Consider the following 70,905-nt stretch of genomic DNA (forward strand, 5'->3'; position numbering starts at 1 on the left):
TAATTATTGCTGTGAGTTCTGTGTGCTGCTCTGCGCTGTTTGAGCACCTCCGCTGACAAGAGCTGTGTGATACAGAAGGGCCTGAGTGACCTCTAAATGTTGCTACAACTCTCCTTTTTTATGACTCAGATTTGCAGCAGCACTTGGGATGTTTAAATGTCCCTGTTTATTATATTTTCCCAGAGCTGCACTTCATGCTATTCCCAGTGGTTATCTACAACCACCATTCCAATTTCCTGCAAGTGAAGGTTTGAGTGACCCACAGACCTTGAGTTGTCCTTCCTTGGCTGGGTGGTTGTTGGGGAAGATGAATCAGGGAAACCTTATAAATATGTTTGCTTAGCAAAAGATTCTGAAAATATGAAACCTATAATCGGGATAGAAATGAAAGCTTACTTTGAGTTGTAGGATACTGAGTCTTAGTTACTATATAACCCAAAAACAATAGTCTAGCTAGCTGAAGGAGAATCCCTTTTTATTGAACAATACCTTTCTGCTGGCTAAGGGATACAAAGGTCAATGGAGCAAAACAGAAAAGTCTAAAGAGTAGTTTTTAGAGTTTAAAATATAACACAGTATGGTGATGTAGTAGTTCTTATAGGCTGTATGTAGATTCTATAGGATTTTGTGTCTTGTGTTGGTTGGTCTCTGTAAATTAGAATATTCATCACAAAAGGAGATATAATGTATTGTAACAAGAACCTCGTTCTCTGAACTCCTCCCTTACCCTTCCTCTTCCCCCTACTCTTGCTCTCTCCTGCTCTCTTCCCCCGCCCGTTGCTCTCTCTCTCCCTTCTCTCTCAGCTCTCTCCCTGCTGTTCTTTCTCCCTCTCTCTTTGGGACTTCCCTCCAGCTGAGGCTGGTGGCTGAAGGCCAGGCCCTTTTACCCACAGCCCTTGCAATAAACCCACGTGTTCTAGAATAAACAAGTCAGCAGAATTCCTTGTCCCAGCTGTCCGTGGATTCGCCTACAGGTGGTGACACAGGACGTGTCTGTCCTGAAAGTTCCCTCACTGTGCAGAATGTGAGAAGCACTCAGCTCTTGTGTCTTCCAGAGTGTCACTGGGAACGAGAGGGATGGCTTTGAAAACTTCAGGTGCACAAAACCAACTCACACGTTTAAGGAGTAATCTCCACTTCTCTCACTTGTAGTACCTTGGTGGCACACACTTACATATTCCACATGGCAGGAGCACATGGCTGATAATGTGTTACATTAAAGACATTTATAAGAGACCTTGGGACACTTTTATTGCCAAAGAATGTCTGTAAAAGCAAATTCTTTTCAATATTTGGCAGTAACACTGATGAGAGACAACATGTAGTTGGTTTGATCATGTTTTTCTAAGGCCAGATTAACTGGTTAATGCTTTCACCTGTCAACTCCCTTTAGTTTTATGTGATGTGGGAGAAATGGTCCATAGAGAACATCATCAAGAAATTCATGTGGACACATTTGATGCAGAACCATAAAATCTTAAAACGGTTTGGGTTGGAAGGGGCCTTAAAGATCATCCAGTTCCAAACCCCTGCCACGGGCAGGGACACCTTCCACTAGATTGGAATTTTCACCATTAATTCAGCTACGCCTGAGGACAGTCATTCCATAGCTTGACACTCAGAAACAGTACTGAAAAATACTGGAAACAAGCAAGGAAGGTGATTATTTTTAAATATGCAGCATGAAATCATGTTTCTATCAGCTGCAATCTTCACTACAACTTCTGTTTCAGCTTTTGGGGTAGTCCCAGTTTAGCCCCTTCTCCTCCTCCCTCTCTCTCTGCAGAGATGTTGGCCACCATTGGAATAATCCTGTTGAAAATAACCAAATACCAGCTCCTTTATTCTCCTGACGGCTCGGGGACACTCATTCAACCTTCCCTTTGGGCATTTGAAGCCACAAGAAGAAGAAAATTAGGTCAAACAAAAGACTCAACCCCTGGAATGTAGGCAACTCTTAATTATTTGCAGGTGGAGGATTAGCTAAGTCCCCACTCTGAAAAACATTATAAGTGCATATTCACATATATAAAATGCTGCTGGCTTGCAAAGCCACAGACACTTCAAGAAACAGTGTGTTTCCTTCCAGGGATATTTCTAGGCCTGATAAAAGTCCTTCCCGACAAACCTTTATTTTCAGTCACATTGGCCATAACAACACTAGTGTTTAAATAGAACCCCAACAAGAAAACAAAAGAAAACAAAAAACCCCATCCCTATTAAGAAAACCCAAACCTCACTGTGTGCCTTTATGACTTTATACTACATTTTTCTTCTTTTTTTTCCAAGATATCTGTATTACAGGAAGGGGCTAGAGCTTAATTGATGTCTATTTGCTACTACATTTTCAGGGGCATAAATAACTGTGCTGAAGAAATGAATCTTAACAACACAGCAGGACAAATGCATTCATTGCAATGGAATAGGATGTGCTATTATGGAATTATTATGAAGCTAGGAGGAAGAAATATTTGGTTTTTTCTTCATATGGATCAAAAATGTCCAAAAAAACTGCCCTACAGACTTGTCCCACGTTCCAGCTGGAACAGCTGGAATATTGTCCCTGGGTAAGTGGAACCCTGCACAGAACGTTGTTCACCAAGTGCCCTCTGCTGGCTCTTTATACTCCTAAAAAAAGTGTCTCTTGCAGCCACAAACCAAAGAGTAAAAAACAAGACGGGTTTCTCAAGCCCCGACTCTCATTTCTGCTTTTAGAAGAGGAAAGCACTGCTGCCGAATTTGTGAACACTGCAACAACCTGCAGAGAAACCTTCCACAAAACGAGGTTTGCATGTAACCATCAATGAAGGAAAAGGGGACAGGCAGAAGAATCACAGCTGAGAGGCAGCAGCTCCTCCCACCCCTGCAAGTCAATCCTATGAGCCCTAGAAATGCAACTCGAGCAGGAACACAATTACTACAACACCCCTTCAGTAGCACAAAGCTCTTAAGTCCTTCCCAAAGATAAGAAATGTCAGGAATCCATAAGCCAAGGTATTGCATGACTCCTGGTGGAGGCTTCAAGAAGACTCTCTCACTTCTTATTTCTGGTAGCATTTAGCAAAACATATTAATCATAAACTCCTGACCACTTGGCTGAAAGTAGCAAACCCCCTCACCAGCTCCAATCTGCCCTAAGGAAGGAAAGGAAAATCCCAGCTTTGCAGAAAAATCTATAATAATAATCTCTAAATGCACGTGGAATTTCCCTCCAAATTTACACTGGCTGAAAGCCAGGATGACAATCCTACATCCTCCAGCAAAGTTAAACTTTCTTCGGATAAAAACAAAAACAAAAACAAAAACAAAAAACACTTCACAAACACAACCAAAAACACTCCACACCACTAAATCCTTGAAAAATGTGTGTATCAGAGGTTTCTAGTCAGCACATTACTGGGAAATTATGGAGAATTAAGAAAATTAAACATGATTCTGGTGCATTCTCCTTTAAAAAAACCCATTCTCTCTAAATTCAGAGAAATTGAAAAAGAAGGGTGAAAAGAGTTGAGTACTGTAAAGACGCACCATCTGGGTGATCCAAACAACTTCCCATAGCTGCTCACTGATGGCAACAGCAATTTCTTCCAAAGATCATCCTTTTTCTCACGGCACCTGAATCTGAAGATTCAGCATCTAAGAAAGCTTTGTGCCACCACAGCTTCACTTCCTAGGAACTGTAAAGATGAGAAACCTTAAATTCCTGCCCTCAGCCCTGCTGAAGTGAGGGAGTTCATGGGAAGGTTTAACCCAGAGCTGAGTTCTTGCAGCAGAGGAAGGTGCTGTTAACACAGGGACAGCAGCTGTTCTTCCACCCTGGGGATTTCAGTGCCATTTCTGTTCCGTGATATTCTCTTACCAAATTTCTTTTAAACCGCCAGCAGATGTGGGAAACACATGCACTTTAAAATGTTATTACATTTTATATGAACAATGACCTCCCATCCTCTGCTAAGCTTCTGTGTATAAAATTGATCCTAAAAAATCCACTTTGTACAAGCAAAACTCAAGAAGAGGTGGTTTTGCACTGGATTATATAATGGTAGTGTTTTAAATTCTGTTTCTTGCCAACTTGATGCTGAAACTTTCATGAAGAATTTGATGCATAAAGAAAAAATGTTTTAGAGAATGTCCAAAATGCACTTTATGAACCATGCCTACTTCCACAATGGTGTTTGTGTATGATTCCTTTAACCTCACTGGAGCTGATGATCTGCACAGGGAATCTCTCAAAGTCCACGAAGAAAAGTGTCAGCGCCGAAGTACAAACTCAAATCTTCTAAATCCAACTGTGATTTTTTTCTTTTAGTGACAAAAAACTAGTCATAGGATGCTCCAGAGGCAAAAATGCCTCTTCCTTGAACTCTGAGCAAGCTGAGCATGCCCAACACTCACACAAGGTTGGCTCTCCTCACTCACCCCAGTAAAAAGAAAGTCACATCCCTGGCAGTGTTCAGCTATAAATGGCATTTGCCATACACCAACTCAATCTAAGGCTTGTAGATTCATTTATGAAGCACACAGTTCTCCCTCGAGAATATGGGCTCACTTCAGCAAGTCAGTCACTAAGAGAAACTTTAATCCAAGGTAAGGGGTGTCATTTTGCTTGTTTGTTTGTTTGAATTTGAGGAATGTTGTGTCCTGCTCAAGAGAAAGGTGACAAAAAACTTGGAAGAGGTGGAGAAGACTCTGCTGGATTCTACATGGAAAAAATGTGCAAAATTGGTGAACTGAAAAGCAGAAAAACTTCTAAAATGTACCAATCAGTGTAAGTTATCAAAGGTAGCTCCCAAACGAAAATGAAAGGACAAGGATAAGATAAAGGCAGAAATTAATTTATTTATACAACATTATTCCAGACATTCAATAATACTTCTTTGGAGAAAGCTTTCTTACCCTAAAGCAGGGGAAGTTAGGATAATTTGAGCTTGTTTATTCCATTCACTACTTGTCATACACCTGCTTTAACAGGGCTGCTGTCCCTCAGAGTTGTGCGTCACATCAGCGGATATTATTTTCTTCTTCATTTCAAGACCTCTTAAAACTATAATGGGCCAATGGATGAGTTTTTCAAAGTGCTGCTGTTGTGGCAGTTGTGTCCTGCTGCTCACTGGTGTTCAGAATGACTTTGTGAAAGTAGGATTCTTCAAAAAGGAAACCAAATCTTTTCACTAGTACTGAGTTAAATTAAGATGTGGAAGATGTCTTTTCCCTCAACAAATGACCCTGGCTGTTAGTTCCCAGACACAGGCCTGAGCTTAGACACCTTGAACCATGCATTCATTCCTCTCTACTCCCATTCTTCATCCACCAGACATGTTGCCACATGCCAAATCCCTGGAACACATCTGCCCTCAGCTTCTGAAAGGGCTTTGAGTCTTTTCCCCACTTAGAACTGATTTCATATTGGTGTATTGGGAAGACTTTGTTTCAGAACATATCCAGTCAGCTCGGTCCAGATGGAAAAGCTCAAGAAAATGCTCTTTGTCTCAGGCCAGGCTCCTTGTCCTCTGCAATGCCCCTCTCTCAAAAAGGCATAGAAAATCCTGCAGCTGAGAATCAATCAGCTTTGTATCAGCATCCACTAGAACAGGACAAGCAGGTGCAAATGTCTCCATTGGTCCATGATATGTTTGATACTACATCCTAAATTTAAATGTTTCTGATTTTATTTGCCAGTTAATTTTAGTACATTCTTTACCATTGCCCCAATGCCATCAAAGATATGGTGTAATGCTGTTTCACACATAAATGCTGGGGTGGTCACCACCTTATTTTTTGTGTCCACATGAGCTTCGTAAAAAGGAGTTAAGGAAAACACAGCACTTGTAGATGCTGCCTGCAAAATGAACCAGCACTGACAAAACCTCACAGCTCCACTATCCTATAAAAACTTCCTCCAAATATCTCATACCATCCAGCTTTAAAGACAGCTGCAACCTATAGTCCAAGCTATGACAAGGTATTTTTGCCAGAAATACAAAACCTGCATGAGAAACCTGCAGAAACACCCAGAAGCACAAGAAAACCTACAAAATTCAGTGATGGTGGTAGAATGTCTCTGAATAAAATGTCTCCTTAGACTTTAAGAAAAGAATAAAAATCTCAAAGAGAATCTGACCAGCTGTAACTCACAACAGTTTTATGTGCCAGTTCATTCAGGACTTAGTGTATTATTGGGTGTCCAAGGGAGCTGACTGAGAACTTTAACTCCCAGTGTGCAGTTACACAGCAGTAATGACAGGGCTGTGCACAAAAGAGTTTCTCATCCTGCACTGCACCACTGCCATCTGCTACCCATTGCACATTCCCATAAAAATCTACGTGGAAAAGCACAGATCCTACAAGTGTTCATTCCTTTAATGACACATTTCTAAGCCATCTCCCAACATGGAAATTACCAGGAAAGGATATGGTCACTTCTTTCACGCAGTGCTTTGCTCCCAGCTCTTTGATGGCTCCTGCAGTCCCAGCATAAGGCCACTTGCCTCCTTCCTCTTCCTCGTGGCCCACAGTTACCTCAGCACCAGAGAGCACCTTTGCTGCCAGCACTGGGGAAATGCAGCACAGGCTGCAACAGAAGGAATTGTAAGAGCAATTCTACAACAGCACTATCCCAGAACTTGCTCACAGTTGACAAGATTCAAATGGATACAGCCTTGAAAACCTGAGCTACATCACAAGGTAATTTCCTCTCAGCATTTCCTTTGACAAACACGCCCCCACACAAAAATCTTAAAAAATACATTTTAAAAACAGGCTAAAATTATACAAAAAAGAAGATGCTTTTTCCAACTACAACAACAACAGCTGCACATTTCAACAAAACACAGGTTGTCTCCATGCTGCACATTTCAACAAAACACAGGCTGTCTCCATGCTCACACTTTCAAACAAATGCCATCCAACTCACATACATACCCAATAGGTTTGCCTGCTTTGTGGAAGTCTTTCAGGACTCGCTCGACTTCTCTGTTCACCTTGCAATCCTTCCCATCAACAGCAAAGGTGGATCTGTCACAAGAAGAAACTTACACAAAGCTCAGTATAAACCTACAGACAGGGGTATTTGCCTATCTGACGTGAAACTGGCTCCAAAGGTTCATCCCAAACTTAACAGCTACTAAGAAATTGGTTAAAAACACTCTGTAGATGACAATCCATGCTTTAGCCAGTGTCCCTCTTCTAAGGCTTTGGTCTGCCAAAAAGTCCTTTACTTAATGAAAACATCTTAAAATGAGAATTATCAAATAAGCTTTCTAGGATTACTGAGAAGTAGAACAGCAATCTTTTCAAAGAAGAAAAATATATAAGAAGAAACAGGAAGTAACATTCATGTTTCTCAAAGCCAACAAAAAGGCATCTCAACAGCAAGATAATCAGCATTCCACATGGCTAACACTTTTTGTTCCTTTTTTTCTTTAAGCCAGCTGTTGTTTTATATTTATAAAGCAACAGGGGATTTTTGGGTAGGCAGAGAGGAAGAAACAGAGTAATAACACTACAAGCACCTGAAACCATTTAAGTTTTACCTTCACTTCCCTCAGGCCCAAAAAGAAACACCACTAGGAGGAGGAAAAAGAACTTCTTATGCATTATCTAAACTCCTGAATTTTCATTAACATCATTCAGAGGATTTAAAACAAGAAAATTACAAGCTTTGAAAGGAGTTATCCTTACTAATTAGAGGTTACATATGTAGTAAATAAGGCTGTTTATGGATTTTACTGGTTCACAGAATGACAAAATGGTTTGTGCTGGAAGGGACCTTGAAGATCATCTCATTCCTATCCCTCTGCCATAGGCAGGGACAACTCCCTCTAGACCAGATTGCTCCAAGCTCCATCCAACCTGGCTTTGAACACTGCCAGGCATGGAGCATCCACAGCTTTCCTGGACAACCTGTACCTCACCATCCTCACAGCAAGCAGCTGCTTCTTAATATTTCATCTAAACCTATTACCTTTCAGTTTGAAGCCATTCCCCCTTGTACCATTACACCAGACCCTTGTAAAAAGTCTCCTTCCATCTTTTCTGCATGTTTCCTTCAGGTACCGAAAGGCTGCAATTAGATCACCCCCAAGTCCTCTCTTTGCCAGGCTGATTATGCATGGTTAATTATGACTATTTAGCTGAGGAATCTGATGCTTGGTTGGCACTCACAAGTTTTTGGCAGCTCCGAATCCACCGGGGAATATCACAGCATCATGGTCTGCCGTGGTGAGCTTCGCCAGGCTCGCGATTTTACCACGCGCAATCCTCGCAGATTCCACCAAAACATTCCTTGAAGAACCAGGAGTAAAACAATGGGATTAATGAAGCATTTGCACGGAGAACAGTGTAAGTAAGGTTTTGAAGAGGAAGAGGAGGAAGACACAACATTGGTATTCAGTAACTGGAGCTACTGATGGTTGTGAAATGCTACTGCTGGGAGACAGAGGCACTGACAGACTGGATATAATCAAGTCCAGAAAACTCATGTAGTATCTTCTCTCCAAGAAAACCACCACAGTTGGCATAAAGCTACTAAAGGCATCAGCCAAGTGCTGCAAGAACCATTACAGGCTGCTACATCTGAACACTGCCTAACACATCACAGACTTACCTTGACTCAGCTTCAGCTGGTTGTCCTTTACTGTGGTCAATGACATGCATCTGAGGGACATCTGGAGCATACATCTGAACCTCAGCTCCCCCACGGCTCAGGTGTACCAATACACTAAAAAAAGGAGATAGAACATGGAGAAAACTTTAAAGGAGAGGCTTTATCTGACCCCTGAATCTGCTACAAATATTCCACCAACTGACTTTGAAAGATGAGGAAAAATACACATCCTACTAAAGCAGGCAACCATGAACAACAAAAGCTGTCTTTCTACAAGTCCCCAGGTGTTATGGAAGAATCTCACAATTAACATAGCCATTAACATTTAATCTAGGTCTAAGTGACACATCTCTTATTAACTCACAGTAAGAGTTAATTCCACTTAAGCATTAATAAGTGTGCTGTTAGATTTAGCCCCAGGAATGGAAACTCAAGTGGTTCTGAAATTAAGTCTGTATTTAACTCTCTTGAGATTGAACCTGGAACTCTGAATTTCTATTTCTGAAGAGAGTCTCTCTCTGACTCATTGTTCTAGCATCACCTGCACGGTGCTGCGTCTTTGGACAATCACTGAGTTTTATAAGAATGCAGCCTGAGCTCACAATTAGTCTGTGAGAAAACTGTGAGAAAGCTCATCATTCATCTCTCAGGGTAATCCTGATGGCCAGAGACAGCAAAACTAAATTAAACAAACTGCTCCAATGTAATGGAGACTTTTTTGGAGCCCACAGTCCCAAAAAGCAACTTACGCTGACGCCTCGTGGATTTCTGTGCCATCATAGACACCACAGCCAGACAGGACCTGCAGAGAGAGAACAACAGAGGACTGCAGGTGACACAAAAAAGGTGACACAGGATCTTTCACAAGGTAACATTAAAAAAAAAAACAGTTAACAAACAACAATTTAAAATCAAGCTCCTACTATGCCAGTGAACACCATGCCATTTGCACTGGTGTCACCACTTGACACGCTGCAGAACTGGCATTTCCTATTTATAGCAACCCAGCACAGGGCTCAGAAATCACCGCTATTTATTTCCTGGCTTATACATTTATATCACAGTTAATAAAGTGACATGTTACCCTTAGGTATGTTTTTACTGTGCACACAGCGGGTTGTTCTGAGTGTAATTCATCTTTCTTCTAAGTGTCCACATCCATGTGAAACAAATTTCTCAGCCAGGTGCACATTAATCAGAAGAGGGAGAGAAATTTGGGTCCCTCTTTGAGGGCTCATTTAAAATAAACTATTTTACCTGCTGCTGTATTTTACCTGAGCATCAGCATCAGAGATGAACAGCTAAATCACTTTTAATGCAATAATACAATTATGCTGTATTAGCCATACTTTTCTAAATAATGTGGAAATAATAGTTTTAATTTGTTTATACACACCAGAGAATAAAAAGCACAAAGCAGTCAGCTACCCTTGTGTGGGTGGAGAATCTGACAAAGTAGAAGGAGAAAAAAAAATTTTTTTAAAGCCATTGTAAGAACGAAACAAAGCCAAAGAAATCCAAAGATTTATCTAGTTCCTGAAAGTATATTGATGAACACTTTTGGGGCTTTTTATTTGGTTCTTTGTTCTGAAAGAAAAAAAACCCAGTTAGGAAGTCAATTTCCTTTTCTCTTTCTATTAATTTTATTTTTACTTTAATATCTTCCTTCCTGGTTTTCCCTCAGTTTTTTTGAAGCTCGAGAGTTTTTAAAAACAGACACTCACAGCTGAAAAGGAGCAACTGAAAAAATGTAAGTCAGTAAGTAATATTAGACTGGGACTTCCAGGTGACAATACCCGAGTGTCTGCTGTTATATGGGCATCACTTCACCAAATATCACCATCACTTCACCAAATGAGCAAGATACCTGAATGTTCTTCTGGCCATGTTAACCTTGTTCTGATATTTAAGAGCTGCCTTTTACTTCATAACTGTTTGTTTTATCTTTCATTTAATTTAGACTGAATAAACAGACAAGCAACTGTGCTAGGGTTACGCTCTGTGAGCAACACTTTTAAATTTTTTTTGAAGCTCAGTGAAACCAAAATACTGTAACCAAAATTATTATTGTCAACTCCTCTATATATAAACTGTTCTATTATTTCAGTACTTGCTTGATAACAAATCCATCTTTAACAACAGGAAAGAGTTTACATCACTAATGTCAAAAATCACATTTGTTTTCCCAGTTCTATTTAAAAAGCTGTGAAATGCTAAAATGACAGCATTCCTGTTGGGTTACTTTTTAGCCATTTCTTCATGCAGGTAATGTCTTCTTATTCCTTTTTATTTAATGCTGTCTATCTTATTCCTTTATGTTTAATGCTGTCTGGACTCTGCAAAGCTTGAGCTTCAGACTGTCCACTGAGTTCCAAAGCTGTGTATCCATTTGAGACACCATTGACAGCCTGTATTTTCCTTCGGCAATCTGTAGCTCTTCCATCTCCTCGCCTTCTTCTGTATTTGCAACATGTTTTACCCCCTTCCTGCCAAAAAGCATAACCCTGTTTAAATATATTCACTGCCAATACCTCACCCAGTAAGACTATGAACTATTTCAGGTTAAGTTCTCCTGGGCTCCTCAGTTCAAAGGAGACACGGAGCTCCTGGAGTGGGTTCAGTGGAGGGCAGTGAGGATGAGGGAGGGACTGAGGAATCTCTTACAAGGAAAGGCTGAGGGAGCTGTTCAGCCTCCAGAAGACATGAAGTTGCTATTTCAGGTGAAGAAAAGAAAAGTTCGAAAAAAGCTGAGTACTCTGACAGCCACACCATTAGCAGCAAAAAATAAAATAAAATTTACAAATCCTACAGACGCATCACATTTTAATGGTGCGAAACATGAACTTTCAAGGTGCTGCCTAGAGTGAATGAATCCCTGAAACATGAACTCATTCTCTGTCCCATTCCTGAAGTTGAGGTGAGCTAATCTACTCTCACCAACAGCCCTAAATACAGAGCCCAAAGGCAAGGTTCTCTCAAACTCCCTCACCCCATCAGTCTGGCAGAGTCCACATTTATAAGCATTCAGAGCATGCTGCAGGGTTTATCTATTTATTCAGGCTTTTGCCTGAGGAAGAGCTGCAGAAGCAAAGAGAAGGTTTGCAAGTTCTCTTGATTTGCAACAAGGTCATTTTTATGTATTAATTTAAGTACATGTGCCTAGAGATTATGATAGGCACACTTCACACAATAGCAAACAACTTTAGCCATGTTTGGAGAGAGACCATGTTTGAGAGGAGACCTCATAAACGTGTACAAATATCTAAATGGGAGGTGTCAGAGGATGAACCAGGCTCTGCCTGGAGGTGCCAGGCAATGGGACAAGAGGAATGGGCATAAACTAAGGCAAAGGAAGTTCCACCTGAACATGAGGAAGAACTTCACTGTGCAGTGACCGAGCACCGGGACAGACACCCGGAGAAGGTATGGAATGTCCTTCACGGGACATATTCCAGAGCCTTACGGACACAACCCTGTGCTGTGTGCGCTGTGCCCGAGCAGCGGGGCTGGACACGGTGACCCGCCGCGGGCCCTTCCCGCCCGCCCCATCCTGTCATTCTCTGGTCCTTCCCAAATCAACTCCAGGCCAACAACCAACACACAGACGTCAATTTTTACATCTTTCCCACTCCTGGTCCGCTTTCCTCCAGTTTTCTGAACTGTAAGCAGCCTTCTCTTCTCAAGTTCAGCGTCTCCCCAGCGTTTCCAGCTGTCGCAGCCACCAGGGGAGGCTTTCCTAGGCCCCGCCGAGCCCTCCCCTGCACCGGCCCCACCGCCGGAGCGACCCCGGCTGCAGGGCCGAGGGTGGCCACGGAGAACCAGCCAGTAAAACACCAAACAAACGCTTGTCCTCAGCGCTGCCCCGGGCCCCGCGCTCCTCCATGACTCACCACAGCGACGCGGGCGCCGCGGCAGCGCCGAGCGGAGGAGTGGAAGGCAGCGAGGCCGCCGGGCGCTGCCCGCCGCAGTGCGGTGCACAAGGCCGGGCCTCGGGAGGTCAGCATGGCTGAGGGCGCGGGGAGCGGCGGCGGAGGGGCCGGGAAGGGAACGGAGGAGGCGGGAAGGGAACGGAGGAGGCGGGAAGGGAACGGGTGAGGGCACGGGAAGCGGAGGCCGCTGCGCCCTTGGCGGCGCCCCCTGGCGGCCGGGAGGAGCCAGCTCAGGGCCGGGACCCGCGGTCCCTTCCCAGCCCTCGTTTATCGGGAGCGGCGGGAAGGGGACTGAGGGTAAAAACATAACGGCGAGGAAATTACACGGGAAAAATAATAAAAGTGGGCAGACGGCACAAAACTGGGAGGAGTTGTTGGGTCTTTCGAGGGCGCGCAGGGCTTGCAGAGAGACCTCGATGAATTACAGAGATGGGCAATCACCATCTGTGTGAAGTTGAACATTGGAAAAGTGCTGGATTCTGCTGCTGGGATGGGGCAATCCTGGATGTACGGACATACTGGGAATAAAAGGCTGAAAAGAAAAGTAGTAAACTATCAGAAAGTGTCCAGAGGAGAGCAATGAATATGATTAAGGCCTTGAGAAGCTGTGTGGAGAGCACTTGGTCTGTTCAGCCTGGAGGAGACTGAGGGGAAGCCTCATCACGGTTACCTTTAATATTTATATATACCTCTCCTCTATCCCAACAGTGAAAAGTGACCAGGAAACAAATCCAGAAGAGCAGAATATGCTGGGAAAATAAATTCTGGATCACTGGTAGTATTTGTAGTGTCTTCATTAACAAAGCCCTTTCAGTGTGTGGCTTGAAATTATTCTAAGGACAGACTCAATTCTTTGTATTCAGTTCCCCACTCTTATTAGCCAGTTATCTCATCAATTCACAAAAAGAAAGGGAATCAAAAGTTTCAGGTTTTAATGTGTTAATAACAACATTAAAAAAGACAATAAAGGGCTTTCATGAAAAAAAGAAAAAGAAAACCCAAACCAAAACAACAACAAAAAAACCCCACATACACACAAAAAACCCCCCAGCCATGACATTTGTAACACATTCTCTTACAGTTTAAGTTATATTATTGAGTTGGTAATGTCCAAATAAATTTTCACTTCAGTATTACAAGGCTGTCCATCAAACCTCAACACAAGTTGTAAAGCCCCGTAAATTTTCTCCAACAGCTGCTGCTGTAGGTCCTCATTTCTCCTCATTATTGAAATCTCATCATGTCTGGAGGTTACAGAACTAAGAAAACAGTGTTCCAGAAATATACATACTAAATCCAAGTAAAATAACATTTAATGTAAGTTGAGACCAGTACGTTTCCAATTAAGAATTTTTTTTTATCAGTTTTAAAATTTAGAGTCCAGCGTAGGACAAGCCTGCACTATAAAATTTACAATACTTCATGTGCAAGGCATTTTTAATAAAGAATAAACTTCTTCCAGTCATACTCCTAACTTTACTAAGAACACTTCATTGTTTTCTTACTTGAAATCAGGAATTAGTAAAAAAAAAATAAAAAAATCAGTTAATCAAGAAATCGATGCTGTCAAGTTTACAGCCAAATGGTACAGGAAATAGGCAGTGCCATCCATGGCATATCCTGCATTTCCTTCCCTGCCTCCCATGGAACTCCATCACACCATTAGGAACAGATGCCACTATGAGGGCCACTCATTCTCAGTGAATACCACTGCATAAAGTACTGTCTGAGGTTCTCTCCCTCTCACAAAGAGTAATTAGGAACTCAAATTATCCTTCATGAGCTTCTTGCATAAGATAATCACTGTCAGAATCCAATTCCTCTTCATCTCCTGGGGTTTCCTCTGCCAGACGCTTCATGCCCCGCTGCTGTGAAATGGCCAACGTGTACTTGATGTTGTAGATGTTCCACTCACAGCTGTAAAAATAAATAGGAAAACGCTGTTTTCCTCCTAAAATAAAAACAACTTTAAAAGAAGACTGTCTCAAAAGTTTTAACAGCACACTGTCAACCCCCCAAATCACCCCAGGTTTTTTATTTGAACTTTCAAATGCAATAATACATACAGTTTTGAAACATTTTCAAAGTGACGCTGGATGCTCTTCTGGAGGAACTGAATCATAGGAAGCAGCTTCACTGACCTTGGATGGAGAAGAACATGCAATTTGCAGTGCAGTTCATATTTACATATGGAAATCTAGAACTTTTCTATATTCTCAAGATTTTAACGAGCATACAACTTCAATGCCAAGTTTTAAAGATAATCCTAAAGAAACAAAAGCTCTCTGCTTTTGACTCTGCCCACAGTGATTACACTCAATACAAGTAATATATTGAGAAATATTTTTCTAAGGTCAAATTGCATCTTGAAGAGCTAATCCTGCTTGATGCAGCAATGACAGCTCCTTTCAGATACTACAAGACTTTCTGAACAAGGGGGAGGTTGTTTTAAATTGTCCTCTTCTTCCTTAGCAGGAACGTAAGGAGAGATTTTGTTCCAGTCATTTCAGTAACTAAACCATTAATACTCATGTTGAAGCAAGGAACGAGTTACACAATGCACTGGGTTTTAAACTGCAGGACTCCTCAGATTATCTCTCTCTTAGCCCTTTTTAAATTTGTAAGTTTGCCTGGTTTTATTCCTAGAAGCCTAAAAATTCCATACTAGGTGTGAGCCTAATATAATTCACAGACCAGGCCTGTGTAATTCTGAAGTACTCTGTAGGAAGGCAGAGTACTACCAGCTATAATCACAAGCTAAGTCTGTAAAAACGCAATCAATATCTGCACATCACCTTTCAGTTACATTTAAGATGCATAACTGTTTAAAAACACAATTTCCAAAATCTTACTGTCACTCTTGAAATGGTTATGCAGTTATTGTCCAAGCAACTCAAGCAAAGTTTTATATGTTGAATTTGAAATATGTTTCTGCAATGTATCTTCATAAATCCAGTAAGGTATTCCAACTCTGTCATACACACTTCTTAGAATCTTTTTAGACCTTTAAGATCAAGTCCAAACTGGAACTTTTACCATTAGTAGAGAAGTTGTAAAACTGAAGTGTTGTCATTGTAGTGCACGTATTATCTAGAATGTCAGTAAATGTTAAGCAAAAGCCTTAAATTAATAAGTTTTTAATTTTAATATCCTTGTCAGCATTTTGACTTTCATGGGCTCTCACCTTGTTTTCAGCTTCTGTCCATGCAGCATAAGCAACTTATGAGCCCAGATAAGATAGAACTCCAGGTGACAAGAGGTCTCAAATGCAGAGGCCAGGAACTCCAGTAACTTCTCCACATACAGCTCTGGCAGTGATGAGCAGACAACATCAACTGTGCAAAGAGGAAAAAAAAAAGCCCATAAAGATTCAACAGAGTTGAGTTACTATTTGGAATAACATGAAAGAGACCACAGGAAAGCACAAGGAGAAGAAAGCAGCACTTTGGCAAGTGGTGGGTATTTAGTGCTATATTTCAGGGTACAGTACCACAATCTCTCAGGGGACAAATGTTCCTTCTTTAAGCCTTCCAAACACTACCTTATTTAAAAGCAAGAAATCAACTCCTCCCTCTCCAAGTTCTTCCTCCTAGCAGAGTACTCTCCCCAGCAGCTTTCATTCAGAATTTTTATTTCCACCCTTTCCTCCTCTTTTCTGAAGTAAGACTTTATTGTTGCTGCTCCTGACTTCACCCGAATTTCTGTATTCAGTGGAAGTAGTCAAGCACAACAATCAGAGGCAGTAAGTGATACTTGAAAAGACAGGAAGTGTCTGAATGCTGGTAGCAACTGCACAGCACAAAGAAACACAATTTAGAAGCATCCAAAATAATCTCACATATAACTAAATGACATGATTATATTTAATCCACTCTCAAAAACAGCTTTTGTTTAAGAAATAGGTACACAATCATCCTGTTAACAGTGGATTACAAAAGCCTCTTCTCAGTTGTACTCTGGCCTTCCAATTATTTTCTAAGCCCTCCACCAGATGTTCTGGAGTGTCAATGCCTTTTCTTGTGCTGTCAGTCCCAGAACTAGGCACAGTACTCCTGATGTGATGCCACAAGTGCTCCACAGACAAGATTCATCACTTTCCTCAAACTGGTGATTACAACCTTATTACTGGTTAATGGTCTTCATCACACAGGCACAGTGCTAACTCACGTTCAACTTGATGTGGCCCTTCAACATCAACTTCTTCCAAGAAACAACATCCAAAAACTCTGCCTGCACATCTAGGCCTGACAAATTCCATGCAGAAAAGTCACTAAATGAGCATGAAGTAGATTGGTAAAACTAAAACATAAATTAACACCAAAAAGTCTACCATTACACCTCAATTTATTTTGGCTCACACATGTCTGTTTACAGCTAGCTCAGTCCAGCTTCATGGCAGATCCACTCACCTTCACTGCTAGGGACAGCCTCTATGACCTCCTGAATTAATTTCTTTTCATTCAGCTTGAAGGCCATGACGATAGCCACAGTGTATTCCTTCTGACTCAATGTTTTGTGTATGTTGCTGGGTGTGACATCAATATCCAGCTCAAAAGGATCAAAAATTAGCCCAGAGTCCAGCGAATAGAGCAGGAGACCCTCTGTGGTGGTGGCTGCCCAGCTTCGTCCTAGAGGAAAAGTAACAGTATTTAGTAACAAAGAGGGATGTTCTAGAATGGAAAGAGAAGAGTAATAATAATCTTCCTCCAGTAGGATTCTTTTGCATGTTTTATATGGAATAAAAAAAAAAATCCTAAATTCATTATTGATACTAACCTGTCGGACAGAATCGCACACAAGTCACCCTTATTTCTGGTTTAAAGTGTCGATAGCTCATGTCACCTAAAAGAGAAATTTAGAAGTGATTTAACATATTCACCACAAAGTTCACAGTCTAGTCATCAACTCTGACTATGATGCTACCATTAAATAATATGCAGCATGGTAAAACCTGGCAGAATGAAAGACTGGGTAAGGAAGGCACAGTCCATGTGCAAGAGATCCTACAGCTTAAGTGGGGGGACCAAATTTTGTAATCCTGATGGTAAAACTGAGCTCATCAAATCCTTCTCATCTGTGTCAAAGGTTCTGACACACACAAAAGTAGAAACAAGAGAGCAAAGCCAAAGCCATACCTCTTTTTACTCCAGGAAGAGGGATGGCAACACCTTCATCACCTCCACCCCCTTCATCAAACAGAGCCATGCTGCCAAATTCAGTCATTTTTCTCCGATCTAAGTACTCCTGGAAAAACATGCAAGTTCCATTCACTGCACTGAATCTTTTCTCAAACAGCAGAGCTCAATTTAGACTGTGGTTTCACATTATTATAACTTTGTTCTACTCCAGAGATGCACTTCCTCAGCTGCAGCTCTGCTCTTTCTGTCCTGCAGGTTCCATAACTACACTGTGCCAATGCAAGGGCTCTGTGGCCAGAGCACTGCAGTGAGATTTTAGGGACCTCACAATGTAAGTGAGATTTTAGGGACCTCTCTGGCCTCCATTTCTAAATATCCATCCCCTCCAGGATTCTGTTTCAGCTGGTTCACTTTCTTTCAAGCCAGATGTTGAGCTACACCAGCTCATAAACCACTGCTGACAAAGAATACTTGGAAGCACAGTTAGACACAGCCTGACATAAACAGTGGAACAAAAATCCCATTACTTCTTCCCCCACACCAGGAAGAACCCCATTCTTCCTGGCAAGGGGATGGTGAAAAGGGTTACTGGAATGTTTTTCCTTCTGATGTTTTTCATCATTCACTTTTGAAGGAATTTATTTTGGCATTTGGCAATATTGAGAAACAGAGTTTATAAAGGTCAGTGATGTTGTTCTATGTCCACAACAATAAAAAAAAAATCCTTAATTTCTTTGCTAATACAAACTGACACCTGGGGAGTTTGCTTAGTACAAAATGTTGGTAATTTAAATTTTCACTTCTATTTTAAGTCTAGTGCCAACTAACTTAGTATGTTTGAGAGTTCTGCCCATTCAATACAACCAACTACAAATCTGGCAAGAGTTTCAGGAATTAATTCTATTCCAAGAGGACTATTTTCTTCCCCCTCTCCTGCACAAAAATAAACCCATTCTTAAAAACAAACATTCATGAATCACTCTTAATGAGATGCTATACCAAAACTGAAGTCTTGTGGGGGTGAGGAAATGAAAAAAAGACTCCTGTGCTCACATACCTCCATTGCATCTAAAGAATAGTTGCATGAAATTTCGAATTTTTTCATAAGAATCTGTTCCTTGACATTATATATACAGACAAATTTTGACAATCCACCTGCCAGAATAGATTGACCATCTGCTGAGTAGCAGAGAGTTGTAAAAGATCTGGTAAAGGAAAAGAGAAAGCAGTTTAATTTCACTGTCACATCTGAGCTAAAAGACATGAGTATAATGTGAAGACTCAGAAAAAAATCACTCCATGGAAAAAGTGGAGATCTTCATTCACATGGTATGTACACACACACACAAATTTACTACAAAGCATTTGGTGCTTTACTATGAATCACAGACAATTTAGAACTTTAACAGCTTTTTGAAATACTTCTGAATCTGAGTCACAGCTCAGTCAGTGAGCTCTCACCTACACCATGCACAGCACTAAAAAACTGCCAGAAGAGCTACAGAAAAAACAATGCCATGGCATGTTTGAAAGACATGGTTGAGAGCTCACCAGCAAAAAATATTGCTTTTTCCCAAAACTTTTTTTTTCAAAAAGTTATTGGGTTTTTTTTTTGTTTTTTTTTTTTTTTTTTTTTTTTTTTTGTTTTGTTTTGTTTTGTTTTTTAAATTTGTTCTGACTGGAAGCAATATGGGAAAAAAAAGGGGGGGGGAAGGAGAATAATAAAACATTTCTCTGATATACTTTCTGAGAGCACACAAATTCAACATGCACAGCAAGAGGTCATAAGTAATAAACCCCATACTTTAATTACAAAAACATAATAGTTTCTACATAATAATGATTGTATACTAGTATTTCTGTATGAAGATACCTACTTAAAAACCTAACCCACAGCAAATTAACCACTTGGCCTGAGAAATTAGTATTATGTTGACAACCCCAGTCCATAACTGATGAGAAAGAACATGTGCTCAGAATGATGCTGATCAGTGAGAGAACACAGCCAGCTACAAAAGGGAGGCATCAAGATGTCAGGCAATCTTTTAAAACCCAGCACCAGAATCAGAAACATCAGAACAGCAGATGCACTCTGAAATCTTGATGTAGAAAACAAATGGAAAAACAACTCCAAAGCAACCCAGCGTGGCGCCCTGTTGTCACCACAGCCCCCTGGACGTACTTGCCCTTGGCTGCCTGCTTGGCTGTTATTTTATCCAGCTCCTTCCTCCCCATCTGGAGGTCGTGCCTGCCCTCAATGGAGCCAGTCTGCACTGCATTTTCATGATCCCAGAATGTGATCTGGCCATTCAAAGCAGCGACCGCCAGCTCCTTGCCATCGGGACGGAAGGTAACAACAAGAACTGCGAGGAATTTAATAACAGTTAAAAATGCAGGCAGATGTTTTTCTAAGAAAATACCCTCATTTTTTCTTATCTCAGCTACAAGAAAAAGTTTCAGAGTAAAAAGTATGACTATACTTTTTCCCGTGGGCAACATATAGATGTTTAGTTAATCATAAAGCTGAGCTAGAATTGAATTAAAATATTTCTTGCGTTAACGAAGTACAAGAGTGAAATGAACTTTTGATTTCCATTTCCATGAATCTCTCTGTATCTGACATGCTCTGTTGTTATTAACACATTCTACATACTATTTTTATATTTGATAAAAGATGAGAAATGAAACAAAAATTACCATCTGAGCTCATTATGAATGTCTCCTTAGTTCTCCAGCTGTCCAACATGTCCCATAATTTGACAGTCTTATCCCAAGAGGCACTGGCTAGAACACACTTCGTTGGATTAAAGGACAAGTTGCTGATGGGACCCTCATGACCAGCTAAGACCTAAGAAGAGAAGAATAAATAACCTAGAATTAAGTGAAAGAAACTGAAATCTGTGTAATCTGCTTTCAGCAAACTCCAGATAAATAGCCAATAAACCATGCCTGACTTGTCCTCACACACTTGAGATCACTTTTGGACACAGGGCATGATACACACTAGTGATTCTCAACTTTTTATTTTCACAAGTTTTAAAAAAATTCCCTGAAGTGCTACCACTATACAGGCATCTACAACCACTCCTATGCTCACACTTTAGGAATGCAGTGTGCCATTTTCCTCCCTTTGAGAACAATCAGACCAACTGTGAAAAATCAAGTCACTGCTCTGAGAATTCAGCATCTCCTGCAGCTGATAACACTTCAGAATAAAACCAAAAATAAAAGCTGAAAGTAAGAGTAACAGAGATTTTCATTTCATGGAGCTCCTACTCCTCAAAAAAATGAAATCAAAGAAAAAAATTAAAACTCTGGAGATCCAGTCAAGTATACCCTGAGTTACTGAAGTGATCTGTATTCTATGGCTGTGCCAAATTAAATACGTAAATCACTGAGCTCTTCTACTTCTACAAGATGTACAGGAATGCTTAAGAATTGAAAAAAATATTTGAAAAGTCATGTCCTTGCTCTGTTCCAGCAAAACCCTTCATGAAATCTCTATCAGTCCCAATAAAGTAACTACAATTTTTCATTACCTGCAGAAAGTATGTGAAAAAGAACATCTCTGAGCAAGGAGGAGAAGACTCTTGTGCCCATGTGTTAGCTCAGCAATACTGGTGTTACTTCATCACTAGAAAGAGCTCATTACTCAAAAATTTAAAAAAAAATATTTGCCACACAAATTCAGGTTGATAAATAAATAAAAAATAAGTTCACAATAAATTAAAAAAAAAAAAAAACACACAAAAAAAACCTGAGAGCAGCATAGTTTAGCTCCAGTTCTGACTACAACAAAACACTTCGTGTTGTATTGAAACCCCCTGGCTCATCCCAAAGTTGCTGAGTGTCACCACATCCCAAAGTCGCTGAGTGTCCACAGAGTGTTAAATTCAAGCCCTCCCAACACTGTGGGTCCTTACATCCAGCAGCCTCCCACTCTGCATGGACCAGATGAATATTTCAAAGGAATCCTGGGAACCAGCTGCCACAATCTCACCACTGGAGTCCACAGCTAAACAGGAGAACTGACTTGGCCGTGGAGACGTAAAGGTACGGAAATTCCGGTACCTGTTGATGAGGTGAAAAGAACTTATGAGAAATTTCAGGTAGATTTAAATGTGTGCTTAACAAATTTATTTACAAAAGGAGCTCATTTGTTTTGTAAAGACTTCTAAGCTTTGTACAGAAAAAAAAACATTGTATAAAACTAGATGTGATGCCTCGGCATGATTACATAATTCAAAAGAAAAAACCTCTGCAGAAGTAGGAGACAGAAATACTCTGAGGAGCTTTCTTCTATTAAATAGCACATGTGAATGTTTTAGAAATATGGGCTTGTCTACACACCCAGTTCTGTGCACAGCTGTACTATACTATGGAAAGTGTTGTTAGGCAAGTGCCTTTTCCCAGTTTGTGTGAAGCCAGACAATGATCTTCTTGGATTTCCAGCATCTCTGAGGAAAGTTCTTCCAGAATTTTCTTCACAGAAACTGGATGGAGTAACAGCATTCCTAATTACTACCTAAATTTAAACCAAAGCTGAACCAAAACCCAGTAAGGCAGCGCTGCTCACCTTCATGAGACTTCAAACAAGCAATCAGCAACCTGCTGTATTTTGGGGGGGAGTGTGAAAGCTGAGAACTAAATGAGAAGTTTCCTGCAAAGAGTTACCTGTGCAGATCAAAGGCACGCACTGTCCCATCAAGGGAAGCACTCAGAACCACATAACCAGTGGAAGTGAAAGTTACAGCAGTTACACCACTGTTGTGTTCTGTAAAGGTGACAAAACAAAAGCTGCTTGAAGTGTTCCACACTTTCACCTGCAGGACAGACAAGAAAAGACTTCTTAGAATCTCCATCATCAGTAAAGACAGAAAATAAGGGTAAGGCAGCAGCAGAGTAAAGAAAACCTAATTCTAGAACTCTGCCACAGCATTAGAGACTTTCGGTAATAGCAGTCAAGAGGCCACAAATTATCATTAAACCTCTTAAGACAATTTTGCAACATAAAAACAAAAACGTAAGTGGAGACAGACGCAAACAAAATTGAAACAAAGTTAATTTTAAAGTAAAATAACACTTGGTGAGCATCTCGAGCTTCCAAGCTTATACAGTCAAGTAAGACAGGGGTCAAATTAAAAACCAACACTAAAGCCACTACAGAAGTCACAACTGAGATGGTATTTCAGCTGGGGTTTCTTTTTCCTGAACAAAAATGTTATGCATTTAGCTTTCTGCAGTTTGAGACTTCTGGGTTTTGGCCAATTTTCATCCTGAATGGCAGAAGCCATGAAGTGGCAGATCTTCTTCTGACATTTAAGAGTTTTGATAGGAGATCAGCTATTACTCTAGTCCCATTTATATGCCAAGAAATTGTGGCAAAACACCTTTTAAAATAAAAGTACCTGTACACACAGCCTATCATTTCAACGCAACTCATCCATGAGAAGCTTATTTAAAGGAAAAATTACAAGCTTCTGAAATGGTACATTTTACAAAAAAAAAAAAAAAAAATTGCACTTTTATAAATAATTTGAAATTCATCTCATATCAAAAACAATTATTAAAAGGGCAAGAAGTTGGGTGGCTGAAGCTCATTCATCCCAAAATACCATGGAACCATAAATAAATTAACACTTAATGAATTCGATATTTTTGTGTTTATGGTGACTGGACTGATAATAATTAAAAAATCACCTGCTAGAAAGCATAACTGATGTGATTTGCAGACACTGGTAGTAACAAAGCAAAATACATATGCTCTAGAGGGAAGAATCAAAACATATAACGGAAGAGAGGATAAAAAATTACAACCTTATAATAAAAAAAAATATGTACCAATTACAGTATCAGAGCTTTCTATATAAAATGGAAAGCCCAGCCACTTAGCACATTATTAAAAGCTCTCATTCCAGCAGTACTGCCTCACTTACTTTGCCATCCTCCCCTCCAGTTACTATGTACTGTCCATCTGGAGAATAAGCCAAGGAAACCATGCTGTTGAAATGGCCCTGCTGCTTCAGCACGTAGGACTCGCTCTGCCACTCCCACACCAGCAGCTGCCCCAGACCTGTAAGCACAGCAGGGTTAACCACAACCACGAGCACACTGACCCTGCAAATGCAAGTCACAGAACACACAGTGGCAAGCAATGGTAAAAAAAAACCCTCAAATGTTGATGCAGACAGGTTGAATTCTGCATCTTTCAGCCCTAAGAAAAGCATTTTCCTTTCTTGACTTCAAGGCAATTTTCCCAAAAAATTTCCTCTGTGAGCTGTAACTTGGAATAATCTTTTCAATACTACAACAGCAATGCTACCCACTAGATGATAATTGAGCTGGAGAGAAATGCAGGGCTGTGTACAAGATTAACATTTAGGGTTTTATGCAAACTGTTACAGACAGGGTGGGAAAGCTGGAACATCCAGGCAGGTTTGTAAAATGCCACGGGTAACATGTGGCAAAGGAAGAGAAAACAGCCCAGAATGAAAGCAGAAATTAACTACAAGGGATCTGGGCTCATCCTAACTGTTGGAGCTTTCCTATATAAAATATATATTTTTTCCTGTATCAAGTAAAATAATTTCCTGAATCATCAGAATTCTGTGAGATATTAATTAGTGGTACTTGTTTTACTACACTTAGACACCACAGATATGAGACTAGCAATTATTTAACATCTGGAGTCAAAACTAGCAAGAGGGATTTGGGCCTCACGCCCATCACATTCCTTATTTTTCCCATGAATACAAACTAAAAAACACTGACAAACCTGAACATCCAAAAGCAATCCAGTCACCAGTGCAGTTGATAGAAATAGAAGCTATCCTTTGGTCTGAAATACTGAAGTAAGAGAATTAACCAATAAGTGTGATAAAACTTCAAGTCTAATATTCATTAACACTGCTCAAGAAAGTTGTTTGATTGTTTTACTGAACTTCTGTATCACTGTAACATCAAAAACCACCAAATTCATTCCTTTGTTCCACTCCAAACCATCCAACATCCCTTATTCAGAATGAAGGCAGAGTATCTGCCTCCCAAAGATGTACTTGCCAACAGAGAGTAAAACTCCCCAAGTTTAGGAAAATAAAATAAGGGGTTTTTCTACATTGGTTAGCTGGCATCCTACAGCTACAGAAAAGAATCTGATTTGATTTCTCAATTTAGACACAATGTATAGGTAATTTTAAGTATGCAGAACTTTCCAGCCAATATTCTCAACAAAGAAACTGAAAATATTAAAATGGACAGAGTTAAAGAAGTCTATATCGAACAACCAGAACTCCTGAATAGTTTCCTTATTCAGATCTCACTTTTCCAGAATAAGGAGTGGAATTATATAGTATTTATTACATAAATTTATGATTTTGCCTTTCCAGAAATTATAGTATTAAATAGATAGTCATGTTTTAAGATTTTTTGTGATCATTTTATTCATCTTCCACTGCTTAACGTGATGTGTTCTCCCTCAAACAAATATGAAACCCCCACAAAACACCCTATTCCTTTCCCCCACAAAAACCAAACCAAATATAGTATCAACCCCATACCTCACCTCAAGGAGTGGATCAGATTGAAATCTGGAAGCTCGTGGAGGTGAAAGACTCCAGAGGCAAAACCAGTGACTAAAAGGTGTGTTTTCTTGTGATAGGCTGCAGCTGTCAGGTTATTAAAATCTCCCTCCTTATTGAAAAAATACCTGGCACCCAAGAAACAAGAAAAAAGGTGAATGTTAAAGAACAGTATGTTGTTAGAGCTGCATCTTCAAGACGCTCACCAAAGAGGCTGAAGAGACACCTTTATGTCATCTCCTAAAGTAAACCAATCCTTTCTGGCAAGAAATCAAAGCCTCAAGACTTAGAGAGGGTATTGTAATAAAGACCCCATTTGTACTTTCTGAGTTCCAAATAATGGCACACCATAAGCCAGTATTTCTTATATTGTTAAAATTACACTAGTTATTCTGAAGGTGAAAGGCAGTGCCCATTACATAACCAAGGTAAGACAGACAGGAGTTCTACCAGAACTACTTAAAATGGGATCTGCAGTAAATTTCTAAATCCTGGGCAGTTTTATACTGCTTTCAATAAGTTATAACAGATGAAAATATTAGTGCAGTACAATAAATCCCCATTACAACTTTGATTTTTGTTAACTGACAACCACTTACTTCGCAACACGTGAATATTTAACTTTATTTCTAGTCTCTTGTTCACTTGGATCAGCTTTCCCATGAATTTCTTCACCCTTTGGCTCTTCAAACAACTCCTCATCATCTTCTGCTGCCTTCTTTTCCTTTGCTGCATCTTTAGGGGGCATGGGCTTCAAACCATCCAGCTCAGTGTCACACTGCCACACACACAGAGCTGCATCCTGGCTAATTGTGTACAGCTAGAATACAAACACACAAATTATTGCTGTCCAATACCCATGCTCTGTGCTCTGCAAAAACCACGAATATGGATTTGCAGAAGGGTTAGCAAGTGTGCATTGTATCCTCAGGATACAATCCAAGGTGCTTTGAACTGGGAGTTTTACTTGTCCTGAGAACTGGTGAATTATTTTGCCTGCCCTCAGAAAAATTCTGCAAGGACCAAAGGCAACTTGATTACCAGTCAGCATTACAGCTAAGCTAATTAATTTTTTAATATTCAAAGTTATAACATTTTGGGGGAGCAAATTTAAACACTTAATCATGGCAGAGCAATCAAGAGACACTAAATTCTGAGATACTGTCAAAATCGCCACCTAGAGATAAGATTCTATTCTCAGTATTTTAATATTAAAATGCAAAGCATGTTGTGTGATTATACATACATCTAGGCTGTTCTCTTCAAAAAAGCAGGCAACTATGACATCCTTATGGCCTCCAAGAGAGTAGTAGATCAAGTTTGCCCATCGTTCTGCTCCAAACACCCACGTGGACATGTCCTTGCTCCCCACTGCAAAGCACCTGCAAAACAAAAGGCAATTCCAATTAGAACACTGGACTGCAAAACTCTTCCTGGGTAGAGAATGTTCTGAGCTCAAATCCACCAGCTACCACTTCATTTTACAAACAACAGAGTTGTAAGCCGAGGATGGTGACTGTAGCAGAGGTAGAAGGGGTTAAAACACATTCAAAAGGTCAACCCCGCCCACATCATTTTCAAGCAAGAATCCACTGTTCATTTCCCAACACATACATTTTTTGCACTTTCTGATCTGCCTACTTATATTTTTTAATTAAAGATAGATTTTTTTTTAAAGGTAGTAAAATAGTTCAGAGGAAAGAAAATGGGACTGCAATGTGCATTCAAATAATAACACGTGCAGAATGACTCACTTGGAATCATCAGTCCAGTCAATACAAGTTGTTTCATCATAAGGGCCATAGTAGGTTTTGTCCAGAACAAATGCATTAAATTCTCTTTTCTTCCCAGGAGCATGGTACAGGTAGGCAAGGTTGTCTTTTGTGACCACAAATTTCCTGGAATAAGGTAAGGGAAAAGACATAATTAAACACAAAGCTGATAAAGCAAACAACTGTCCAGTACAGACTGCAATACAGAGAAACAATACAAAAATAGAGCTTCCTGCACTACTGAAACAATAAAAATAGATTGCTTTTGAACAAAAAGCAAAGTATTTGCAGACTGATATTATCCCCCAACTTAAGCATTATAAAAGAGAAAACCTTCAGTAAAAATCACTTAAGTTAAATAATGAAATTGTTATTCTCAAAGCCTCAAAATAGAAGGAAAAGTTCAAACACTCAAACCAGGATATTCTATTTCCAAGGCTTTGCTTTCCTTCTTTTCTTCTCCTCTCAGTTTTATGAAATGACCCTGACCAGCTCAAAATCTCCCCTCACTCATGAATAGGAAACATTCCCAGATTGGTTAGGATGTCTTCATCATCACAACTGGTTTATGGGGCAATTTCTGCTGTTTTGTTGTAAAGCATGCACTCTCTACTTACTTGCCATCAGGAGAAAAGCTGACACTGTGAACTGGCTTGTGAAAATAAAACTGATGTATCACACATTTCCCAATCAAACTCACAAGCAAGGCAGCTCCCTCTGTAAGGGCAGAAAAAAAGGATCATGAGGATAACTTAGTTCCCAAAGAAATTATAATCCTAGCAAACCTTCCTTTTCTTAAAGAGGGGGAAAACTCTTCAAGACAGTGTGCTTAATATTATTAAAAAAAAAAAAAAAACTCCATCCAAATTATAAGACACTATCCAAAATCTGTAAGCAAGTTATTTTTAAGTTCTGTAAATAAAGATACTTTCCCCAAAAATTATAATGCAATTTTTAAAGCAGTCCACTTCTAATTTTGTGTTAAGGCTGAATATCCAACAATACAGATTTCCTCCTCTCAAGGCTGCACTTTTACTGAATTCTTTTACAAAACAGACGCCTCTTTGTGCAATACCTTCATCGATTAGGATGGCAAGGCTTCCATCTGGAGAGAGCCCCACGCACACAATATTGAGCCGTGTGGCCAGCGGCAACGTCTCACACTTGTTACTGCAACACAGACACAGAACAGGGGGAAAACACAGTAAAACCGGGACAGGAATGCAGGAAGATCATCTTCGGTGTCAATGAAATATGGTTTGATACCTTCCTTCAGACCACAGAGTTTGGATGTAAAACCCCACAGCTTGCTTTAGCGGCTGTCACAAACTTATAACACCAATTACGTGGGTTGTTCTGTCCACCCTCCCGACCCAGGATGGTCTGTAATTCCACACAAGGGACAGGCTCCTGACGGGAATGCAGGCACAGGGAGCATCCATCCTAACTCTGGCGCCCAGGAAAGGCTGGTGATGCTCTAAGGTTTGTTATACACAAGAAGCACATGAAGAAACCATACAACCAAATCAAATAAAAATCTACTTCTTCCCTTTTTTTTTTTTTTTTTTTTTTTTTTTTTCCCTCTGAAATACACCTTTATGCAATTCCTCTGCTATTCCCCACATGGGTGTACCCGCACAATACCGTGACAGGTATTCCACTGGGAAGGCTTCTACCTTTTAAACGCTAAAGCAGTCGCTTTCCGGGATATTTTGGCAGGCCGAGCATCCCGGGGAGCCCCATGGATCGGGCTCCACAACCTCCTCAAGAGTTTTATTCCCCCCAAAACCCCCGCCCCTCGCCGCTCTCTCACTTCTTGAGGTCGAAGAGGGAGATCCTGTTGCCGACGGGGCTGAGCAGGGAGTTGCCATCGGGAGTGAAGCTGAGGTTGCCGCGGCGGTACACGGTGCCCAGCAGGCCGGAGAACTGCGGGGGCAGCAAGGGGCAGGGTTAGCGGGGCCGGGGAGACGGGGATCGGGGCAGATGGTGCCGGGGATCGGGGGGGATGAAGGGGAGATGATGCCGGGATCACCCGGCCGCGCTCACCCGGTACGCGAGGCGCATGGCGGCCACACGTGGGCAGGAGCGCGGCCGCGGAAAGGCGGCGCTGAGGGGAGGGCCGCGATCCCGCACATGCGCCGGGAACGGGGAGGAACCGGGGAAAGGACGGAGGGGAAGGGAGGGGAAGGCGGAGGGGAAAGGAGCGGAGCTGCTGCCGGGGACTGTCCCTGCCCAGAGGTGGCCCCGCTCTCTGTGTCCCCGGCCACATCCACACGCCGCCGGCCCTCCCCAGCACCCGCCACGAGAACTGTGGTTCTTTAAATATATTTTTACTTTGTAGTAAATGCTTTTGGGGTGACTGCGGGAGCTGGGCCTGTCAGACAGGGCTGAGGGATCTCATCAATCCGTACAAATAGATCCCAAGCGGCTGTCAGAGGATGGTGCCACACTGTTCAGCGGTGCCCAGCGTCAGGATGAGGAGGAACAGCCATGAAATAAAACACAAGGAGTTCCACCTCAACAGGGGGAAGAGTTTCGTTGTTGAGGGTGGCAGAGCTCTGAACAGCTGCCCAGGGAGGACACAGTTCTCCCTCTGGAGACATTCCAGACCCACCTGGATGTGTTCTGTGTCACTGCTCTGGGTGACCCTGCCTGGGCAGGGGTTGGACTGGGGGATATCCAGAGGTCCCTCCAACCCTGAATATTCTGTGATTAGAGCGGAACAACACTGAATGCCCCGTGTATAGATACCTGAGGTTTATTTTACAGCAGTTAATTGCAGTGGAAAGGATGTTGGTGGCTAGTTTGATTCTTTTCAATAAAAGTGTAAAAAATCACAAAGAAAATACACAAGGAAAAGAAAGGGAAGAAACGGGTAGGAGTAGATAGTGGAAACATAACATCACCCATAGATCTAGTAATAAAACTTAAGTGTTGTCATTTCCATGTTCCTTGGTCAGAGAGATTGTCACAGTCTCGATTCTCTGGGGCTGGGAGCCCACAGAACAAAAAGTTCCCTAGGTTATGTACATTCAGATTAGCATTGGAACACCCAGATCCCTCCCCAGGAGGGGAATTCTTCGTGTCTGATACAAGGCTGGAGCATGCAGCATCTGCTGAGGGAATTCCAAAAGGTATCACGAGCTGCTCTGGGGTCCTTGGTGGTCTCCATCCCCCTTCTCCTGGTCTTGCCTACTCCATGACCCCACTTCTGCACCCCACTGGGGGTTGTGTGGCCACCATGGACCTGAACAGCAAAACTGGCACCAGAAAGATGCTGCCCTACCTTTGTATTTCTCATTTGAATGGTTAGCAATGGTGTTTGAGGCTTAGCAATCCATTAAATCCTTACTGTCTGTGCTCCTTCAGCTGCATCCTTGGATAATCACTCACAGGTGTTAAAGCAGTGTTGCAAAATGTGAAATAAAAATTAGGTCAGGATGTTCTTTGATGGTTGATCTTTGTATATTTTCAAGCCTAATCAGCAAGGAAGGAGGATTAATCAGTGGTACAGAGAACAGCATCCCTTAGTTATGGATATCCTGGAACCAGTGAGCTTTAAGAATACAGTAAATCAAGATATGAATGTATGTTTTATATGTATGTTGCTAACTTAGTAAAAGACTCAGGTCCAGGTATCCTATAGATGAACTATCTCCATTATAATACTAAAAGTCAGACCTACAGGGCAAAAAGACCCTGGCCAGGTGAAGACCCTTCCCTGGAGGATGCACAGGAATCAGCTGGGATTACACAACTTGTGTGGAAATTATTAGCCATTCGTAATAGAGGGTCTGTACCTGGGACATTGCCAACACTGAATTTCTGTGTATAAATAACAGCAGGAAAAGTCTGGAGGGCTGTGCTGGATTTGTGGAATACTCTGGAGCTTCCAGGCTTCTGCAACACTGAAATAAATCATCAATGTCTCCCTCAAGTGCGTAATTGCACACCAGGTAACAAATCTGATTTCTGCAGACAGAAGCAGCTTTGGTTAAAACAGATGAAACAATCACTCCTCCAGACCAAAGAGAACTCACAGCAGTGGAGAAGTAGATTTCTTTTTAAAACATGTATATTTAGAACTGTAACGCTTACAATTTCATTAAACAATCTTAGTACAATGTGTTTAATCTAACAGTATCTTACAGAACAATGTGAAAAATGATTTAATAGCAAACCATGAAAATGGAATTAATAATACCTGCAGTGTCAAAGTCACTAACTTGTTACCTTTTCCAGTCAAAGAATCCCAGCAGTCATTCGCACTAAATGATGCTTTGGGTTTTATCCAAAATAAAATTGTATGATTTCCACAGAGAAAGGGCATTCCTTCACAGAAAGAAGATGCATAATAAGAACATTTTCAGCTAGCAGGTCTACTTTATACAGCTATTTAGAATTTTTAAATAAAAAATAAAATTAAAGTAAAATGTTTAGACCAGTGCAGGGTGCCTATTAATTTTTCAACTTATTTGCGATTCTTTTTGGAAAGAGGGTTTGTTTTTTATTTCCCCTTTGTAGTTCAGCAGAAGAAAAAAAAAATAAAAACAATGAATTTGTCTAATGAGCAGCTCCTCACTTTAGTTTTGCTGACAAGCATTTGACGTGGGACTGTTTCCTCTGTGGAGTCTGTTGACAACGCACCATTATAGATCTGCAAGTAGAAAAGGTCATTCTCACATTAAATGCACAAGTTTCAATATCAGAAGCAGGACATCAGAAGAAGTTGTAATTTTTCCAGTCACAGGTGAATTTGCAACATTCACAAAAATTACACTTTTTTTTTTTTTTACATTTTTTGTATTTACATTTCAGATATAAATAATGAAATTCTTTAAGTTACATGTTTTTAACTTTGCTTCACGATTATTCTACATCTGCAAGCTTTCCTGTATCAAACCAACCTCCTTCTTTCATCATGAATGCACAAGTCTGGCCTCTAATCAGTAATAATTACACTAAGCCTTTATGATGAAAGGTTGAGTGTTCAAGTATCACATCATACTGAAATTTTTGCCCCAATTTAAAAATTGGGGCAGCAAACCAAGCCACTTGGAAATGGTAATAAAAGAAATTAATCTGGGAACTCAATAAGCCAAATAATTTATTATTAAATTCTATCAATATCTTTCTTTGGTAAGAAATATGCAAGAGGATAACCCAAAGCCCACCCCCAAAAAACAAAACAAAAAAATCATATTATATGTGACATCACAGTGTCTACTCTGTGAAGGAGAAAGCCTCAGAAAATTAAGGAATTTTGTTCAGTTAAGATTGTTTATAGCAGTAGCTCTTCCATGCATCTAAGTATGCAAATGATGGAAGTTTAATATAAAATTGCAATGGCAGGAATTAACAATGATCAAACAAACAAACAAACTAAAACCAAACCAGAAAAGCAACTGTTACACCAGTGAATGTGTTGTTGTATGCTCTGTTATGTTTCTGGCACGTGTGGAAAAGCCTGTAAATGATTACATAAAAATTCAAGATTTGGATAATTATGTCATCCAAGTCTACATTCTAAAATATGTAGGAAGCATGAAACAAATCTCTCAGCTGCCAGACAAAAAATAAAGAAGTGGTCCAAAGATTTGGATTTTTTTGCTTTTTGTTGCCCTGTGTTGGTTGTTGTGATGCAGGGATGTGACTGCAGGGAGAAAACCCAATAGCTGACACAAAACATACTAAAGTGGCAATATAAACTAGCTGACACAAGCCTCACTGTACATTGAAATTGATACAATTGTCTGGTGCTTCCATGGCCAGTACACGCCGAGTGCCACGGCTCTCCTTGGAGTTAATGTTGCAACTGAAGACTGAGCAGGTCATTATCCCATAAAGTGCTTTCAGATCCAGTTCCTAACGGGTTCCTGGTCTCCACTCCGAGCTGTCACGTGACATTGACCTCCAGAACGTGGTCGTCCTTGCTGGGAATGACAAGGATTTGCATCCCAGTGCTGCTGTTGAAGACCTGGCCCGGGGAGAAGGGCTGGAGCCGGGGCATGGGCAGACCCTTGTGCTCCCCGCTGGCTGTGGAATGCAGGCTCCCTCTGCTCCTGATGCTGCTGCTGTCAGTCTGCTCATCCACATTCTTGTCCACAGACAGGTTGTCGTTTTCAATCCAGCTATCTGTTGGAAAACAACAAAAAAATACAGAGTTTTATTCTACCAATTAACTCTAGAAGGTCATTTCAGAGCTCTGACAGTCAGCTTAACACATGTTCACAGTTATTGATCATCTCTGCTGAGTGCGCACTTTTGGCCAGCACCAGATGTAACAGAGTGAATTATCCTGGTTTCAAAGGAAAACTTCAATAGCATGACCTCACATCTGTCACAAGCTAGAAGGATGCACACCAGCAGCTCCATTGACAAAAGCTATGTTGCTTCTATGAGTGAATTCTCACTGCAGCCCTGGGACTACTCATCAGTATAGATAAATACTCTACATGGCCATGGTAATTTAAACTCTGCATCTAATCCAATGCCCAAAATTTTCAGCAGTTCTTTTATTTCACATTCAATCCCTTGAAAACTGGGAAAAAATTTCAAAGCAAATGAAGACACACACAATTTAGAGAAAATGGAACTGCAGGATTAGAGGGTTATCCAGCAGTTTTCACTGCTACATTATTTCACTTTTAATATATACATTATAAATCCAGTGACAACTTATTTGTATACTAATCTTTAAGGGAAATGTAAGAGAACAACGCATTTATTATTCCTCCTCAGATATTTAGGTGGCAACCCAAATTCAAAGCTCCCATTAGAGCAAGTTTCAGTTTAGGACTGTGAGTGAATGTAGCAAAGACACCTGTGAGTACCTGGTCCATATATGACCAAGTCCACATTTTGTCAGTGTATTTCTTGCTTTGCTTTTCTCTTTACACAGGAACACAGGAAAAGCAGAGTAATTTCTGTACATAGCCACATGGTCAAAACAGCCTTACCAGCATCAAGCTGCATGGAGTGAGCAGAGTGGTGAGGGAGGTATTTAAACAATCTGACATCAGGGAAAGGCAGATGGCCGGCAAACAGCGGCATCACTTCCATGTGGACTTTGTGAGTGGCTCGAGGTGCTACAGGCATAGAAATTACTCCAGAGCTTTTTCCACAGACTGCCCAGTTACTACTGTTGTCAACAACTGCAAGAATAAAGAGAAAACACTGTAAAGATCTTCTGTGAAAAATGGAGAACCTTCACACAGTTTTAGAGCAGTTTGAAAATCCACATTTTAGTAACATCTCAAAGCCCCGACAGCTTTTATGTGTGTAGAAAAGGTAAGAAAACAGCCCTACAAAGAAAGGACCATAGTTGGGCCTCAAGCATGTATCCATCCAGCCTGAAGAACGTTTCTATTCCACTGGAAGGCAGATTAATGAGGAAAAAAAATATTCCTGGTCTAGCAAAATGAAAACTGCTTTACTAAGCAGCTGTACCCACAATAAAGGAATTTATGCCATAGCAAGTCTGGCAGATGTCACTGTCAAGAAAAAGTTAGGGGGAAATTTATCAAAATGCTTAAGAAAAATACTCTTACCTTCATACATAAGTTTTGTTGTGCAATATCCATCTGATTCTGTCAATGCTTCATCTCTGTCAACCTCAGAGAGCTCAACAAGCCGGGTGATGGACACCTCTAAGGAGCAGAGTGAGCCTGTTTTACAGTACTCTGCATCCAAGGGTGGGAAGATTTCAGTTTTCACATGGTACAATGTCTGTCAGGAAGAAAACAGTGCTGTTATCAAGGGAAAAAGGGGTGTTTTATTTGTCTTTAAGTTGAACTGGACAATGGGTACAGTACTAACTTTACGTAACAGACACATCCCATTAAAAATTCTTTATTCAAGAATCACTTAATAAGTAATGTTCATTATCTTCATTATCTTGCTCAGTTTAAGAAAATGACAGAACATGGAATCCTGGAATGCTGTGCAAAGTAGGGATCTCAAAGATCATCTGGTTCCAACCCATCTGCCAGGGGCGGGGACATCTTCCACTAGGTCAAATCAAATTTGATTCCATCTATTTTTGATACCAGCAGTGAAAATATGATTTTTTTCCCCTTCACTTCTGTACTTTAACACAGCCTTTTAATGCTTCTAAATGGACACCAATCTTACTATTTAAACAATTTTTATCAGTTTCTTAGCTCTTCCCTTTACAGGCACATCACTCAGTTCTGAGTAATACAGAACTACTTCATCCCTCTTCCTGTCATAGTCTCTGGAATAACAGTGCCTGCATCAAAAACCTGAATTTTTAATTCCTACAAATTTAGATTTCTACCAGAAAACTCCCATTGTTTCACACAGGTAGTTGTCTTTAAAAACTCCAGAAAGATGCTGATAGAGGTGCCAAAAATGCTTGTTACATGCCAGTAGGCAAACAAACACCTGAAATGTTCCTCAATGCCAGTTTGCAACAAGCTGGTAGAAAACACTGAAAACAGATAAAAGGATTTAAAAAACAAGAGTCTTCTCATGATGCTGTTTTCTACCCACGCATCACAAAGGATAACACTGAGTTTAGAGATGAGATTACATTATGTTGATAAAACTTTCTATTAAAGGAATTCTACCTAGCCTTATGAGCCTCCTAACTGATCAAAGGAATAAAAAGTTTGTCCATAATGGGGAAGAAGAAACATTTCAGATAATGGTCTAGAAAACCTTAAATATTTCATTAGAGGAGCTCATCTCAAGCTCTGCAAAAAACTACTCAGATGCTTTCAATAGCAAAGATATTCTGGAAATTGCAATTTGCTTTGGAGAACACAATCTTAAGCCAGCAGGGAACAAGCAGTTCAGTCAAGCTGCAGACAATCTCCATGGCACCAACCCAGGAAGGTGAAAACAGTAAAAAAAAATGGAACAAGATTCAGCACAAGTGTTATGACCCTCAGCACATTTCTGTGGCAAGGATAAGATCCCACTACATCACATCAGATTGCAGTTCTGTCACTCACAAACTGACTTTCCAATGACTCTAAGTAGGTATCAACCTCATGATATAAACAGAATTTTTCTGACATATTTCTTGATTTTCCCTTTTCACTTGTTAGGAAACCATATTCAGTTAAGAAATGCTACCCTACACTTAAAAGAGTACTTACAAAAAAATTTTCCACTTGGAATTGGTAAGTGAACGGCTTCAAGGTAAGAGACTGTTCTTCAGAGGTAGCTGGACAAAAGCTGACTGAAAACAGGCACTGCAAGGAGAGAGGAAGCTCTTTTGTCCACTTCAATTCCCATACAAAGAATATTGATTGCTTACTGTACACAACCTGAAAGAGAAAGTTTAGAGTGTTAGCTGCTTCCTTCCTCTGGGAAAGAAGGGGAAATGCACACATGTAATATGTCTGTCTGTTCTGACATTTATAGAAAAAAACTCAATAAATCCTTAGGGAAATATGCAACAAAATGACTACCAGTGAATCTTTTTCACAACACACATCTTTTTAAAAGGAAGGATCCATTTCAGTGTCAGAATCAAATGTTTCAAAAGGAAACACTTCACATTCAGAGAAGGGAAGTTCAATTTCATTTTTGAAAATATTTTAATCAAAAGTCAAATTTAATAAAATTATTAGTATATTCTGATAGAGTTTTTCTAGGCACCAAGGCTGAACAATTTAATATGTTCAGAAAAAGCTGAAAGAAACTTCAGGGTTGCCCAGGGAGCTTGTGGTTGCCCCATCCTGGAAGTGTCCAAGGCCAGATTGGATGGGGATCTGAGCAGCCAGGAACAGTGGAAGGTGTCTCTGCCCTGGGCATTAGAACTTGATCATCTTCAAATCCTCTTCCAACCCAAACCATTCTATGATTCTATGGTGAGAAACTGTTATGCAAGTGAACTGGATTACAGCTGTATTTAACTGTATTTGTATTTGTATAAACTGGATTTAGCTGTATTTGTATTTAACTGGAAAACTATATCTGATTTTTTTTCCCCCAAAACCCAATGACAAACTGCAACCGTAAGATGAATAAATTGAATAAACCAGCAAGTGCATTTTACCTGTTGAGATGCAGGGTTGAGAGGCACCAGCTGCAAATCTGTACACTCAGCAGAATTTTTTAGGCTGTAGTCTGAAAGCTGGAAACAGAGTTCTGACAAATTCTGTACGCAGACTTGCACATACTTCCTGAAAAATGAGACACAGTTTTTTCAATGAAAACTGAAGAGTTACAATGGAAGAGTCCATGTCCGTAACACAAGGCTGTAAAACACCCTCTTACATATTAAACAAAAACCAACAAACCATATAGAAACAGGACAACTGGGTTCATCCTGTGGTCTTATTTCCAAAACCACACATTTGTTGTCATGAAAGAACACAAGAGGAAATGCACAAGCTTCCAGGGGGAGGACGGTAAAAGCTCAACTTATATGTTAAAAAAAAAAAGCTGCTATAAATATGAGTTATGAAACCCCAGCTCCATGCTTTGTAAGATGAAAAAAACAGTAAATAAATAATGAGTACATTACCGTTTTCCAGCTGACAACAAGGAATGCTTGGCATTAAAGGGGATGCAGAATGTTAATGCAATAATAGTGGAATAAATCGACCAAGGACAATCAATGGTCACCTAAAGGAAAAAGGGAACACAATTCTTATTTGCAGTGGTCTTTGGAACCATGATTTTGCTTTTTTTCTCCTTTCTAAGTGAAACCTTTCTCATCAAATGTCGATAACTAATGCATCCAGGAGGGGAAGAAATAAAAATTAAAAAAAAAAATCAGTATGTAAAAACTAATCTGAAAAAAATAGAGGTTTTTGTTTGTGAGTGGGATATGAAATCTCAAAGCAGCTTTTCCTGTAAGAACTGACATTTCCTGTAAGAACTGACAGTTCTGAAGACTATAAATAAAGGAAGGGGAACAGAAGAAAGAAAAGATAAAAGGACCCAAATGCATCTTAGTACAAAATCCTGGTAAAGATCAATATCAAATAAACTGCTACAAGATCTATTATTTAAATGTCTTTATAATAATTTAATATATTAAATACAAGCTCAAAATATTTAAAAAAATGCATTTAATGTATATTTGTTTTAATTTGAGGCAGCACACTTGACTTCATCTTTCCCATGAATCAGAGGCTGGAATTAAAAGACCACCATGCTACCTTTTACAAAGACACAGGTACCCTCCATGCTTTATAAACTGTGTTGAAACACTAAAAGTTAGTGTTTTAGCCAAGGGAACAGTTGACAATTTATTAAACACAGTGTGTATTTCTGCTTATATTTACAACTTCTTTACATTTTAACATTCAGTATGATTTTTGCGTGTATCTTTTGAAGGAAAGTAAGTTCCAAACAAGCAAGATCCTCCTCACCAGTACTTCTATTTTGTGGAATGTTTACCCCTGTGATTAAACACATTTCATAATAAAAAAGTCAAGCTACATCTTACTTTTTGGTCAACAGTAGCCATGCTGTTGTCCTGTTTCTGCTTCTCTTTGTTTTTTCTGTGGTTTTCTTTATTTGTAGTATTTTCCTTCTCTGCAGATTCCGTGGCTGATGGCAAATACATGACTTCTAGTTCAAATTCAATCACATGATAGGCAGGAGCCACTGGCAAGCTGATGCTTGTGATCTTCTCAGAAGACTGAATCCTTAATGATGACTCTGAGATCTTTTCTATAGATGTAGAATAGGGAAAAAATCAAATCATAGAAAAATATGTGGTGCCATAACCACTTCTCAGCAATGTTTGCAAAAACAGCAATGAGAAACAATGTTAAAAAACTCCACTGTAATCTCTTCAAATCAGCTATAATCTGCACATGTTAAATATTTAACTTCACAGGAGTAATGAATGCTCTATCCTTTTTTAACTGCAGGAAGGTAACCACCACATTCCATGTAATAAAAGGCTCCTTCTAATGTCCAGGAAAGAACTGAGAGGGCAATTTGACAAACTTCAAACCAACTAAAGAGCTACTTTAGCCCATCACATGACACTTATTCAAGTTTTTACAAAGTGAAAGCACCTTGTTAAGTCTCATAATTTCACTTTAAGCAACCTTGGACACACACACATGCAGCAGTCTCCCATGCCTTCTGGATTTCATCAGTGGAAGTAAAATTGCCTAGCTATGTTTGTCAAAGTTCATACTGCTCCTTTGAGGGTGAAAATTTAAGACCTTCCTTGCACTGAAGTACTCAGTTGTTAATTGTTCTTAATAAAATCGTTCTTAATAATGACTATTGACAAACAGTGTCAGTGTTCTTAATACTGTAAGTACAGGTCGCTTGAGGATGACTGAACTTGCCAGCCTTTTAAAGATCATGAATTTTCAGTTGCTGGCTTACCCCTGGTGTTGGAGTAGATGACAGCCTTGCTCTCAGGGTGGTACAGGATGGGCATGGCATCCGCATTGCTGAGCTGCAGAGTGTCCCCACTCTTCATGGTGTAGTGACCAGTGGTCACTGTGAACTTCACCTTCTGGGGAATGCCAGCCAAAAGGCTTTCTGAAGGACAGAGCAGGGATTGTTCAGATTGCATCACGTGGTTACAATGCACCAAAGCTTGTTAGCAGACAGTTGGTCACACACTGGGGTAACTTACAAGTGTGGGGTTTTGGTGTTAGGGGACACATTAAACCCAGCTCAGATACAACTTGTGGGGAAGCCACTTGTTTCAACCTCGGAGCCCCAACCCACTGCATCTTGGATGGCTTAGATGAGCTGTCTCTCTAGCATAGATTCCAGTGAAATACAATAACCACAAAGAATTAGCTAAGCTTTTAAAGCTCTCCAGGTTGCAGACAGCTCTGTATTTTCACACCTGTCATTCCAGTCATACCCACGTGCTGTATTTACATGATCAGCACAACAAGAATGGCAGTGTGCACACAGAATCACAGCTATCAGTTTCATAGGGGTTCCTAATTTGATTTATGCTCAATATGTCTGTCCTTCCTTTGCCACACACCGCAACCTGGAATGCCAGCACAAAATTCATACTAACTCCTCAGCTGCCACACTCAATAGCCTGAAAACAAATCACTATTAACTTCCATTAATACACTCAAATAAACACTACAACAACTAGTGTTCAGCTGTCCCTGAAACCAATGGGTGCATTCAGTTTTCATTTTTAATAAGTTCATATTATCCTCCCTAGTAGAGAATCCCATCTCTTACTTATTTCTTGTAAATATCAAAGGGACTCTAGCATTAAGTTAGGAGGAATTTCTTCTCAGGATGGGAAAATACACATTGGAAGAGGCTGCCAGGGAGGTGGTCACTGCCCCTGGAGATGTTTGAAGGGAAGACTGGATGTGGCACTCAGTGCCATGTCTGGGTGACAAGGTGGTGTTTGGCCATAGGCTGGACTAGATCCCAGAGGTCTGTTCCAGCCTAATTGATCCTGTGATCCCAACCAATAAGGAGCTCAGTCAAATACAAATGCAAACATTCACTTCTAATCAGTGTGGCAGCTCAAATCACACCTGATATTTCAGTGACACTACAAGTTCAAATCAGTGGTCAAAAGTGTCCAGAGCCAAGCACTGGAATCAGTTGCTCAAAACCAGCCATCACTGGCAGGACATTATGATGGATAATTTGAAAAGTAATGTTGCATTTAAGACCCACAATGCAGAGTAAGGCATACTGAGTAGTACTGAAGCCATGAAACACTTTCTCTAGTCCCACAGGAGCAGGAGAAGAATCATCAAAGCAGCTTCAGCACAGCCACTGCACCTACCAGTCATGGGCTCCACTTTGAGCTGGGGCTCCTGGGAGTACACATCGTACTGCACGATGGGGTAGATGTGCAGAAGGACAAACTGCACCTTTCCCACTGAAGTGCACAGCTGCCTGAGTGTGTATGTCCCAGGTTCTTTGGCCTTGGAAGAAAAACATTTGAATGGTTTAAGAAAATACTTCTGGAACAAGCCCGATACTAAAGAACAGCATGTTTCCATCTCATTTTTATTAGGTATTTTGGGTTTCTAAATTAAAACTGCAGATTTCAGAAAACTCAGTTTTCTGAGTCAATTACAAGATTTGCACAAAGGAGCACCTTTTGCCCCACTAAGAAGGTCTAGAGCGCTATCTGATTCAAGAGAAAACATCATAATTAACAAGTACTAATAATCAGGGTAACTAATGCAGTAGCTATGCTGTCAATTTGTTACTTTGCCTTGTTTGTTGGTTGGTTCCCCCCTAAAGTGCAACATCCATGAAAAAACATTATTAAATACCTAAACAATACCTGTGCTTATTTGGCTAATTCATGAAAACAATAATAAAATCCTACCAGCATTTATATAAGGCACAGCTTCCAGCTCCAACTATTGATTTCACACACTCATTATCACACACCCTGAGTCAATGTTTACAAGAAAGTAGCACATAAATATTTAATTTCCAACTCTTCCCCTACCCTGAGTAATGGGATTCTGGATGTTTCTTGATAAAATTAAAAACAGAAGCGGATCTGTAACACCTTGTTATTTATTCTTGATTCTGTTTGCTCTTAGGGACTGCTATGGAATGGGAAGTGTTTTCTTTTTTTCATGTGCCACTTTGCAAGTGTAAGTGCATAAACACCAATGCTGGGTATAATCAAGTCAGTCTACAATTTATGGAGAAAAGCTGTACCAGCTCAACAGTCAAACGTCATGCAGTTATTTATATAGCAAACCCAGACTGAAATTCAGTAGTATGCATTCTGACATTAAAGTCACTACATTTTAGCCCTAAAAACCAGAAAAACATGAGTAAAGTAATACATAACATACACATATTTTAAATCTTAACATGGGATAAGAATATTGGTCTAAAGAATTTAGACAATGCTTTCTGATCACATTTAAGGGTTGGAAAAAATTGGAAGGTTGCTGTCAGCATAAATAATGCTAATCCTCAGTGTAAGGTCTACAGTAAGGATCAAACTCCCTCTGGGTCATAGAAGCACAGTCATTCCTCTTCCTGCAGAAGTGGTGCAATTAAGCATTACTTTAAAGAAAATTCAGAAAACAAGCTGCCAGCAGTTTCTATCCTCTGGCCAGCTGTGTAATGCAGTAGAAGTGACACAGTGTATTACTACAATGATAATGGATTTTTAGTAAATATTTTGTAAATACTGCGGCTCAAATCTAGAGAAACTTTCTTTTTTTATCTAATAATATATAATATCTAATAATTATCTAATATCTAATAATACACTGTTAATATTATAATGTGCTCAGATTTTCCCTTTAAGGACAGGTAATCATGCCTTAAACAATTATATTGTGGGATTCTCACTGAGCAGTCTTCCCATGAAAAGTTCTTTTCTTGAAAGGAAGGTTGGGAAAATAGCAAAGGTATAAAAGTAAAGCTGTCCATCATCCAGTGACCACCAGATTCACAGCAGACTCAGGCAAATTCAAAGCACAGCTCTATTTAGCTTTTCATCCATCTCTTCTCCTGGTGTTTCCAATTGCATCCTGATTCCACTAACCCCAAATTCCAGCTCAGTGCAGTCCCTAACAGCTTTCTTCTAGTAATGCTCCTTCATTTGAAATCCAGTGTTACATACATGTGAATTCATTTTACAGAATATAGCATTTCCAGCCACCAAGGCCTCTAGTCCAAATCCTCTTAACCTGTGCAGTCCTGTGAAAGGAAGAGGAACCTCAGAAATCAGGTCAGTAGGTAGTTCAAATGCCTGTATTGCCATTCCACGGATGATAAACAGTAAGTTAGTTAGATGATGACTAATGGGAACAATCTTAATTCTAACATCTTCTAAATTTAAATACTTGCAGCTGATCTGTACTTCTTGCAGGAAGGTTTACTACATCCCCCAAGTGAAAAATTATTCCACCACCCTCTACAGAGAAGAAAAGGCTGTCAACCAAATTTAACCACACAATCATTGACTGAAGGGCTAGAAAAAGAATTCACATCAAAGCTTTTAGATGTTATTCTGAATGACCTCAACAGCTCAGGCAGCCTTCATGAGCAATATGTTATATTGCATATGAATTTATCAATTTAAGTTTTGGCAGCAATAGTCGAAATGTTTAAACTAAGTTTAGGAAGGCTGAAAACACAATGGCATCCTTTCAATGATGGCACAGAGCACCAAAAAGCTGCAAGGGGAATGGATGATCCAAGTGCAACAGGACAGGCATCACTCACCAGCACAACGCTCTTGCTCAGCCAGCATTTCTGGCTTCTCTGTCATGAGCGCTACCATCACCCTGCTCCAGAAACATACCTGAATGTTGAATGTGATTTTATTGTCCCCTGGCTCCAGAGTCAAGTTGTTGCACTTCAAGACGTGAGCCCCATCTTCCAAAGTGACCCCCGAGGGCACGTCCAGGGAGCTGCTGCTCTCCTGCCTGCGCAGCAGCATGTGCGCGTTCTTGCAGATGATTCCCGCCGTGTTCAGGGAGTTGTCTGAGGGGCTCCTCTCGTACATCTCAGACAGCTCCAGGGCTGGAAGGCTGTTTCTGGACAAAGGCAAGCCTGCAATTTCACTGGGGAAGGTGATGACACCGTTGGAAGTTTTGTGCTTGGTGAGCCACTCGGCTGTTTTCCTGTAGCTGTTCTTCTCGATGCTGAAGTGGACGTGGATGGCGACCTGGTCCACCTGGACAGGGATGGGCATTTGGCTCAGCAAAGTCAACTCGATGGACAACTTCCCACCCACGTGGACAACAGCATTTGGAGGGTCAAAATGCAGAGTTTTCAGCTGGGCAAAGGAGTGCATAGGCAATATAACCTTTTGACCTGGAAAGATGAAAAATAGGGATTTCATTATTCTCCAGTGCTAATGGAGATGAGCAAAATTTTTCTCTTAAAAATTCAATTCCCAGAAATAAATGGATCAACAACTTTTCAACAACAAATTGTTTCACAACAAATCAATGCTTACCAATTTTTTTATCCTGCATGAGAGTTAAAAGATGCTGAGATTTGTTTTCCAACAGTAACTTAGACTACAATTTCCATTTCCAGGCTATTAAAAACAACTGAATTAAGAGAGGTTGCCCAAGCAGAAGTTGAGCATTTCACTACTATAGAACACAGTAGCATTATATGATGAAATTCCCAGAGCTTGTACAAGTTTAAGAAACTAATAATCAGGCTGGTGCCTTGAGCCAGCAGCTCTGCTGTGCAAGGAGCTTTCATTCTCTTTTCTACATTTCAAAAACAACCCTAAGGCAGCACCTAAAATTAATTAACAATCAGGTCTAAAGTAACATATTACTCATGATACATCTAATCATTAAGAAAAAAAATTCTGCATAAAAATAAGCAGTCTTCAAATCTACAGGAAGTATTCCATATGAATTTGAACTGTGATTAATATCTGACAAGAAGACATGACTGAAGCAGTATGTAACATATTGAAGAATAAAGAGAGCAAATGGGATGGACAAAAACATAAGCTGCAAGTGGATGGGCACAGATCTAACATCAAAATCCAGGATGTACCATCACAGAGCTGCCACTTACATGCCAGCAGTGAGAGACAAAGCTAGGTTAGGAATTGAAAAAACCCAACACACAATAAATTATGGGCTGTTAAAGCAGGGAAACAACTGAAGGAAAACAAAGACTTTGCGGTATTCAGGAGGAAAATGTTAATTACCCTTTCATCTCTTAACTGTTCTTAATTAGCGTAGATTTATAAATGTTTTGGCAAACACAAGTTTAGAAATTATACACAAAATAATGAACTCAATCAGAAAAAGCCTCCACATCTACCTTGTGGGAACAACCAGATTGGAGTAACTGAAGTTTTAAGACCCAGACTTACCTTGGTTCTCTGCTTGCTGATTGGTAAAATCCAGGATTTCTTGGCAAAACTTTTTGCGTTCCTCTTCTGTTAAGTGATTATCACCAGCTAAAAGGCTGCTTGTTTGGAGATAACTAATGAAGTTAAGGAAACAGGAGGTAGAAACCCACAACAATTTTTAGACATCTGACTGAAAACAAGACATTCAAGTCCTGCTTTTCTGACCTTTAGAGAAAAGACATGGTGTTATCATCACTGCACTTTTCCACTAGAAAAGAAACAATGGAAGATTTACCATCATCTGAGTATTGCAGAATCTCAGTACTTCTGTAGCAGACCTACTAAAAATATAATACATTATTAACCAGTGCAATCCTGCCTCATCTAAAAAGATTCATAAGCATAGAAAATTTGTTATTTGACTAAAGTCCACGCAGTGTGCAAGTTAAAGACACAGTGTCTTGCATCACACTGGCCAACATTCAGAACTAAATAATCTTGAGTATTCTATTTTATTCCAATTTACCTGGCTGAGAATCTGCCAGCTGTTACAGCATCACTTACCATAACTGAGTGATAAGACATTCTTTAAAATTTTAAGTGCTGAGAATATAAATGATCACTTGAATATTTAGCTAAGAATGCAGTATTACTGGCTTAGATTCCTTATGTGCATTTCCACTGAAGCAGAAAAATTTAGGAGTGTTTAGAAGTGATGTGAGAATTTGCAAAGGAAGTGGACCTGTATAATGTGTGTCTTGTTCTAAAAGCACAGGAACCAACAAAAAATCAGCACAACAGAACAACCCCCAAAATACACTCTCTGGTATCAAATAACTCATCTGTCTCAGCTCAGACTCAGAATATCTGGCAGTCTCTGTTGTTAAATACAAGTTTAGAGATAAATCAGATAAATAATCCCAATCTTCATTTTCTCCTGTCCCAACTGTTAGAGGATACTTTTCTATCTGCCCCAGCTGCTTCTGACACTCAGCCAGCTGCTTCCTCGTGTGTGTGACCAGCAGTGCCCAGCCCTCAGCAAGGTAAGTTTTCAGTGCTCCTTGCAGATACATCTCTGCCTTCTGGGGGCCTTTCTTCCTCCTTAGAAAATGAAAAAAAGAGCACAGAGCAATGTAAGAATCTTTGCAGCCATGAAAACTCTCTACATATTTTCTCAAAGTGCTGATGGGGGAGGACAAACTGCAGTGAACCATTATGATCTTTAATTTTCTCGTAACAGATCAACATATGGGTCTTCCTTTATTGCAATTCAGTTAAGCAAGTAGAACTGCAATTAATGTCATTATTTCATGTCAATGAAAGGCTCCATATGCAGATCTATCCCAAGTCAGAGCAAATGAGGTGAAGGAACCTCCCAGAAATGAAAAAAAGCCACCTAAAGCTCCTGACTATTAACTAAAAATTTGCTTAGTCAAAAATTTTAAAGAAGAAGAACACTTCAGTGAAAATTTTATCACCACACAGCAGTTCCATGGCAGTCTTTAAACCTAACATTACTCCCTCTGGTGAAAATCTAAGTTAATTTAGGAGAATCTGTTGCAACGTGGAGCTCAGACTGCTTAAGTGAATATCAGTGGGAAGCACGGCCCAACATATTTTCCAAAAAAACCCACTTATGACTCCCAAACTATTCTAAATAAGAAAAACAAAATGACACTGAAAAATGCAGGAGGTTTTCTCAGTGGATTTGAACAGCATAAAACCAAAAAATATATTTGGAAATCAGGAATAAAATGACTTTTTCACAGGAGGGGAAACAACCGCTTTGCAATGATAATCTCAAATATGAAACGTCTCCAAAGACATGTTTTCTGGCTTTTTTTTTTTTTTTTTTTTCAGATATATGCAGTGCATATATGTAGTTAAGATAACAATTGGATTTATTATAGCCTACTTGCTAAGGAGGCTTCTGACTTGTTTTAAAGTTTACAGTTATCTTTCCCACCCTTTTCTCCCCACAAGAAGAAAGGACCAAGCTAAAGAAAAAGGGACAGTTAAAGGCAAAATCATGAGGTGAGAATTAAGGCTTGATAAACAAGATTGCTAGTTTCCTTTTTTTTTTTTTTTTTTTTTTTTCTGAAATAGGTTTTGTTTACATTTTAAAAAATACTTTAAAAACTCCTGTTTAAATACAGCATATCTTCCTCAGGGAAAACATTCAAACTTTTCAAAGGCAATGCATTTAAGACATTTTAAAGAGTCATTTACATATAAAACTCTGCCAAGTCCTTTCCCACAAGCTTAGCTGAGCGAATTCTTCCAATATTTGTGTACATTTCAATGGTGGCATGGGACAGATCCTGTTTAAAAGAAAAGAAACCATTTTAAGCTTTAGGTATTTTTGGCAGCTGTATTGTTATTTCATACAAACTCAAAGCCAGTGACTAAGTTACTGCAACAAAATGCCCAGAGTGAGTCAGATTTGCCCTGAGCATAAAATACACAGCAGTTTGTAACAGATCACCTTCACTCCTCCTGCAGCTGGTCATATCCCAGATCTGTGAATGGTAAATTATAATCAGAATAATTATTTTCAAAAGAATGCCTTAAAGGAATTTTGCTTGCATTCCCAAATCGAAGTTTATCCTTCATTTTTAATCTCCAATGCAGCCACCATGTCCAAGTGTCACTTTCCTCCCCTTGCCCTAAGCTTTAATAACAGCAGCAAACCTTTCTCACAAAATTAACAGTTACAACACACACAGTGTTCAACCACCCAACTGCTTTCCAAAGCCCATAATAATCTCTGGCCAGATATGTAAAAATATAAAAAATACATCACATTGTCACAGGAAAAAGGAGAATGTCTTCAAACTGAGAATTTTTTTTAAATGCTAATAAATTATCCTAAGTGTGTCTGTAAGTTTAATTCTGTGTTCTGTGTCCACTGAATACAGGACAAGGTTAAATATGGGTATACATAAAATGTAATATTTACATGATAACTACTAAGAAAACCATGTTTTACAGTGTATCTGACATCTGAATTTCCTTTGCATAGAAGTGTAGTCATAAATACAAAGATGAATGGCAATTCCTCTGGCAAACACTACAGATCCCACTTAGTTCCTTAAATTTAGGAAATTACTGCAGAGTTTAGCAGAGATCTTCAGGTGCAGGTTGGAACTGAACAGGTAAGAGAAGCTGGCCACTCTTAAGATTTTAATTCTGATCCAGCTACATAACCAGCCCTCTAAATAAATGAAGAACAAAAGTGAAACCTAATTTTCAGGCAAAATGTTTTGAGATTTTTAATTTTGATGAAACATAAAATTGAGTATCACATAGTTTTCATGTTTCAAAAAAAAAAATTCCATTTTCCCTCAAGTTTTCTCCAGAAAACTTTATTGGCCACATGCAAATATGAGAAATTTTAAAGGAAAATTATTTAAGCGAAAAAACAAAACAACCCAACAAAAACTGTCAAACCAAGTCCTCAAAAAAAAAAAAAAAACAAACACATTCTTGTGACAGTCAAGAGTTTTTTGTTTTATTTGACAATCTTTTATTTGGAAAAAACCCCAGCAAAACAAAAAACCTGAAATCATTACAATGGCTCCTCAGCAGGGGAGTTCTCAGGAAATAAAGATGCACAATATTAGAATCCTCACTGTGCATCAATCTATGCCAGGTACAACCCCATTATCCACACATGTCCCACAGTTTATAAATAAAAAAAAAATATCAAATGTACAACTTTAGTCATGTAATGCTCATTGCAAAATGCAAGCCCAAACCATTTAAAAGGAAGCTCAATTCACACATCAATATTCTTCTGGGAAAGAGTCAGTTAATTCTGAATTTGGGACAGCAGAAGATGGCAGCCATGACATTGACTTTTTTAATATCAAAGTATACATACCCACAGATAATAACCTCCAGCTCATAACTGTAAATGTTAAAGTTAATGCAAATATTTGAAAGCTGGGGCCCCTACAGGGTTCCAACTGTTAAACAAATCAGCCTTGTGCTCAGTGTGCAAGAAATAACCTTTGATACCAAAATATGGAAATACAGATTTATGTTCTCAGTGTAACTTCTCAGCTTTGAAAACTTTGGCCCTATTTAATCTACAGTGTAAACACAAAAAACTAATAAAAATATGCAGTACTTACTAAGTAGTGTTTTTCAAAAGCTTCTACAGATGATAAGGCCTCTTTGAGTTTCTTGTAAGGGCTCTGTGATGCATTGGCTTTGGAAAAAAGCAGGACAAGAGGTGTCACTTACAAACACATTCTGAGACAAGTATTCCCCCACAATCCATCCCTGCTTTTTCTCCAGCAGAAAGTGGAGAGAAAGCTAAAAACTATCACTTTGTAGCTCCAGGTACAGCTTATCTATTTGCACACAATCAAGGATAATCCATCTGTTTTTCCAATAATTTTATTTTAAATACTTGTGTGAGAGCATTAGGAACTTAATTCAAATCCAGTGCTGTTCAAGACCATTGACCTAAATGCTGATAAGTGAAGCACTGATGGAAAAATTTATACTTGCAACAGTAAAGAGATGCATTGGTAATTTGAAATACTGAATAGACATTGAAAGAACTTGTAAGAGATAAAAGTTCTATCAATGTGTGTGTGTTTATATGTAGGGATACTTGAAAATTCTTACTACTGATGTACTTCTATGCTATGAAAACTCTTATTACTGATGTACTTCTATGCTATGCCTTTCAGATAATGTCAGCTTTTGGAAGGGATTCCACCACTCCTGGCAGTACCTGTTTCAGGGCGTTCTGCTCCCAGCCCTGCTAACAGATCCACAGTCCTGTTAAGGTCTTCTGAATTGGGGCCCTTCTCTGACACGAGTCCACACAGGTAACCCAGAGATTTCAACTAGAAGAGAAGGCAGATGCTTGCTTTCAATAGGCTTTAAAATAATATAAAACTCTTGTTCTATTACATCATTCCATTTTCACTGCTTTCATCTTGTGCTGCTTACAGGATCTCATAATTAATTATTATCACAGTATAAAGTAACTTCTTAAGGAATTAAATTGCATGTAAGTTACTGACTCATATATTGGAACATGTGCCTACACACACAGATCCCTACATGCACACCACCTAATCTGAGGAAATCCTTGTGGTTTTCAACAGAAACACAAAGCTTGACATGTTCAGCAGTTACGGCCAAAGATTATTTCTAATAGCTGTCCGTATTTTTGAAAACTGAATAATCAAGAAAAGCAGGCAAGTCTGCAGTACAGTCATTAGGCAGCTTGCAAATTCACCTGAAGTATTGTATTCAGGTGAAAACCTTCCTGAAAAAAGAGATTAGCACAGCTAACAGTGTTAATACAGTTAACTACCATAAAACCCCTTCTAGACAGCAGCTGGTGGCTCAACACCCAGAATATTGTTTTAAAGAAGCTCTTAGCAATTGGCCATTTGGGTAATTTACTTAAAAAACTCAATCAGCTATAAAGATAAGCTCACAAAAGAATAAAGCTCACAGCTTGTCACATTACTCCACAACATAAAAAATGGGGATAGATATTAACCTTTTTTAAAAATTTATTTTAAACTCCACTTAATTTTGTCACTAGTTGCTAAATTTCTTCAGTCAGTCAGATCCACTTTGCTGCTACTCATTATCCTAAAATTCTTCCCTTTACCTTTTGTGTTAGAAAAATGATGGAAGGGAAGAACATTTCCAGCTCAAGTTAGAACTTATCTTCCATAGAAACATCTAAGGAGCATGGGAAGAATCTGATGCCCCAATTGCCATTTAAAACAATTCTTTGCTTCCTTTATTCTGATCTCCACCCTCCTCTTTTTCTTTTTTTTTAGCAATAACTCTTCAAGGTGAAACTTCATTTCACCTTTTGTAATAAAACAAGGACCTCAAAGGCTCAATTAGAGGATTATTAAGTCTACTAAAACATGAGCAAACTATGATTAAAATAAATAGCAAATATTTAACAGGCCATGCAAACAAAAGGGTGAGTCTTCCAAAGACACTGGTCTTCAAAAACATCCATAAATACCACAGTACACTATTTCAGTAGTTTCTGGAGTATTTCTAAAATGTTTTCCAACTGTGGAAAGCAGTAGCAACCTCAAACATCACCTCTTTCATGGGAACAGAGGAAGTAGAACTTGAAAAGTTAGGGAAGCAGGTTAACCAAACTGAAAAGGTCACTTCAGAACATTTATGGTAAAGGCTGGTAATGGAAAAAAATGGAAATTATTTGTCTCTTTCACAAGCCACCAAGGGTAACACCTTCAATGAAGGTAGAGGTCTATTACTGCTATACTAACATGAAGCAAATATAGTGACCTGTGTAAACAGACTGCTGTAATCTCTATTTTTAATGGTAAATGCATCCAAATATGGGAATATTTTCTGCTGGATCTGTAATTCACATGCTCTCCCTCTCAGTCAACATGGACTGAGCTCATTCTAGAGTTTAATCAAACTAGTGATTAATTTTCAAATTACTGATGAGAAATGCAAGGGACAGAAAAAGAGGAGGTCAAACCCTTTTAATTCCCAGATTTCAAATGACAGAGGAAAAAGTGAATATAAACATGGATGTCTCATCTAAACTAGACTCAAGACAATGCACAGAACCCAGTATTAAATTCCACAACAAAAAGGAGAAAATTTGTTCCAGGGAAACAAATATTCAATTTCAACATTGTAACAGCAGCACCCCAACACATTATTCACTCACCTTCTCCGTGGCATAGCTCCACAGGCCAACTGTGTGGGAAACATTTGCATCTATTTGAGCCCTATCACAGCAGCCTTCTATTCTCTGTAAGACTTCCAAGCAACTCAGAAACACCCAGCAATCCAAAGCTCCAGGAGGAACTGAGACCTGGAGATGAACAGATAAAATTAACTGGGAAATAAACTGTCATCAAATGAGAAAAGTACTTTTCTTGACAAAACACAGCAAAATTTCTTAGAAGAGATTACTCTAAGAATACATAAATCACAGCCCAACTCTTGCTGCCTCCTGAATAATTTATACATATTAGTTCATAAAACATATTAACTAGATCTGATACATTCATCAAGATGCAAGAGAAGGAAAGGGAGACTAATAGGTCTTGGGAAAATTCCAAAAGCCTGAAAACTCAGCTTAAGGAAAACATAGCTAGGAAAATTTTCTGTAAATAATCTACTACTTTCCTTAGGAGACATTGGTTCTAAGACTTAAATGAAAAGTATAAAAAAGTGTTAAAAACCTGGAAAAGACAAATTAGTCATTAAGATTCCTTCACAAAAATAAGCTTATTCATGGAAGGATAAGACATCTGTCATGGACAATTAATTAAAAAATGGAGATGAAAACAAACAAAGAAACACAAAAAGAGAAAGACAGAGAAAGACAAGAGTCTGATACTAGAATATTTTCAAGAATTAAGATAAAGATGAGCATAACTAAAGACATGGAATATAGATATAATAATGGTATTTCAAAATCCTGATTATGACCCATGCAAAAATGTTCCTTTCAGAAAGACTATAAAATTCCTAAAATCCATAATAAACTATAGGACTAATGGGATAGGAAAGTCCAAAGTATGAGCACAATGAACTTGAAAAATAATAAAGATCTGAATTCTGAAAGAATTTTCAGGAGTACAAAGACCCTCAGAACAGAGTAGTTTAGATTTCTGCTGTGTGTTCAGTGGTGTCAAGACATGTTAAGAGGTTTGCCTGCATGAAGTGAAAGGAACACAACAAAAATAAGTAAAAGCTATGCACAATTAAGTGTCACTGTCTCACAGGCAGGATACTGCATTCATTTGATCACCATAGCAAGACAGGAGCAGCAGAAATAAGAGACAGTGCAGAGGAAAACTCCAAATACTGAGTTCTCAAACACAGGACAGACCTGGGGTGCAGCAAAAGGGGAACTGTAGGAAGTGCCTGGAAGAGCCCTAGAAAGCTACATTTTAGTAATTAAAAAAACAACAAACCACCACAAAATGCAAACACAAATCATACTATGTGAGAATTACACATTAGTTTGAAAACACATGAAGGTGTCAGCAAAGCATCTGAAGCAGATTTGCACTTTTTAAATGCAGACGAACAGATGGAACTTAGTACCACAATGTCAGCCAGGCAAAAGTTAGCATCTGCTGTTATAATGGCACAGATAAAACTAACAGAGCGCCCATGGGATGAGGGCATGGGCAAGCCACAAAGTGATATTCAGAAACAATCTCCTCTTTTTGTTACAGAGGATTAGCCTGCAGAACAGCAGAATAACCACTCTGCCTTATTTCCTTCAATACAACACTGCCATAGATTTAAAGTATGTTTAAATCAGTTAGTTCAACTGATTGGTAATTAACCCATGAAAGAAGCAGACTAATTACTATCAGTTTAGAGGAGTTAACGTTCCAGGTGAAGACTAAAACATGTTTAATTAAACAGATTTGGTTCCCAGATGTGCTGTCTCCAAATTTCTTGCCAAAGACATCCTCATGGTGACAGAATCAACCGCAGCACAATTGTTATTACAGCATCATTTTGGTAGCACCAAAAGGTAGCCAGTCCTTACTGAATGCTGGTCAATAACAGCTAAACTTGAAATGTCTCGTTAGATCATCCCTGGATGAAATGATTCACATCACGGAATAGATGACACTGACTCACTTCCAACAGCTTGAGCTCCTGCACACAGTTGTGAAGAAGCTCCAGAGCTCTCTGGGAAACCTCCCATGGCCTCTGCAGGAAGATTAGGAGTGTGCACTGCCGGGAGAACAGGTAACTGCGCAGGTCCAGCAGCGTCGCCTCTTGGTTCTGAATCAGCTCCCTCTTCTCCATGTCTATTGGCTTCCGCAGAATTAAACCATTCCAGCTCCTCACTGGCTGGCAAAAAAACGTCAGCCAGTTTGCACCATCTAAGTAAACAAAGTTAATAGCCAAGAATCAACCACTGCTCTCTAGGAAAGCCTCTTCATCCTCCCTCCAGAGGCTGTGAGCTGCCTTAGTCCTTCCCGAGTTTATCACACGGATAAATGACTTTAATGGCTTAACTTCAAAAAGCAAACTGAAGAAGCATCAGAACTTCCACAGTGAGGTAAGATAACTGAATTCAACTCCCATAGGCATTTTGTCTTAATTGTGTGTTTGTTATCAGTACAATGGCAACCAGTTTGCAATTTATTTATTAGCAATTAAGCCTACCCGAAGTTCAGAACAAACAAGCTTTATCTGCTTAAGTATTTCTCACTCAGATTCATGGATGGATGTGCCCTCACTTCCAGGTATTGCATTAGGTTCAGTCAGCACAAGTCTATTTCACTGCAATTACTCCTGCACTATATTTTCACCAGATTCATAAAACATATCTGATTAAAGTTGTTATATAACAGCATGTGCTTTAGCTCATTAAAACAGTTTAAAGCTATTTGATACTTCTTGCACAGTAATTTTTCTTGAAAATGAAGTTAAATCTTCTGTAGTGCAGATTAAGCACCTATTTCTATTAAGTTTTGCAGTGATTACCAAACATCTTGTGTAATTTGAGGCAACACTGAATGCACTTTTCCAGGAAGCTCTTTACTTGAAAAACCTAGCAGTGAGCTGTAAAAACAGCAGCTGTATCTCAGCCAGATCAATACTTATGTCATTTCAGAGTTCAGGGCTCTGATTGTAACAATCATCCCATTAGAGCAGAACACAGCTTTTCATTAAAAATCGCTTCTAAGCCTCAGAGACGAGAAACAAAATTTTGCTAACTAATGGACACTTTGTACGCAGCACAAAACCAGAGCACAAACTGCCAGGTGCAGCCTCCCTGTGACTGCCCAGAGCACAGGAGCTGCTCAGTGAAGGAATTCATGCACTCAGCATTTATTTCACATTTTCAGGCACTTACCACCAGCCCCAAAGTTGACGACGTACTGAGAAAACAAGGCATCCAGCTCATCATACTGCACCAGGGCATCCTCAAACTGCTGCAGCATCTCAAAGACAAAGGCCAGCTCTTCCTTTTGGCACACAAGCAATAGAGGGAACATGTTATTGACATTACTCATGACTGGTATTACAGCTTGTCCCCATCCATCCACAGTGCTCCAGGAAATACTTTTTCTAATTTTCATTTCACACATATAGAAAAACCTGCCATTGGAGCATTTTTTTTTCATTCTTCCCAACCCAGGGAGGTTCACAAAAGGAGATTATGTCATACAGCTCTGCCAGTAAATTCTGATGTGCATCCAGATCCTAATTCACTACAAGATATTGCTCATAGATCTATGAAAAGTTTGAATTTAAAGAAATAAATGAATAAATGCTAAAGATTCATCTCCCATAATAGTACTAATGATTCCCCCTCAGTTTACACCATGAAGGAATCAATTGCAGCACATCATAAAAGGCTTTTTTGTACCCAAAGCCAAACTGCTATGTAGAAAAGGCCTCAAAATTAGATATATCCTATGCAAAAGATAGCACATGCAGTCAAAGGAGACATGAAGATGCAATGGAGTGGTGATCAGCACTGTACAGGGACCAGAAAATTCTAAAGGAATCAAGATCTTTGATTTTATTAAACAAGAAGTTCTTACTTTTCTCTAAACCAGCTAAAACAAAACTGTATTTATAAATACAGTATAAATAACTGTATATATACTGTATATATATAAAGTATATTTATAAATAACTGTCTAAATACATAAAAACCAGAATTCATGGCACTCTATCTGGATTACTTCAAAACAGACACTTTTCTAAACATCACCTTTATAAATACTGATAACAACTGAACAAAGAAAACAGCAGCATTCGTATTAAATACCAATTGCAGGTTTGAGTGTGTATGCACAGTAATGGGACATTTATCCCAAATTCATGATCAGCTACTAAAACACTTTTTAGATGCAATTCATTTGCCTCAATTGAGGTTCATAAAACTTTGACAAGCCTGAACAGATTCAGCTTTTTTAACAGCAGGAAACTGTATTACTGCATTAAATGTATTAAAAGGTAACTCAAACTTGCTGCAAACAGGATCCAAAAACCTGCTTTTAATCCAGTCTCCATAATTCCTGCCTCAGCCCTCAAAGAATGATCAGAACATTAAAAGTACCAAAAATCCAACCACAACAACAAAGCACCATTTTTAAAACTAGGACTCAAGTTTTTTCTTCAGTATCAAGAGACTCTTACCTGGACCATGAAATATTCACAAAAGCTCCACCCTGGCTCAGTCCTTTTCTCTCTCAGAGTTCTCATGTCATCTTCAAACTTGCCTAAGTTTTTGGTAAAGGACATGAGAAGCAATGTCCTGAGTTTGGTCAGGAAGGCATTCCAAGATTCCTGAGAACGGGAAGAGTCTTTCAAAGGGTCAGAAAGTACCACACACCTGTAAAGAGATTGATAAAAATGTATTTGAGGAGGAAAACACATCATTCACATATAAATGCCCAGCTGAATACTGTGCTGTCCTGACAAACTCAGAGTGAAGCATATTTAGTTTTTCATTCCACATTAATCAGAGGAAAAAAACCAAGGTTGAGGGTTATGTTTGCTTGTTTGGAGGCAGCTATGTTGGAGTTGTTTGGTTGGGGTTTTTTTTGGTTGGGGCTTGGTAGCTTTTAAAAAACTTTTTCATGTGATATAGTTTATGAGGAGTTAAGTGTTTTACCCAGAATGAGTACAGGAAAGCTTTTTTTTTTTTTTTTTTTTTTTTTTTTTTTTTTTTTTTTTTTTTTTTTTTTTTTTTTTCCTTGAAGCAAATAATGGATACATTATTCCAACTACTTAAATATAAGTAACTGTGTAGCTACCCTAGAAAATAAAATTCTGCCTAGCAATACAAATCAGCAGAATAGCAAATATAGCTACTCCTGGTAAAGATTATACAAAATATAAATCAGGATCTATTAAATCACATACAGTCAGCCTTTTCTAACTCACTTGAATAATCATCCATATCAGATTCTTGAAGTCTCTCAATCTGGTTTTACACATCCTATGTGCTAAAACTTCTTCTGCTTTTCTCAGGAAATAAACAGATCCCGTTAATTCACAAAAAAAATCAATTTTTTCAGGGCATCTTTCTTCCTCAGCTTTTCTATTACAATTTATTAACATCCAAAAAACTAGTGATCCCTCTAAAGACAGGAAAAGCTTTCATCCAAGTAAAACACTGTTTCTGGATAGAAAACCCTATTTTTTTTTTGCTTTAATGAAAGCAAGAACAGTTTCATATATTCATTACTATTTCCTTAGAATAAAAAAATTTGAAGAAACTGGCCTTATGTCAATTACCTCAGAGTGGAAGGTGATTAACTGAACAGCAGAAAGTACAAATGGCAAAAAATAAACTCTATAGGCTTCATATTCCCTACTCACCTCACTCCTACTACCTGTAACTCTGGTAAGATTTTTGCAAGCACCTAAGCAAACAAAAAACCCTGAAGGTCCAAAAGCTGATTATCATCACACTGTTCCCCTTAAACCTCTCTTAGCCAGGAAGATACACTTGAAATCTATTTGAAACACATTTCAAGGCCGCCACAAACCCAGGAAGAACTGAAAATAAAACGTCTCCCTTTATTCTTTGTGCCAGCCTCCTTCAAAGCACAGATCTTACAGAGTTACCAGTCTGAATGCTGGACATCAAGGGAAGTCTTTAAATGAGCAAAGAATATCTGGCATATGGATCTGAGTTTCTAAACCAGCACATTGGTGAAAAGATAAAAATGTTTGCAAGCCCCAGAACGCTCACCTGTCACTTTGCTTGTTACAGAAGTCATTCCTTATTTTATCTACTATAGAGGTTCGGGGAAGGATGTTGGTTTTGTTCTTTTTCTTGGCATCACTCTCAACCACCACAATCAGCCAGTCCACTGAGCTGTGAGCTTTGAGAACGTTCTGCCACTTGGTGATGTCATCCTTGACTGTGGTTTTGTACACTTCCGTGTCCTGGGATGAGAAGTGGTGAATCATCAAATCAAACAGATATGCTGAACAATTTCAAAAGGCAAGTTTTGTTCCAGAAGAAGGCAAACAGAAAGACATATCAAATGGAATTAGTGACAGTAAGTTCACTTACTGAAAAAAATCAAGTGAGGTGAAGCATAGTAAAATTCTGGTCTTTTAATGTAATTAATTTTGAGTATTTTGGTTAACAGCAAATACAGTATTTGTTACACTATCATCCTTTAGATGACTGAAATTAAGATTTTTAAGCATCATTTTAGCTCTTTATTTTACACCTTCTGGAGCTTTACAATAAAAATGTGTTTGAAATTACAAAGCTGAATTGGTTTATTCTCACATAGTAACAGAAGTGTGATATTTGCACCTTCTGCAACTGCTCAAATCCCAACCTGTTTAAAAGCCTTTTCATAAAAATAATTTTTTAAAAAAGCAGAAGCATTGTTTGGAATTATTTTGCTTCTGGATTTGTGTTACACAGATAAATTCAGATAGTTCTTAAAGCTGTTCTAGATTCTTTTTCACTGATCACAGACCAGATGTCACCTGTGTCCTTCAAGTGGATAATTAATTCACAACAGAGGCAAAAGGCAGTGAACTGGAGATAAAGAGGATTAAGACATTCCAAATCTTGCCCAGTTAAATTGCTGACATCCACCAGTACCTGACACACACAGAAGACAGAACTAAAGGAAAAAAGGAATATCTCTAGATTTCAGTGCACCAACAGATCATCACTGAACCACTCTGGCCACATTTCTGTGTTATGAAGAAAGTGCACTGTGTCACTGCAGTATCACTGTAAAATCCTGGGGGGGTTTGTTACAAAGTACTGAAAACAGGTTATTCAAATGGCTGCCCTCTTAGTGTCAAGTAACATTATAAACAGATACTGCTTATGGCAAGAAGTGCTCAAACTATGTTTTGTTTCCAGCAAGATATCAGGTATGCAACCCAGACTTAATTGTTTTGGCTTTTTGCTTGTGCTGTCTGTTATTTTCTGTAGCTTTTTTTTTCAAATTTTTAAATATGAGTTTTTCCAAGTACTTACACAACATTCTGTCCAATAAATATGAAGGAAGGGAAAAGTCAAAAGGGCTTTATTCCCCTCTTTGGGTAGTAGCTCCTCTTTAAACTGAACGAAGTTGGATTCCAGGTGAATCATCTTCGGAGCACGGCCATAAGACCTACAGAGTTTAAAAACTGAAATTAGTGGATAGAATGGAAAAATGAACATGTGTTGTGGGGAAGAGAAATAAACTGAAATACTCTGGCACTGGAAACCGACAAACTACACTCAGTTTGTATAAAGGCAACTAAAATTGGGTATTGCTTGAAATGAGATAAAAGCTCCTTTATGAAAAACAGGAAGTAAAAGCCCTTCAACTTTCAGTAAAAGCTTTTCTGTATCTCCAAGACAAGTAGAAAACACCAAATAAGAGAATTCCCCAAATATTACTTCCAATCACAAAACAGTGCCATACTAAACTTTCTGAAGGGAAGTACATCTAATTTCATATGAGTTCTACCTATATTCTCATTGAGAAGAGAGCGTATCACTTTCAGAACACAGCTGCCAAAGTACATCAAAGCACACCAAGACAAAGCCACAAACCACAAAATCAAGAAGAGAAACACAGCATTACTATCATTTTTCTTTAAGCAAAGTTGAAGGGTTGAAAAGATCATGCTGAAGTGCACAACATTCACTTTGATTATCCAATTTCTCCAATTTCTTCAAGTCAGTTTCTCTGTTCAATTCCATTTATGGTAAGAGCTCCTCAGAACACAACAAATACACATTTACCCAAGTCAAAACCCAAGACACTGAATCAGAATCACAGAATAAAATGGAAGTTTACCTCCTCCATTCCATGGGTTCTCTAGGAAGCTGCTGAGAAAGTGTAGGATACAAGGAAGTAAATAAATTCTGATCTCCAGCACCTAAAAAGAAAGGCATTAATATTAGATATATTTATTATTACAATCTACATTATATATTATATAAAATTATAGAATATATATTAATATGCTATTGTACTAATGGTCTGCTGTTATTAAGAACATTTAATTTTGTCTGCTATGTGGAAACTGGAGTCCAGCACCGAACTGGATTTTTTAAATCACTCTCAAGAACTAATATAACACTTTTAAGCAGCCACATAATACATACACTGTTACAAACTTGCTATTGTGATTTTCCGCAGAGCTACATAATCCATTTACCAAAGAGAGTATCATAAAGCTGGTCCAACTCCAAAAACAAAACAAGCAGCTCCTTAGCTGGAGTCATTGGTTAAAAAAAAAAAAAAAAAAAAAAAAAAAAAAAAAAAAAAAAGTGTATTTAAAAATACTCCAGAATTTAGACTTCCCAAACGAGAAGATTGGGTAGAGAGTGGTTCCTATCCTTCTGTAGCTGGTCCTACCCTGAGAACACTTGGTTTAGCACATGTTCTGTGCTTTACTGGATATGATTCCTCTCTTCTCATTATCTGGGGCTCTTGTTAATATAAAACATCTCCCTGACCACCACACTGTTCTTGAAATCTTCAGAAACGTGAGGTCTGTTAACACAGTGCAGGTCCCAAACAGCTACATTAAATACAACACCACTGCAGGAGCTACTTACATACAAGTCTGAACAAAATGTAGTGTCTATCACAAGAAAAAAACACATTACCAGTAACCTTTCAACAACAATTCTTAAACTCTCTTAGGTACAAGGAGCTTATGACAAGGACAAGACATTAATAAAGATTTTAACAACCTTATAGGCAAATTTGCTATTTCCTGGTGGTTTTCCTTTTCACAGTCATTCTGCACACCAGAACAGGAAGATCTTCTCACCTCCCTGTGGAAGTGGAAGCTGCAGCAGAAGAAGGACCTGACATCCTTACTTTTCCCTTCCACCCCCGAAATCTCACATCCAGGCATTGCCTCCAAAGAACTTTAGCATTCTTTGGTTCATCATATAAATCCTTTTCTAGTCCGCTCTCCTATCCCAAATTTTCTCATACATATTATTATTCTCACATGTAGGATTTTGATTACCAGCACTAGCACAATTCTATCACCACACAATAAAGTATATTAAAATTTTAAAGTTTAAAAGTATGATTAAGTGCAAGAACAAGCAAAAACAGCTCTTCTGATGCCTGCCCAAATTAGCTAGTGTTTAACAAAGCAATTTCATTAAAGAGCTAAAAAAAAAAAGAAAAACAATTAGTACTTTAGCCCTGTTTCTCCAGAAAAGTACTTTACGCTTGATCCTTCACCTTCATCCTGTCTGAATTAAGTGTACCATGCCAAATGCTATTTAAGACCACAAACAAATGCCCTGAATGAATACTGAAACAAGTGTTAGTCATATTTTTAATGCTATTTTATACCAGTTACACTTCTGTGAGCCAAGCTATTGATTTGCAACTCATTACTGCCCACAGAGAGTGAAACATGGCTTAGTGACTTAGCAGCAGCACGATGACCACATCAAAATGAAAGCCTGTGAGCTCAAAGTCTGCTGGAAAGAACAAGCCACATATTTTATCTCTTGGAGCATAGCAAAGTATTTTTTCTACACTGCACCTAAAATTTCAATGTATGCCACAAAAATATTCCAGAATTCAACATCTTAAGTAAAAAGAACTACTATTGAATACAGAGGAGCTAAAGGATAATGTGTAAGCACCCTGCTATTCCAGACAGACACATCACATTATCAGCTTAAAACGGGTATGTTCATTTTAAAACCAGTCAGCTTTCCCCCTGCATTGGTTTTGAGGGCATATCAAATACACACAAGAATGTGCTTTATGATCAAGGCAACACAGCCCTGTAGGATTAGAAGAAACATGAGAACAGACCTTCAATGTGAAACACATTGGCTGTCTTTGAACACAGACCAAAGCTTCTACCACGTATTTCCAACACCCAAAGGGCTGCAACATTTCATGTTCTGCTCAACTGGACGCTGTATCTGCTGTAATCAGCATGTTTGAGCTGATCAAGCCAGGAACACGAAAAGTGAAGTTATCTGCAGGCAACACCAAAACAGCACTGACACGGGACCAACACTGAGACCAGTAAGTATAGCAAGGAACTGCAAGAGTTGTCAGACTAAGATGAACAAGAAATTGTGAACTGGGTGTGACTGAGCTGCAGGGAAGGAGAGGAGCACCTCACAGCAAGTAGACAAGAGTATGACCTGCACAAAGAACAGAAAGTACCAAAAGATCACTATTTTTGGAGTGTTGAGCAAGATTCCTACGACTCGAGAGACCTCAAGCATGGCAGAAGTCTCATTCTCTTCTCTGATGCCTCAGTAGTTGGTGTATCTATGATCTACATTCCAAAATATTTTAAAAAAAAAATCAAACAGAAAATAAAGAAGAAATGAAGGAGAAAATACAAACACCACCACTACAGGAATTTTTGCTCGTATCTGACTGAATTCTATGAATTTAGAATGAAACATTCTAAAACCTCAAGTAACCCTGGAACTCAAACTTAGAGCAAACCCCAAAAAGTCTGCATGAAAGCCTGAGAATTGCTTCAAAGATTTTGTTGTAGGATTTTTTGTCATTTTTTTGCGAGTTGGTGAGGAGGTTGTTTTGCTTGAGGTGTTTTGGAAAAAGAAAAAAAAAAAAAAAAGAAAAAAAAAAAAAAAAAAAAAAAAAAATAAATAAAAATGATGACTCAACCATATCACAGCAAATTCATTTCAGTGGATTGATCTCAACATTAAGACCCAACCCAAACCATTCTATAGCTGTCAGTACCATTCTGTGGCTGGCAGTAATGGGGCCAGAGTGTAAATGATTATCAGACACGCTGAAAAGGAAGGATGTGCATATATGGCAAGGAAAAGTAATCCTGAAATCCTATCATAATTAAAATCAAAAAGCCTTCTAGAGAAGGGTTTTCATCTTTCAGAACCTACAGGCAAATAACACCTAAATATCCCACAGAGATGATAACTAGGGAGTGACACTAGAGTCTGATAACCTCTTGGAGCACCTACCTCAGCTTTTAAACCACGTATGTCTGAATTATTCTATTCCCCATCTGGATATCAACAGACACCCCATAAATACAGAAAGAATACAATAACTCTTTCAGTGATACCACACCAAGTACAGGGTGCTTCTGCACCTGAAGTGATAACACACAATAACTGAAAGCAGTAATGTTCAAGTGATATACATTAAAAAGGAATACCGCAGGAGAAAGAGAACAACAAAGCACCTGTTTCCTTTCTTTCCACATGACAAAGTTCAAAAGGCAGGGCCTTTGCCACTTATCTAAACACTTCACATGCTGTGGGTGGAGATTGGACCCAGGGGAGCCCTGAGGAGAAGGAACTGGGGGTGTTGGTTGAGGAGGAGCTCAATGTGGCCAGGCCATGTGTGTCCTCAGAGCCCCTAAAGCCAGACGTGTCCTGGGCTGCATCCAAAGCACTGTGATCAGCAGGACACGGGGGATTCTGCCCCTCTGCCCCACTCAGGTGAGACCCCACCTGCAGAGCTGCCTCCAGCCCTGGGGTCCCCAACATGAGAAGGGCATCAACCAGCTGGAATGGAACCAGAACAGGGACACAAAGATGCTCAGAGTGCTGGGGCACCTCTGCCATGGAGAGAGGCTGAGAGCTGAGGTTGTCCAGCCTGGAGAAGAGACCTTAGAGCCCCTTCCAGTGCCTACAGTTGCTCCAAGAGAGCTGCAGATAGACTTAGTACAAGGGCCTGGAGTGACAGAACAAGGGGCAATGGCTTTAAGCTGAAAGGGGGTAGATTTAGACATCAGGAAGAAATTCTTCCCTGTGAGGGTGGTGAGGCCCTGCTGAGGTTGCCCAGGGAAGCTGTGGCTGCCTCATCCCTGGAAGAGTTCAAGGTCAGGTTGGGTGGGGCTTGGAACAACCTGGGAGAGTGCAATGTGCCCCTGTCCATGGCAGGGGTTTGGAACTGGATGATCTTTAAAGTCTTCCAATTCAAAGAGTTCTGTGAGTCTTTCCTCCTTGTCCTTCTTCCTGACATTTTGGTAGATCAAATCAGTGCAGCCTTCCTCCCTTCCCTCTCTTCCCCTATCTAGGACACTTGTTCCACTCTAAATTTGTACAGGAACAATGAAAACCAGAATGACCACCCAACCAGGACTTCCAAAGGGAACATGCCCTTTGTAGCAGCTGTCCAATACCAAAGAACCATAAAATACTGACATTCTTTAGGTTCATGCCTGCCTAAAACCACCTAAATCCCCAATAATCTATTTTTCCTAACAGTTTCCAAACGTCTTAGGTGCTCAGAGGCTTTGTCACTATAGCATCTAAATACACCACAGTGGTTTTTTTTTTTCCTCTAGAGGAAATTACCCTAACCCACTATCTACACAGGCAGTTTAAAACAAAAACTCCTGAGGTCAGATGACTAAAGAAGACAAATATTTTCCTTTGATACCAATGACAAGCCCAGTCAACTGAGATAAAAGGCTTTGAATACCTTTAAAAGAACACAGAGCCAAGACTGCACTTCGGTGTAGTTTTGTTTGGGTTTTATCCCCAAGTATCACTCACAGCAAACCTTTCTGACCCCACTTATTTTTCCACTAGTAAAAAAGTGGATCTACCTGAAGTTTGGGTGAGGTTTTTTTTTTTTTTTTATATTTACATCTTTTAAAGGTCCTCCTCTCTCCCAACTCAAATTCATATTCAAAAGAGGTCTAAAAATCAAAACACAACACAGCTAAATTGCTGTATAAATACTATAACTGATTCACTAGAAGAAAATTCTTCTAACCAAACTTTACTGCTGCCCTTCTAAATCTATAAAATGGATTAACACTAACAAGAATATGCCACTTCTTCTCATGGCATATGTAATCAAATATTTAACCACAGAATAGTGTATCAACTACACAACAGTGATGACTTACAATGCAGGAGTTCTGGTTGAGAACAGAGAAAATGCAATTATAGGATATGGTTGTTAAATGGTCTCACTAGCAGCAAATCATTCTAATCACTTGGGCTACATCTGACTTCTTGCTGGCACATTTTTTTTATTACATCTACTAGCAACAGAAGAACTTTTGAATCAAGCTCCTCTAGTCCCAGAGCAATATTCTTAACTTCAAGTATTTATTTTCACCACAAAAAGATGCAAAATTCTTCCCTTTCCCTCCACACCCCTTACATTTATCAACCTTTCTGTTCCTGCTGTGGATAAGTGCAAACATTTTCTATTCTTGGGCCTACAAAGCTTTTGCTGATGGTTTTTTATTGCTGTATCACAGCACATTCTGAACATGCACCAGATGAAAATGATGTATACCATTCTCTCCAAAGATTATATATAAAGTCCATTGTGCTAAAGCAGATTATCGACAGTGAGAGCAAACATGCAAACACACAATATAAACAGACAGTAGACAACATAAACAGATACTACAAGCTAATAATGGAATATTCCACAACTGCATGAAGATAATTACACAAGAACAGCTTGTTAGGAAAGCTCTGAAAAACCTATTAATTACTTTGTTTAGCAGAATTGCCTTTAGTCTTCAGCCTCCTCTTCATATGGATAGAGATAATAATTTAACTGCAAATCAGCTACATAAGGATGAGCTCTTTGGCTAATATATATGTGCAACAACATTATATTTAAGAGCCAAAGACTTTCTCAAAGTTTCAAAGAGGATTCCTGAGAAAGAAACAACATTGTTTGGCTTTCCTAGGAAAGCAATCTGGACTGGTTTAGAGATTTTGTAAAGTCAACATTGTACAGAAACTACTAAAGTTCAAGATGCTCAGTGCAGACACTCAACTTGCCTCTACAAAAAACAAAAAAAAAATTAATGATGCTATATATAATCCTTCTACAGCAGTGAGAAAGCTGTAAGATGACTCAAAACACTTTGTAAGCTTACCAGGTCTGGCAGCAATGCAGACAAATTGCTACAAACTTGAGCTGAGAGGTCTCAAAGTAAGGTGCCAGAGAGAGCAGAACCACAGCTGGACAGTGAAACTCCCCAGTGGCTTTGCAATCTAGTAAGACTGCCAGTGTAAAAAATATGGCTCAAATTAATTTGGAATTGAGTCATCATGGCACTCAGTCCTACCTGACAAGAGTGATTTAACACTCAGGGGTGCTGCCATACTGTGAAAAGGGAAAATGCATAAAAGAACAGCAACTTTCTGTCCATATACTGCTTTTCCCACACTTGGAAAATATTGTTGTCTTTATGCCTAGAGAAAGAGTCTCCCATGCCTTGCCAAATTCTACGAATCTAAAAACTCTACTGAAACTACAAGTGTTTCCAGTGATGCAAACACAATAAAAACAAGGCTAATTCACCTATGCACAGCTTCTGAGGGCAAAATAATCCAGTTATGGCACTAACATGAACAAAGTACTGACAAAAACTGCATTTGCAACTAGCATCAGATGTCTAAGACACATGGAACCTGCCATTTTTTTCCACAGGCCAAAGCCTGGACACAGAGTGCTGGATTCAGAGTAGTGCCAATATAGCAAATAACTACTGCTACAATCCAGATTAAATCACAGATTTGAAAGCACAACTCTCTTTACCAAAGAAGCATTCCTTCCAGAGCACCGTCAAATTTATTTCAACTAGGTAAAAACATCAGTTTACAAAACAAGTCTGGTACACACGGCGTTGAAAAGAAGTTTCACTAAGAACAAAACTCTCTCTTCAGTTCTCTCTTATTAAGAACAAACCCTAGGAGTTAACAGGACTTATTTAATGAAGCAGAAGTTTACCTAACAGAGATTGATCAAAACCTTGTAGCAAAAGGAAATACATATGTTCTGAAAAGCACCCTCACTTAACCTTCTCTCTTGCTTCATATAATCAGAACCCAGCCATCACCTCACAGGTCTGGTTTTCCCCCACATGCACCTCCTGGGTGGGACACTTATCCCAGACAACTCCAACTGCCTGAAAGTGGAACCACAGACAAAAGATAAACTCCCTGTGTTTGTTGAGCAGTTTCTAATACTTTGAATGTGTTTTGCAACAAACCAACACCAAGTCAATCCTTTCCCTGGAAGGCCAAGGCTCACCTCTCTGTAAATCTCTGGCAATATAATGCTTAGAGAAGCTTTCCTTCAAGTTAGTCATTATTGGTGAATACACTCATTTGAAACATTACAGTCTCTAAATACTTCACTTCTCTGAACAGAGAGGAAAGGAAACCAAAGCAGCTACAGTAAAATGCGTTCCCCATTGAAGGAATTTGAAAATTCCTCACTGAAATCAAATGTTTTGGTTTGAAATGCAGCAAGTCACCCTTACTACATTCACTAGAGAGGTAATCTCTGAGCACTTTTGCTGAATTAACTTTAACTCCTGAATTAGGCTGTCTCAGACCAAGCCATTCTAGTCCATACCAGTAAAGATGCTTCTGCTGTGCTTGGCCAGAGCACTAGAAATTATTCCTTTGGTCCAGGAGTGAGGCACACAAATGACATGTAACATTCACCTCTTTTCTCATTTGTAAGTCTGCTGCTACCATACTGGATGAGGATAAGAACAAAACACTTCACAATCATAATGCATGCTCACTCACCACACAAAATTAATATTGTTTTCAGTCAGAAAACTATTTTGACTGAAATCTGGTTAAATTTCATATTTGGAGTTTTGAAATTTTCCTTGTACAAAGAGACCAGAGTTCTTTTCAGCACCTACTAACAAAACCCCAAGGTTTTATCCCAAGGTAAAACTCTCTGTACTTCAACTAAAGTGTTTGGTTTAAGGACTAAAATGTTACTTATTCAAACCATAAAGGAACAGTGAAGACTGACTTGCACCACCAAGCCCCCTCACCACACACATGGAGACTCTCCAATTCTGAATGCACATAAAGCCAAAAAATCTAAAAAGTAAGCCCCCACAGCCTGAACAGTAGCATTAACACCAGAAAATATATATATATAAATATATTATATATTTGTAACATATATATATATGTTTATATATATATAAACACTATATACTCCAGATGTTCCTGATCTGCACATTTCTCTGACTTTAAATCTGAAGCGAAATGGGTTTCAAAATTCTTGAAATAGGTGAGTAGAGAAGATCTTGTTCAGCTTATGAACTGCATTCAAAGAAAGGAAAAAAGTTTAAGACAGAAAAAAAGCACGTTTATAAAATAGTCTGGAGAAAATATATACACACAGAGTTCCACAATTATGCAGCTACAAGGTTACAGCTGGATACTTTTTCTAAGTAAGGTCTAAGACCTTAATCACCAATAAATGCTTACTCCAAGACAACACAGAACTGTGAAACAAGTTTCTGTTTCACAGGCACATAAAGCATTCCCAGTGTTCTAGTGATAAAGTGCAAATATGTATTTTGTTACATCATCAGTAGAGATACTTCTGACTTAGACCAGCCACTGGCTACCTTTTGTTAACAAAGAAAAAGCAGAATTCTCTATGCTGACCTCATTCACTTTACCTTTTTATTAACAGCATTATGGATGTAGTTAGAATGAAAAAGACTTTTCCAGTTGGAATGAACCCACCAGCATCATCTGGTCCAACTACATGAGCACTTTAGGGCAGACCAAAACTTACAACATGTGAAGGGCACTGTCCAAATATCTCACAGACACTGACAGACTTGGGACAGACTCAGACACCTCTCTAAGGAGCCTCTTCCAGTGCTTGACCCCTCTCCCTTTAAAGAAATGCTTCCTAATGCCCAGCCTAGTCCACGTGTTTAAGTGAACTTTGAGTGCATCTCTCTGTACCTGTAACAGCATTGGGGCTCACGTTTTACATCAGGCCACCTGCCTGTCTCTGACACCCGAAAGAACTAATCTATCGCTGGAAGCACGGGATCCCGTTTGGAAACCGTCTCAGGGATGGAAGCAAAGCACAGCAGTTCAGGATGGAATTATCATGTCACTGGGAACGCATCGCTGGGGTCGCCGCAGACGATGCGGGCTCGCAACTTCTCCTGGCACCAGCAAAGCCACACAAAGCCCGCTGGCAGGAAGTTTGGGGCTCACCATTTATTCCCGTATTTTACCTTCCTCCCCTGAGCACCTACGAGCACGGCATTCGGCTCGTTATTTACTACAGAAACAACCCCAAGTTTGCCCACTGCCGAGAGAAAAGGAGGGGAAGCAGCGAAGAGGCAAACCCCGCCATCAGATCCCCTTTGCGGGCAGATCCCCTTCGCCCTGTCCCCACCCGGAGCTGCGGGAACCCCCCAAAACCAGCCCCCCTCCGCTGCCTGTCGCCGGCCCCTCGGGAAACACCGGCCCCGACAGCACTCACAGGTCACGATGGGCTTGTTCTCCATGGTGTAGATCACGGGGGGCTTCTCCCTGCCCTCCTCCTCCTCGGCGGGGTCCATGAGCGGGCGGGGTCGTCAGCCCCGGCTCCCCCGCCCGCCCGGCGCCATGGAAACGCGGCCGCGGGGCCGGGCCGGGCCGGGCCGAGCCGGGCCGGGGATGCTGCTGCCGCTGCCGTCCCCCCCCCCGCCTCCCCCCACCCCCTTCCCCGCGTCCCCGCAGCGCCGCTCCGGAGGGGAAGGCGGGCGGGAGACGCTCATCCGCTTCCTGGATCAGCGGGCAGGCATTACCGCTTCCGGGGAGCGCCGCCGCCGGGGAGCCCGGGAAAGGCGCGATGCGGCGGGCGGTGAGCGGGAAGCGCGGCCCGGGATGGGGCGGGGGCCCGGGAGGCCTCTGAGGGACGGGCCGAGGCGAGGGAGGGTGGGAGCCCCCCGGGCCGGCCTGAACGGGGCCGATCGCGGAATGGCCGGGCTTGGAGTGACCTCTGGAGATGGCTCAGTCCATCCCCGTGCCCGGGCAAGGTCACCCCGAGCGGGGGACACGGGGACGCCTCCAGGTGGGTCTGGAATGTCTCCGGACAGGGAGACTCCACAGCCTCCCCGGGCAGCTGACCCAGAGCTCTGCCCGCCGCGGTGGAAAGAATGGAGGGACTTCTTTCTTCCTTGTGTAGGGGTGGAATTTCTCGTGGTTTAGTTTATGCCCGTTGTTCCTTGTGCTGTCAATGGACACTCCTGACGAGTCCAAGCACCACCTTTTCTCTTGGAAAATATTTCTATGTATGGATGAGATCCCTTCCCAGCCTTCTCTAGACTCAACAGCCCCTGCTCCCTCAGGCTCCCCTCATAAAAGAGATGCTCTTTATTAAAATGAATCTCATTTAAATCTGTTGCAGGACTTCTGTGAGGCTTTGATGGACTACATGGGCAGCTGCTCGATGTGTCATTCCCATGGCAATTCCCGGCTAGTTCGGTGGGAGTAAGTGCATTAGGGATCATATTTTCCACTGACTTCAAATATATGAGTGAATGTGGCCCTTGAAGTTTAATGGTTTATAATGCAGGGTTTTAAATGCATAAAGATAATAACACCCCATTACACTTCTGTTGGGTCTGATTAGTGGTATTGGATCCATAAAATTGACCCTTTGTTTTACTTTAGACTGAGATGCTGTTCCTTTCTTTTAAATAAATCTACTGTTCACCTTGGTCATCTGCAGTTTCTTCAGAATCAAGAATTCTAAACTTAGAGGGTTTGCACTTACTGTCTCAAATAAAAGTAAGATCTTGAAGGGCATGTTGAAAGTAGCCTACCATAAGGGGTAAAAAAATGGAAAACACTATATATGTGTAAAGCCAAATGTGACCTCAGGTAGGACTGTTAAGTAAACTGTGAATTAATCATAACTCGTTATTGCACAGTGACATTGTGTTCAGGTGGTTTGGGTGTTCAAATATTTACAGAAGTCAATTTGTTTAGAATTTTCTTTCAGTAAAACCTTAACTCTTTTCTGGACTTATAATGCTGAATCAAAAATAATTACAACATTCTTTTAACATATTATGTCCCTTATTACTGCTGAATACTCCCAGTTTCATCTCTACCATTTTACTGTGGGGCTTACTGGTTGTTACGTATTTGAATATTTTCCCCAACATTTGCACAGAAATTTGCTTTCACCTTGGTTGTAACAAAGCTTGTTTCCTTAGCACAGTCAGTCTTTAAGAATCTTATATAGCACAATAAAATGTTTTGCCTGATTTTCAGGTTTAGGTGAGCAGCTGAACACGAACACTTTTTAGTGCTCTGAGAGTCAAGATAGATCATGGTACAATTTTATTTT

General features: G+C 39.7%; 3 protein-coding genes and 1 long non-coding RNA gene across 5 annotated transcripts; 1 reads left to right on the plus strand and 3 right to left on the minus strand.

The window, feature by feature from the left end:
• Window positions 1–4,819: 4,819 nt before the first annotated feature.
• GATD3 (glutamine amidotransferase class 1 domain containing 3) lies at window positions 4,820–12,680 on the minus strand. The gene is made up of 7 exons (XM_066314095.1): window positions 12,496–12,680; window positions 9,355–9,407; window positions 8,606–8,719; window positions 8,164–8,283; window positions 6,922–7,014; window positions 6,415–6,571; window positions 4,820–5,797 (listed from the first exon to the last, which is right to left on the minus strand). The coding sequence occupies exons 1-7, from the start codon at window positions 12,607–12,609 to the stop codon at window positions 5,669–5,671; spliced, it is 780 nt and encodes a 259-aa protein (XP_066170192.1). The 5' UTR covers window positions 12,610–12,680; the 3' UTR covers window positions 4,820–5,668.
• A 769-nt stretch (window positions 12,681–13,449) lies between these two features.
• Window positions 13,450–29,101, minus strand: PWP2 (PWP2 small subunit processome component). Its single transcript, XM_066314096.1, has 21 exons — window positions 29,068–29,101; window positions 28,835–28,947; window positions 28,097–28,191; window positions 27,639–27,738; window positions 27,004–27,147; window positions 26,496–26,631; window positions 25,849–26,069; window positions 25,234–25,377; window positions 24,448–24,518; window positions 23,609–23,745; window positions 22,347–22,495; window positions 21,596–21,743; window positions 20,370–20,520; window positions 19,855–20,035; window positions 18,730–18,877; window positions 17,670–17,778; window positions 17,311–17,376; window positions 16,944–17,162; window positions 15,719–15,869; window positions 14,601–14,675; window positions 13,450–14,451 (listed from the first exon to the last, which is right to left on the minus strand). Exons 1-21 carry the CDS (start codon window positions 29,083–29,085, stop codon window positions 14,304–14,306), a joined length of 2,724 nt encoding a protein of 907 aa, XP_066170193.1. The 5' UTR covers window positions 29,086–29,101; the 3' UTR covers window positions 13,450–14,303.
• A 1,977-nt stretch (window positions 29,102–31,078) lies between these two features.
• Window positions 31,079–69,241, minus strand: TRAPPC10 (trafficking protein particle complex subunit 10). Its single transcript, XM_066314097.1, has 23 exons — window positions 69,049–69,241; window positions 59,596–59,677; window positions 58,785–58,920; window positions 57,522–57,718; window positions 55,958–56,153; window positions 54,663–54,774; window positions 53,435–53,682; window positions 51,492–51,638; window positions 49,533–49,647; window positions 48,922–48,998; window positions 47,015–47,106; window positions 45,746–45,886; window positions 44,807–44,919; window positions 43,259–43,773; window positions 40,754–40,895; window positions 39,355–39,513; window positions 38,453–38,679; window positions 37,523–37,623; window positions 37,052–37,178; window positions 36,147–36,317; window positions 34,572–34,749; window positions 33,981–34,175; window positions 31,079–33,156 (listed from the first exon to the last, which is right to left on the minus strand). Exons 1-23 carry the CDS (start codon window positions 69,125–69,127, stop codon window positions 32,918–32,920), a joined length of 3,789 nt encoding a protein of 1,262 aa, XP_066170194.1. The 5' UTR covers window positions 69,128–69,241; the 3' UTR covers window positions 31,079–32,917.
• An 83-nt stretch (window positions 69,242–69,324) lies between these two features.
• Window positions 69,325–70,270, plus strand: LOC136374716 (uncharacterized). 2 transcript variants are annotated; one of them, XR_010745963.1, is made up of 2 exons: window positions 69,325–69,411; window positions 69,958–70,270. It is a non-coding gene; the product is annotated as an uncharacterized lncRNA (long non-coding RNA). The 2 variants fall into 2 exon arrangements; XR_010745964.1 differs by lacking the exon at window positions 69,325–69,411 and adding an exon at window positions 69,511–69,621.
• The last annotated feature ends 635 nt before the right edge of the window (window positions 70,271–70,905 follow it).

Source organism: Sylvia atricapilla, chromosome 2 (assembly GCF_009819655.1).
Source record: "Sylvia atricapilla isolate bSylAtr1 chromosome 2, bSylAtr1.pri, whole genome shotgun sequence".
In the NCBI taxonomy this organism is placed as follows: domain Eukaryota; kingdom Metazoa; phylum Chordata; class Aves; order Passeriformes; family Sylviidae; genus Sylvia; species Sylvia atricapilla.

What these genes read in the sequence shown, in the direction of transcription:
- GATD3 (XM_066314095.1), bottom strand. Translation starts at nt 12,609, where the DNA reads ATGCTGACCTCCCGAGGCCCGGCCTTGTGCACCGCACTGCGGCGGGCA. An exon ending in GCGGCGCCCGCGTCGCTGTG is followed by an intron (nt 9,408 to 12,495) that starts GTGAGTCATGGA and finishes CTCTCTCTGCAG; the next exon opens with GTCCTGTCTGGCTGTGGTGT. An exon ending in AAAGCAGGCAAACCTATTGG is followed by an intron (nt 6,572 to 6,921) that starts GTATGTATGTGA and finishes CTTCTGTTGCAG; the next exon opens with CCTGTGCTGCATTTCCCCAG.
- PWP2 (XM_066314096.1), bottom strand. An exon ending in TCCCTCTTCGACCTCAAGAA is followed by an intron (nt 28,192 to 28,834) that starts GTGAGAGAGCGG and finishes TCTGTGTTGCAG; the next exon opens with TAACAAGTGTGAGACGTTGC. An exon ending in AGAGTGGGAGGCTGCTGGAT is followed by an intron (nt 20,521 to 21,595) that starts GTAAGGACCCAC and finishes TTCTCTTCTTAG; the next exon opens with GTCTTAGCTGGTCATGAGGG.
- TRAPPC10 (XM_066314097.1), bottom strand. Translation starts at nt 69,127, where the DNA reads ATGGACCCCGCCGAGGAGGAGGAGGGCAGGGAGAAGCCCCCCGTGATC. An exon ending in TTTATTGGACAGAATGTTGT is followed by an intron (nt 57,719 to 58,784) that starts GTAAGTACTTGG and finishes TTCTCATCCCAG; the next exon opens with GACACGGAAGTGTACAAAAC. An exon ending in GACTTGGCAGAGTTTTATAT is followed by an intron (nt 45,887 to 47,014) that starts GTAAATGACTCT and finishes TCATTTTCTAAG; the next exon opens with GAGGAAGAAAGGCCCCCAGA.